Source organism: Coptis chinensis, chromosome 3 (genome assembly GCF_015680905.1).
Source record: "Coptis chinensis isolate HL-2020 chromosome 3, ASM1568090v1, whole genome shotgun sequence".
NCBI classification, from domain to species: domain Eukaryota; kingdom Viridiplantae; phylum Streptophyta; class Magnoliopsida; order Ranunculales; family Ranunculaceae; genus Coptis; species Coptis chinensis.
Window position 1 is genome coordinate 1,239,053 of NC_141458.1, and position 72,089 is coordinate 1,311,141.

General features: G+C 36.9%; 4 protein-coding genes and 1 pseudogene across 5 annotated transcripts; all 5 read right to left on the reverse strand.

The window, feature by feature from the left end:
- Positions 1–6,572: 6,572 nt before the first annotated feature.
- CFIM-25 (homolog of CFIM-25) lies at positions 6,573–12,153 on the reverse strand. Its single transcript, XM_086599830.1, has 7 exons — positions 11,859–12,153; positions 11,736–11,781; positions 8,855–8,948; positions 7,684–7,757; positions 7,410–7,496; positions 7,219–7,329; positions 6,573–7,117 (listed from the first exon to the last, which is right to left on the reverse strand). The coding sequence occupies exons 1-7, from the start codon at positions 12,014–12,016 to the stop codon at positions 7,046–7,048; spliced, it is 642 nt and encodes a 213-aa protein (XP_086455956.1). The 5' UTR covers positions 12,017–12,153; the 3' UTR covers positions 6,573–7,045.
- Positions 12,154–12,203: 50 nt separating this feature from the next.
- On the reverse strand, positions 12,204–14,755 carry LOC147507093 ((S)-coclaurine N-methyltransferase-like). The gene is made up of 8 exons (XM_086599826.1): positions 14,121–14,755; positions 13,859–13,967; positions 13,510–13,734; positions 13,327–13,426; positions 13,113–13,223; positions 12,814–12,903; positions 12,652–12,710; positions 12,204–12,502 (listed from the first exon to the last, which is right to left on the reverse strand). The coding sequence occupies exons 1-8, from the start codon at positions 14,308–14,310 to the stop codon at positions 12,307–12,309; spliced, it is 1,080 nt and encodes a 359-aa protein (XP_086455952.1). The 5' UTR covers positions 14,311–14,755; the 3' UTR covers positions 12,204–12,306.
- A 2,406-nt stretch (positions 14,756–17,161) lies between these two features.
- Positions 17,162–57,475, reverse strand: LOC147507094 (uncharacterized). Its single transcript, XM_086599649.1, has 5 exons — positions 57,147–57,475; positions 57,024–57,069; positions 52,778–52,867; positions 52,025–52,083; positions 17,162–17,642 (listed from the first exon to the last, which is right to left on the reverse strand). Exons 1-5 carry the CDS (start codon positions 57,302–57,304, stop codon positions 17,162–17,164), a joined length of 834 nt encoding a protein of 277 aa, XP_086455775.1. The 5' UTR covers positions 57,305–57,475.
- LOC147507095 ((S)-coclaurine N-methyltransferase-like) lies at positions 34,949–39,075 on the reverse strand (annotated as a pseudogene). Its single transcript, XR_015216131.1, has 8 exons — positions 39,051–39,075; positions 36,571–36,738; positions 36,349–36,457; positions 35,999–36,224; positions 35,814–35,915; positions 35,599–35,709; positions 35,276–35,356; positions 34,949–35,005 (listed from the first exon to the last, which is right to left on the reverse strand). The product of XR_015216131.1 is annotated as a (S)-coclaurine N-methyltransferase-like (transcript).
- Positions 57,476–57,512: 37 nt separating the features above from the next.
- LOC147507096 ((S)-coclaurine N-methyltransferase-like) lies at positions 57,513–59,658 on the reverse strand. Its single transcript, XM_086599827.1, has 8 exons — positions 59,397–59,658; positions 59,165–59,273; positions 58,817–59,041; positions 58,634–58,733; positions 58,420–58,530; positions 58,090–58,179; positions 57,928–57,986; positions 57,513–57,828 (listed from the first exon to the last, which is right to left on the reverse strand). The coding sequence occupies exons 1-8, from the start codon at positions 59,584–59,586 to the stop codon at positions 57,633–57,635; spliced, it is 1,080 nt and encodes a 359-aa protein (XP_086455953.1). The 5' UTR covers positions 59,587–59,658; the 3' UTR covers positions 57,513–57,632.
- Positions 59,659–72,089: the final 12,431 nt, after the last annotated feature.

The following is a 72,089-nucleotide window of genomic DNA, read 5'->3' on the forward strand; positions in this document are numbered from 1 at the left end:
ACGAAAAGTGGGGGGCGCTCCAATCGCCTTAGTCTTAGTATAATGAAGCACTCTATTTCTGAAACTTTTCGTGGTGCAATGCCTAAGGAAGAAAATGCCAAGAAATTCCTAAGCCAAGTTGCAGCCCGATTTGTTGCATCGGAAAAGGTGGAGGCAAGTACGCTCCTTAGCAAACTTGTCACCATGCGGTATACTGGCAAAGGAAATGTTAGAGAGTACATTATGGAAATATCTAATCTTGTTGCCAAAATGAGGGCACTAAAGTTGGAGTTCTCTGATGATCTCCTTGTGCACCTCATTCTTATTTCTCTTCCTGCACAATTTGGTCCCTTTAAGATCAATTATAATACTCAAAGGGAGAAATGGACTCTTAATGAGCTCATTGCTCAGTGTGTGCAAGAAGAGGAAAGGCTGAAACAAGAGAAGACAGAAAGTGCTCACTTGGCCACTTCCTCTATTGGCAATTCAGGCACTAAGAAAAGAAAATGGAATAATAAGGGTAAAGGAACTGCAGATAATGTGACACCACAGGTGAATGCGAAAAAGATAAATGTGTTCGGGGCTACTTTGTTACTTTTTGTAAGAAACCCGCAGTCACATTAGAAAAGAATGTCCAAAGTATATAAAGTGGAAAGCAAAGCAAGGGTAATGAATTTAGTTTTGTTTGTTCAATTAAATCTTGCAAGTACCTTCTAATTCTTGGTGGATAGATCACGGAGCAACTATTCACATTAGTGTTTCCATGGGGGTTGTCTAAGGAGCCTTAAAGCCAAGTGATACCGAAAGGTTCATTTACATGGGTGATGGCAATAAGGCATGTGTTGAGGCCATTGGAGTCTTTAGATTAAAATTAGAGTCCGGTTTTATTTGGATTTAGATGAGATTTGTTTATGTACCGCCTTTTAGGCGAATTTAATTTCTATTTCTGTTTGGACAAATCCGGTTATACTTGTTCGGTTGGAAAAGGAATATTTAGTCTCTTTCAAAATTCAAATCTTATCGGGTCTGAGCTCTTTGATTGATAATCTATACAAGTTAGACTTGGATGCCTCTCACTTAAGGTTAAATGAAACTTTGCATGTTAATAACTATGGTACTAAGCGTAGATTAATTAATGAGAACTCCTCTACATTGTGGCACAAGCGTTTGGGTCATATCTCTAAACAGAGAATTGAAAGGCTTGTGTCAAATGGAGTTCTTGGTGCCCTTGATTTTTCAGACTTTAAAGTTTGTATTGAATGTATAAAGGGTAAACAAACAAATATAAGGAAGTTTGGTGCCAGCAGGAGTTCAAGTGTCTTAGACTTGATATATACCGATATTTGTGGTCCATTTCCTACGGCTTCTTGGAATGGTCAACGGTATTTTATCACGTTTACAGATGACTATTCTCGTTATGGGTATCTATACTTAATTCATGAAAAATCACAGTCACTGGATGTATTTAAGGCCTATAAAGCTGAAGTTGAAAATCAACATTCTAAGAAAATTAAAGCTATCAGATCCGACCGTGGTGGTGAATACTATGGTAGGTATGATGGAAAAGGCCAACATCCAGGACCATTTGCAAGATACTTGGAGGAATGTGGCATCGTTCCTCAATACACCATGCCAGGGACTCCACGTCAAAATGGTGTATCTGAGAGACGAAATCGGACTCTAAAGGACATGGTTAGGAGTATGATTTGTCATTCTACCTTACGAGTCTCTTTGGGGTGAAGCCTTAAAGATCAACTTAAGTATATATCCTTAACCGAGTACCTAGTAAAGCAGTAACTAAAACCCCATATGAATTATGGACTGGAAAGAAACCCAGTATAAGGCATTTACATATTTGGGGTTGTCCAGCTGAGGCTAGGCCATATAGGCCTAATGAAAGAAAACTGGACTCAAGAACAGTTAGTTGCTACTTTATTGGTTATTCGGAAAGGTCAAGGGGTTTCAAGTTTTATTGCCCCTCTTCCAATACCCTAATTGAGACGGATAATGCCAAATTTATTGAGGATGTTGAGGATAGTGGGAGCACACAACAAAGGAATATTGCTTTTGAAGAAGAGCATGTTGATATTCCTTTAATGGATATCCACAGAGATGAGTTGATCACACCTGTCATTAGGCAGGATGCGGTTGTAGATCAACTAAATATTCCCCTGAAGTTGCCCCCTCGCTATTATAGAAGAACCTCAACAAATTCAATTGGAAGTGCCAATAAGGAGATCAACTAGGGAGCGGAGAGCAGCTATCAATTCAGATGAATATATAGTCTATCTCCAAGAGCATGAGTTTGATATAGGAATGGAAAATGATCCTTCTACTTTCATTCAAGCCAAACAAAGTGCTCACTCCTTAGATTGGATGAATGCCATGATAGAGGAGTTAAGGTCTATGAAAGACAATGACGTTTGGGATCTTGTCGAGTTGCCTAATGGAGTCAAACCCATTGCTAACAAATGGATTTTCAAAACCAAAAGAGACTCAAAAGGCAGCATTGACAGATATAAAGCACGTCTTGTTGCAAAAGGTTTTACTCAAAAGGCAGGCATTGACTATAACGAGACTTTCTCTCCAGTTTCATCGAAAGACTCTTTTAGACTTATTATGGCACTTGTAGCTCATTATGATTTAGAGTTACACCAGATGGATGTTAAGGCGGCTTTTTCGAATGGTGACATTGGGGAGACTATCTATATGAGGCAACCTCATGGTTTTGAGTCCAAAGGCTCACGAACATTTGGTTTGTAAATTAAAGAAATCCATCATGGCTTAAAAAGGGCATCTCGTCAGTGGTATTTAAAGTTTGATCACATCATTTCCTCTTTTGGTTTTAAGGAAAATGATGTGGATCAATGTGTTTATCACAAGATCAGTGGGAGTAAATTTATTTTTCTAGTGCTATATGTTGATGACATCCTACTAGCGAGCAGTGACATAGGCCTTTTGCATGAAACCAAGCTATTTCTTTCAAGGAATTTTGAGATGAAAGATCTTGGTGAAGCATCTTTTGTGTTAGGCATTGAAATTCATCGTGATAGATCACGTGGCATTCTAGGCTTATCACAAAAGGCTTATGTTGAAAGGGTGCTAAGTAGGTTTGGCATGCAAAACTGTGCACTAGGTGATGCGCCCATTGCTAAGGGTGATAAATTGAGTTTGCTTCAATGTCCAAAGAACGATTTAGAGAAAGAACAAATGCAAGATATTCCTTATGCATCAATAGTAGGGAGTCTTATGTATGCTCAAGTTTTATGCAGCGTCCGGATATTGCGTGACGTAGTTGGAATGCTAGGCAGATACTTAAGTAATCCAGGAATGGATCATTGGAAAGCGGCTAAAAAGGTGATGCGGTATTTGCAAAGGACAAAAGATTTTATGCTCACATACCGAAAAACCGATCATTTTGAGTTGATTGGGTATTCGATTCGATTTCTTTGGGTTGCTTGGATAGTAGAAAATCCACGCCCCGGGTTATGTTTTCATGTTATTTGGAGGTCTTTGTATCATGGAAAAGTGTCAAACAAACACTAATAGCCTCCTCCACTATGGAAGCAGAATTTATTGCTTGTTTTGAAGCATCAAATCAAGTAAAGTGGTATAGAAATTTCACTTCTGGGCTCCATGCAATGGGTTTCATTGAGAAACCATTAATAGTTTATTGTGATAATAAAGCCGCAGAACTTTATTCCAAGAACAACAAGAGTTCGTCAAAGTCTAGGCACATTGACATCAAGTTTCTTATCGTGAAAGAGAGGGTTAAAGATCATCATATGACAATTGAGTATGTTAATACAAATCTCCAGATAGCTGATCCGCTAACTAAGGGCTTACCACCTAAGGCATTTAAGGAGCATGTAGCTCGTATGGGGGTGGTTAGTCCTTCTGATGTTTCCTTTTAGTGGGAGTTTGTATTAATTTTTTGTTTACTATTGATGATTATTTTTTGAAATAAAGTTATCTACTTATTCATTTATGGTTGCACATATAAAGTTTGATTAAGTAGAATAAAGAAATCATTATAAATCATAAGGTTGGACCAGTTGAAAATGAACATGTTCCGGGATCACATTACATGTTATTTTCATGCTACACATCCATACTTAATCTATGTCGTTGGAGATATTAGTATTGTGACCACAGATGGGTCTAGTCATGCTAAATGTGGCAAAGGTCGCTGTGATCCTATATTTTTATTTTCAATGGACCAGATTGTGTTTTTTGAGACGTCACTCATTATTTCGACAATAAAATTTAGAGCTCTTAAGGTCAACATTGTTTAATATCAGGTTATGACCTATGTGGTACAAGTGGGAGATTGTTAGAACTTTTCTCTTTAAGGTGTACCTACATAGATCATACACATTACACAATTGTTAATTGTCGAACTACGTCTGAGTGACATTGAGAAGACTCACTAAACTGTGATCTTAAAGTAACATGACTGAGTCATTTACATGTCTCAAACCACACGTGTCAAGTCATGACACGTGTATAAAGTGAGTATGGGCTTAACGATATGTGCAGATACTTTTTGGGCTTAAGCGTATTTCTATTATCATGATGGGCTATAATAGAAATACACCCATAATATATAAGTTGAGGTCCCCACCCCAAACCCCATTCTGATTCTCATAAGTTTTCCATCCACTGTGAGAGAACACAAGAAGGGTTTTGGAGTGGAAGACAACAACGTTCCGCTGCTGTTTATAGGACTTGCTTTATGAACGCTATGGCTTCAGGTATGTCCTATTATAATTAAGTTTTCTTTATTGATTGACATGCGATTTTGGGTTATAGAGAAATCTTAACAAGATGGTCCTAGTGATAACTCTCTTACAATTTATATGAGGAAAAAAAAATCATACGTATACATATAATCTAACTTACAAAAAATAAAAATAAAACAAAACAAACAAACAAAACAAAACTTTATGTATAAACGAACTCTAATAGTTTGACACTTTAGATACTCAAATGTTTTATTCCTTTCACGGTAAACATATGATTACAATAAATAACAAATAACAAAGGATTAGATACTATTTTATAAAAAATTAAAATCATACTTAACAACTTTCAAATCAGATACTACGGACAAACATAGTCATAAAACCACATCATAGCGAGACTACATACTGAGCAATAATATATTAATAGTGTTAGTCTATCAAATCAGGATAGACAATATTAAACAACGATACACTCCAGTAAGTAAATTATGATAAAAGACCATAAAATAAAGGTATCGCATTCCCTGTGTATCTAAACCACAATATTTTGTGAAACCTTTTGCGATTTGCGAAACTTTATGCGATTTGCAGAGTTATTTTATCATACATCTTTACTACCTTAAAATTTTTGCTCCCACCTTCAATCAAGTGAATTTATAATAAAAAAAAATGTGACTCTTGGTCACTTTTTGTGTGTCTATTGTGCCCTTATAATTTTGTTATAATTACAAGTTTACCCCAACACAATATAATACCTTTAGAAATCTTTATTATCTTGACCAACGCTAGTTTGTATTTCTAGAAGTCTAACTCTAACATTCTATATCAATGCGGAGTTCTCCTGATACAGAAAATTCATTTATAATTATCACAATACCCAAAGAAATTTTTATATTTTGTACATTTTGTTTTAATTTTTATTTATTACACCCATCATATTAAAATTTAAACTTGAACGTGTTCAATGTCTAGAGATGCAATTCATCTTGGAAGATGTCCCATATCTTGATACCTCATAGCCCACCTAGCAAGCTCGTGGGCCTCCCCAAAGAGAATACTCTGAGAACCTCTCATCATAAATACTCCTCCCATCATCAACGTTCTTAAAGGTAAAAGATGCTGTAAATGCAATCTGTTCCATTCAATGTATACAAATGAACAATGGAGAATGAAGTTCAAATTTAAAACTCTCACTACTGGGACACAAATAATGCTAGATCAGATAGTGATAACTTGGGTAGTACTTTTGAGGTGGGCCTCAATCCGTCTTATACTGAAGTGGTAAGGCAAAATCAGTTTGAAATGCTGGTAATAACGCAAGATGAGGAGCAAAACAACACATCTCTGGGTGGCCCTCTGACTGAAACACGACCAGTTCAGTATAGTGCTCCTCTGCTGAACAGAAGCAGAACAACAAATTTTTTGGACATTCTATTATTCTCTCTAAAAGCTTAAAAGCATGGAAACACAAATCGGAGTGAAGTTAAAAACAAACTTCTCTTCTTGCACACTCTAACCTTATTAAAGAGCATATATGTCTTCCTATTGCTATTCCCAGCAGCTTGTTTCTGACAACTGAACATGTTGAGCTAGAGTATATGCCAATCACCATATCCAAACCATGCCCGCAAATTTGTAAAATATTTAGGGAAACTGTCATAAACATAAGTGGCATAACTAAAAGTGCATGTTGATCCAGAGAAAGAAATCAAACTATTCTGCCAAGTGCTGCAATATTGAAAATCAGGTGAACTAGAACTACGTCAAGGCTATCTCGGGACAGAACTGACTAACAATCGAATGTTTAGCCTACATGCGCATTGCCACTACATACTAAATACTTCAGAATCGTCGAATAGTCTTTATCATTTTCTTTCACTTATTTTCTCACAAACCAACTGCGTAGGTAACAGGTGAAGTCCAAACAGATACCATACATATACAAAGAGCATAACCGAATCACAATACGACTCAAACATCATACAGTAAACTCCTCGAGAATACAAAACAGATGAAACAGATCGTACATCAATATTCTGTTTGTTGTTACTTGACTGAAAGAAGTACAGCCGTACCAGCTTGTCTAGTTGTGTTCCCTTGAGGAGTTTTTAGGAACCCATGAAGAATTCAACTCTAAGAGGTTGTACTCATACACGACAATATAGCTGCAGAAAAGGTATTAACCTATTGTGGCAGAGAGTACGTCTATAATGGCGTAATATCTACACTTGCTTCACCATCACCTCTTGAAGTTATGAAGTTCTTCCATCAGAACTCAATCTAATATATATCCCATTCTCCAGCTGAGAAGGGGGTCTAGTTTAGTCCTCAATGATGTTGAAGATGAACTTAGATAGCAACATTGGTACTCCAGATATTACCTGACCATAGGTCTGCAATAATCATCTCTGTTAGAGTGAAAAACTATCTATATCCAATCAAATAACTAGTAGACACATAAATGCTTTAAGGATGAAAGACATAGATGACGCACCTTATCATTTTCGTGAATCCCATAAAATGGAACTGCTAACAGCTTTAAGTTTTTGGGCACAATTAATCTCTTGCTAACTGGCAACTTTACAAGGAAGAGTTTTGTGCACTCCTGAAAAACGTGGAGCACTACAAATGTTATAATAGAAATGTCAGTACAACTTGAGCAAAGTGAGAAGCGTAACCAATAACCTTAGGCCTTCGTAAGCTTGTTGGAAAATATGGATATGCCAGAGTTTCAAAATCAGACCTCCACCACATTCCGACGCATTCTCCTACCTATGAGATCAAGAAAAAAGAACTTTTAGCCATGTCCAATTCGATACGTTATTCATGTTATCTATTAGGACATTCATATATGTAGGACACCAAAAGGCACCACATTATATAGTAGAATAATATCTAATATAAGCTATTAAATTCACAGGTTGTTACAATATATATCTCCATCAATCACAAGGTTCACCTCCCAATCAGTGTCACTTCCATCTTCATCATCACAAAGCTTACTTGAAAGCTTCCGTTTCAGTCCATCCACCTCTGAAAATGGGAGTGTCTTAGTTGAATTGGTACAATAAAATATCACCTAGAATATAACCTAAAGGCTTCAGCATTGGAAACTTGAGCCTATCCCAGTAAATATGCATGTGCAAGCACAATAAAGTGAGATTCACTTGATACAAAACACAAGGTCGTGCTCTGCCTAGTCTGCCTCCAAACCGTGTGCAAGTGTGCATTTACTTCATTTTATCTTTGAAAGGTATCTCAATTTGACACTAGGTTTTCATTTTAAGTTGATGCTCTGCGTTAGCAAGAAAAGTGGATATGCGAGTGTTGTTTGAGTACATCATTGCATATAGACATATATGCTCCTAAAAAAATGACATATATTCCCATGGGAAATGAGGCCTTGTATTCCAAGATGTCTTACACTATGAAGCACGGATACGTCTGTATGGGTGAAGTATCCGTGTAATGCGATAATATTCGACACGGATCGCCCGTCGCCTCAAACGATGTCGGGATGCCGCGATTTGGAGTATCCGATTTTTTAATTTCCGATACGCGGGAATAGTAATCTCACAAAAAAAATTTAGAACTTCAAAAAAAAAAAAACAAGTGAAATAAAATCCAAGATAAGAAGAGATGCAAGAGAATAAAGATGAAGTGAATTAAGATGTAGAAGATGACATAGTTGAAGTTGGACAACTTGATTGACAAATCCATTGTATTGTTTTGAACTTTTTTGTTGGCATTTGCTTGCAGTGTTATACACTTATACAAAGTTGCTGCTTAATGTGTTTGAATTGGTCATTTTATGAAGTAGAATTGCTATTTTAATTTGAATTTGGTGAAAAATGCTCAATTATATAATATTTATATATATATTATTCAAACGTATCCATGACGTATCCGTATCCTATATTTTTGAAAAATGCCGTGTCCGCGTATCCGTGTCGTGTCGTATCCGTATCCGTGCTTCCTAGGTCATACAAGCCAAACCTTCATTACTCGAAATTACTATATTATGTACTACATGGCTTTATAGTCTGGGAGATGGGTAAGTGTAAAGTTTCATTACACAAGCAGACAAGCTCACAAAAAATATACTATACATTGTAACCTATAATAGCTACCTGATTCACCAGGTCTTAAGCGTCCACCAGGAAGCTTAAATACAGAATTCCTTACTTGGAGCACCAACAAATGGGGGTGTTTATGCAATTCAACCTGTTTTATCAAACACTAAAAGGTAAATCAAGAAGTGACATACAATATCAGCAAACATACTAGAAGTACGGAAAAATATACATCTTCGCAGACTACATTTTTCAGGTGCTCTCTACCGTGTATCTTTAAATTCAGATAAGATAACTTAATACAATTCAGTATGGCCTGGATATATTGCCAACAATTTGGATACGCAAGAACCAGGATAAAGTGCTAATTACCAACAGGTAAGTGCCCTAGCTCCTCTCATATTCTATTTGCAGACGACAACATCAGTATATAAGTGGCCCTATAGATTTATCAAGGAGTGTGAAAGCACTATTCGAAACTTTATATGGCCGGGTAACCCTATAGTCAGAAAAGGGATCACCCTGAAATGGGAGAAAGTTTGCAAACCTCATGAAGAGGGCGGTTTAGGCATTGGGAAGCTCAAGGAGCTCAACCTTGCTCTCCTCATGAAACTTTCATGGAGCCTACTCACAGGAAATACGGAATGGAGCAACTTTCTTAAGAGTAAGTTCACCATGAAGCCAGGGCAGTGGATTTCTTACTATAAGAAATATTCTATATGGCCAGGGATACAATGGGCACCCAAAGAGATGACGCCTCACATGGGATGGATTGTGGGTCAGGGTAAACATATTGACCTATGGCAAGACTCCTGGGCTGGTGTAGCTATTGTAGATAGAGTTCAAGGAGTTAATTGGAAAGATTACACTGCCAAAGTGTCAGATATAATAGCAGACAACAACTGGAACATACCTAATGCTGTCTCTGAAGTCTTCTCGAGAGTAGGTGGTATTGATGTGAATTCGCTTGTTCTACCATCTGGAGAGGAGCTGGACACTAGGTTATGGATGCCAGCACAAGACGGTGGGTCTTCTCTGTGAATGACGCTTTTGAAGTAATCAGAAAGAAGGAAACCAAGGTCAACTGGTATAAATGGGTGTGGAATAGGCATATACTTCCTAGGAAAGCACGGCATGTATGGAAAATAATTCAGAATGCTATTCCAACTGATGATAGGGTCAGAAAGAAGGGCATTCAGATCGTTTCTAAATGCAGGTTATGTGGATTGTGGCAAAGAGGAAGAAAGTTCAAACCATATGATGTGGGAATGTGAGTTCACTAGGACATTGTGGTGCTGGATTTCTCAGATTTTCAAAGTTGCATTGCCTCTACTGGATCTCCAAGTGGTAAAAACAGCATGCAATCATCAGAGTCCAATTAAACATAAACTTTGGAATGCAGCATCAATGGAACTAATTGTGGGGGTCTGGAAAGCAAGGAACAAGATTTTCTTCAATGAAGAAACTCTCAACATAGCGGTGATTAAGAGAGACATTCTGCGGGGAACTAGTAAGGCAGGTCTGCTAGCCACAGGAACAATGTTTAATTCAGTGGATGACCTGAGTTTACTCTCTCAACTGAATGTGAAAGGCAGATCTAAACCCACAGCCAGAATCCGGGAAGTATCATGGATACCACCTGGACATGGATGTGGTAAAAGCAAACACAGACGGTGCATCTATTGGGAACCCAGGCAATGGTGGAGCAGGGGTAATATTTAGAGACTCAAATGCAGCACTTCTAGGGGTTCTTGCTCAAGGTTTGGGGGTTGTCACAAACTTTGTCGCGGAATGTACAGCAGTGATATTGGCAGTGGAGAAAGCAGTTCATATGAACTGGAAGAAATTGTGGATTGAGTGTGATTCAATGGCAGTTGTACTAGTAATCAAGGGTGAACACTTTTCATGGTCATTAAAGCCTAGGCGGGTCAGAGCAATTCAAAAGCTTGAATACTAGAAGATAACACACACTAAGGCTAAGTCCAATGGTGCGGCAAAACACCAAATATCATGGAAATTCTGATCCAATGGTGCGTCAAAACACTAACCCGCCAGCGCTATCGGTATAAGTTTACCTATCTATAGCGCTAGTTTTAACGAGATAGCGTCAAGTCTACACGCCAGTATGAGTGGTAGGTAGAAGAAATCTAAGCTACACGGCACACTGTGTGGCGGCTAGATTTAAAATTTTTTTCCCACACGCCTTTGACAATGGCGTCTGGAGAGTCAAAAAAAAAAAATCATGTACGCCACTTGGAAAACCATTGCATGCGGAAACGCTAACTCGCTAACTCTATACACTATACTATTGTGGTTTGGTGCGACCATTGGACTTAGCCTAAGAGAAGCAAATTTTGGTGCGGATGCTGCAGCAAAGAAGGGCTCTCATTTGAGTCATAGAGAAACACGATGGAGCTTAACCAGGCCTTCCTTTATCACATCTGTAAAATGCATGCCCGTTCAGGACATACTATAGATTTGACTAGGAACCTCTTGTAGCTAGATGAATAGTTGTAATTCACATCTCTCGCTGTAACATTCTTTATATTATATAAATTAATAATATATCCTTACTTGTGTGCAAAAAAAAAAAAAAAAAATACTAATTACCAACATAGTATGAAGCTAGAGATAAATTGATCAGGAAATTCTCATCACTTGAATCTCGAAAGGACTTCATTTTTATTTATATTTTTTTCCCCTAAATATAAAGGATTTAGATTCTTAACTAATTTCCAAATATCATAGAATAACTTAAGTCCAATTTCTTCAGTATAGTTGCTAACAATTAAAAAACAGAACCATAGCAATTAAAGACACTTGGAAACTAGAACTTACACTTAATTGTCTCTATTAGAGCTTGGGTTTAACTTCAAATATTGTCACTTAACACTTTATCAACAGAGTTAATAAAAAAGGGAGAAAGAAAGAAACATACCACAAGAACTGCTTCCACACAAGTCCTCAACCCATGAGTAGCATAACTGTCACAAGCCCATCAACTAAAACCAATTAAAAAACATATGGACATTCATTAAAATACAAGGAAAGAAGAACTTACTTAGCTTTCATTCTCTGTGCATGTTCAGCTTGAGTTTCATCTTTGATATTAAGTGATTGCTTGGAACCAAAGTAGTAGTTACTTAATGGGTATATGTTCACTGTACTTGTGTTTCTGTTACTTTGTTCTGTTGATGAATCCATTTCTCTGTCACTCATTTTTTTATTAACACTCAAAGAAGCACAAAAACAGAGAGAAAGAAAAGAAGAAAGACAAAGGTGACGTTCTTTCACAAACAGATAGTAAGTTTTAGTGGACTCGGGTTGGGCCTCCAACTTTTAGTGTTACCCATTTCTGGGTATCCAATGTTCAGGGTGCAGTGTGCAGTCAATAGCACACAGAACATGACTTGCAATCCATTGTTATTACAAATTAAAATGTGCAACATGAAAATTTATTACAAAGTTGCATATGCATGCCATTCTCTCAAGGTACCAATTTATATTGTTTACTTCTTCTTGAAGAGTACATGAGATGTCATCCATTCTTCACCATTGTTGTATCCAAAAAGTTCTATTCCAGATAAACAAAACATTCTCCAGAAGTTCATCATCTTCAAAGCCTCCTCAGCGTTGCCTGTTAAGGACGTAAATATTTGCTTTATAGCAACACTATTTGCATCTAATCTCTTCAACCACTCTCCACTGTTACAAAACACGAGATACATCAAATGAGAAGAACATAAATGTTACATTAATGATGGAGTCCGGTATGAAATTTTGGTTATAAAGACTAATCCACCCAATTTCTTACATTGCAAACAACTAATATAAGTAAAGGCATTGGCACTTACTGGGTTTGCGAAGAATGATTTCCATTAAGAATCCAATGATTTACAACTGAAACATCATCCTGTGAGAAAAATTAGAGAAAATCAATCCAAAATCTCCTACTTATGTCAATAAGCCTTTCAATTTATGAAAATCGATTTTTTAAGCAACAAAGATAAGTTCACCTGAAAGTACAGAAGGAATGAGGCAGATGGAAAAAATATTGTCCCAGCAGGAAATATGTATTCTGTGAACCAATCATCTTCATCTAGAGCCTAAAAACACATAATGTAACAAGTCATAGTCATAGCTCATAACGTACCTTGTCTTAGTACTATACAACAAAATTTTTAATCAGTCATGGTTAATCTTACATGTTAGCAATTCTACGTATGGCGAAGAAAGTGGACACCAAAAAACAAGTCTTGATTTAGGCACAATTGTCATATGAGCATAATGAGATACATATGTCTTGATAATGTACCTTATACTGGTAAGCTAGAGTCTTGTGGCATATATGATCGACAAATAGAAGCCCGTCTTTTGCCATCCATTTTGAGATCTTTTTCAGTAAGAGTTTGTAGTTCTGAATGTGCTAATAAATAAGCAAAAAGAGAAAGATCATATAAGCTTACTTCGTAACCCAGAATCACTCAATTTCAGGTATTCAACTCTTAAGACATATTGGTTATAAACACCTCAAATAATCCTATAGCGAGTATTCGATCGGAAGTATCATCTGTTTCGTATGTTGTTATGTCTGCCAAAACGACCTCCACATTCACCAAGTTACGAGCCCTAAAAAGCAGACTCGGTGTTAAAGCATCCTGATGAGTTACAACAATCTTAATATGATGGAAAATTATGTGTACTAGGCTTACCGGCATTGCTCGTCAATGTACTCTTTCTGCGAGATGGAATTAGTAATTGCTTTAACACGACATTGTTTGTATTTCTGAGCAACAAAGAGAGTAAGAGCTCCTTGTCCACACCCAAGATCCAGAACACTATTACCATCTTTAATTTGAGCTCTCTCACAATACAAGTCCAACATTGCAATTTCAGCATCATCTAATGTCATTGAATCATCCTTGAAGTAGCAACAACTAAACGAAATTGTATATAATTCAGTACTGATTAAGTTCATAAACAGAACTAAATAGTAATAGTAGAAAGAATCTCAAAGGATCAGAATCCACATTCTCAATAATAGAGAAATGATGAACACACCTTTCTTTCATATTGCTTCCAAATATGATCTTGAGGAAAGACATAGGCGCTTCATATAGTTGAGAATCCAAAGTTTCAACCTCATTTGCAATTTTCATATGCTGCAGTGCTGCAATTGAGACATAAAAGGAAGAATGACATAAAGTAGTACTTGCCATACCAATGCCAACTTGTTAGGTCTGAGTCATCGTTAAGGGGTCTCTTATACATCTTTATATATAACTAATGATGTTAATTTATGACGGATGTGATGGAGACTTACAGTGAACCAACTTGAGGACTTCAGCTACTTGTTCTTCACAAGTAGATTTATAACCACATTGAAGACGTTTTGCCAATTCAATCCTTATAAGCTGTTTAATGTCGTCATAGGGAAGAAGCCCAAGTTCCAACTTCTTTAACAGCTCCCTTGTAGCTGCCTTCTTTGGTTGGTTAGCTTCTTCCACATCCATTACAGAGAATTTGAGAAGACTTTTTTTTTGGTTAAGTACTAAGGCTGAGTCGAAGTGGTTTATTCTTGCAAAAGTGGAGTGAGAACCGGCGGAAATAACTCTCTATCTGCATGTGTTAGACTGTTAGACTGTTAGTGATATGTCCCACGCGCCACACGTGCCGAGTTGCAGGGTCCCTTGAAAATTGAATCTTGGATGGGGATGGTCTCAAGTCTCAACTCTCTTGTCTCTAATAGACAGACAAGAAGCTACTAAAAAAACAAGGGGCAGCAGGAAGCCAGGAACCACTAGGCACTGAATATATATTCTTTTCCACAAACCTATAGCTAGCATCCGGCGCGATTTAATACAAAGTGTCCGACAGTCACTTAATATTGAACGAACTGTATTGATTTTGGTTTCGGTTTTTTTGAGTGGATGATCTCCGTGACTCAGCATACATTCATATACTAGTATACTAAATAGCAGTGGGGGCGTGAGCAGAGAATCGGAGAATTGGAGACGAAAGATTAGAAATGGAGAATTGGAGAGAGAGAGGGAGGAGGGCGTGGAGAGTGGAGAGGGAGAGGAAGAGGAAGACGAAGAGAAGAAAAATGAGGCGTGAAGAGTAGAAAGGGAGGCAGAAAAGAAAAATTGAAATGACAGAAACCAACCAAATTACATTTTGAGTAAGAACCGTCAAACTCCAAACCAAGAGGTTGAAGATATAATTGAAAAAAAATCACCACCCAAAAGACTTGAGAAAGAATTTAATGACTTGAGAAAGAATTTAATGAATGATTAATTTGAAATTTTGAGGTTAAAACATATCTCTAGGTGGGTATCATTCAATGGTTTAGATAGTTTGAAAACCGAAAAAAAAAAAAAAAGGGTTTTGGGTTTGGTAATTTTGAGGTTGGCAATAGGTTCAATTTTAAGCTTGGATTAGATAAACGATTTGGTTCCAGATTAGCCATCCATTGAACCGATATTAAACCCAAACCCGATAGGATGACATTTTAGTATTTATGATTAATTTTGTACAAGTATTAGAAATTGTGTGATTAAAATTAATTTATACTAGAATAATTGCATGCTTGATGGGGGGCGTGAGCGTAGCAAGGGAGGAGATGAGAGGAGAGAGATGAAGAGAAGAGAAGGATATGAGAGGAGGAAAATGAAGGAGGGAGATGAAGAGGAAATTAGGAGATGAGAAGAGCAGGAGATGAAGGGGGGAGAAGAGAGAGAGAGACTATTAAAAGGGGACAGACAGACAGACAACAACTAAGACACATTTTACGCCCTCTAAAAAAAAGCCAACTCTAAACGTTCGCATACACTCACTTGATAATCTAAGATTCGATTGAATTTATAGTTTTTGGTTTGGATCGGGTCGATTCCAGCTGGTAATATATCTTCTTGTGGATTCTGTTTGGTTTTGGATGCACTACAATGCTATCGAGTTTTGCTTGAATTCGGCTACACTATTATTTTTTCGGTTCAGAGCAAGTCCAATGGAGGGCTATATGGGCTGCTAAAGGCAAATATAGCACCCCAACCACAAAAATGTCATTCCAATGAGGCTGCTAAAAAGGTATTAAATTTGGAAGTAGTCAAAAACCACCAAAGTTAAAACCTTCACTAGCATTTCTTTGTAATAAGTTCGGGAGATGGGCGACATAGTTTATGTCGTCAGGTAAAGTTTAAATTTTGGCCGGACGGCGCGTAAACCGTGCCGTCCGTCCAAAAAAATTTCAAAAAATAATAGACGGACGGCAGAAACTATGCCGTCCGTATCATTTAGCACTTCAAAACAAAAAACACGATTGGATTGGTTTTTTGATTTTGGGGTGCCAAATTTGGCTAGACAAGCTAAAAGGCCTATGTGACACCTTTTAGCAGCCCAATTTAGCAGCTCTCCATTAGACTTGCTCTCAGTGATGCAAAATCCAAAATCCAACCCAAACCGCAACACATCAGTTCTTACAAAACTCAAAAGACAACCCTTGTGGTGCGCGGGGCCTCAAGCTACACTCATTTGTCACACCATTATCAATTTTGCTACCACTAGAGTTGGCAAAATTGATCGATTGCTTTTGCGGAGGATTTCAATGAATGCAACCGATTTGATGCCCACCTAAGATCATCTTTAATGGTGAGACCTCTTGAGCACCAAACACTAAAATTTTGAAAATGTGGTGTTTTTCTTCTTTAATGGTGAGACCTTTTGAATACCAAACCAAAAACACCAAACCAAACACCAAATGTTTGGAATTTGGTGTTAGTTTTAATCTTTGAACCAAGTGTACAACGCATGACATTTCAAACAACTGCGACTTTCCCAACACCTCTATTCGCGACTTTCCCAACACCGTAGCGGCGTGGGCAAAAACACTTTTCATTTCTAGACAAAACAAGCCTCTATTGTGGGTTTTTCTCTCGCGGTGTTCCGAAAGCAGGGGCTGTGTTGGGCTTTATTTAGCGCGGTTTTGGAAATATCACGATGTACATTTGGTGCTCACTCTTTAATGTTTCCTTTGAAGTTGTTTGGTGTTTATTTGGTTTGATGTTAGTTTGCTCAAAAAATTTGCTATTTTTCAAGTCTCACCATATCATTAAAGATGCTCTTAAAATTTGTAGTTGATTTTGGTACCACAGTTGTTCATAAAATTATACATTTTATACAATGGTACACCTCTAAAGATGCTTTTAGAAATCGTAGTTGAGCTGGTACACAATTGTTCATAAAATTATACATTTTATACAATGGTACACCTCTAAAGATGCTCTTAGAAATCTGTAGTTGAGATGGTACACAGTTGTTCATAAAATTATACATTTTATACAATGGCACACGGTGACATTTTTTTTGTTAATTATTACCATGCTCTCTCTTTTTTTTTTTTTCGATAAACTGCATGTTCATTTCATATATAGAACCTTTTAACCATAAAGGAACAAAGTTTGAATCCACCATACACTTTGGCAAATATGTTATAGGTAGCTGGTGGATTGCCCACTGAGCTAACTGATGAGCATCAATATTTACAGTCCTACTCAACCAACTAAACATAACAGACTCTAGATTACTTAAGTGTTTTGTTACAGCAAAATGAAGTGCACTCAAATTCCACCTACATCCTCCCCCATTGAAAGCCTGAATGATCTCTTCATAATCTCCTTGGATCACAAACTTGTATCTACCCAGGTAGCAAGCCAGCAAAATAGCTACCTCACTCGCCACCATCTCTGCTTCTTCAGGGCCTTTAGCTTTGAAAATCCTAACAGTTGCTCCCACTATCTCTCCTACATCATTCCAAGCCATACATCCAGCACTTGCGCATCCAGTGTCCCTGTGAAAGGCAGCATCAAACCGTAAAAGGATGCCATAATTTGGTATTACTGGAAACAAATCATTTAAAGCATTTATTCTTATATAGTTAATAGGAGGATTAGGGAGAGCTTCTCTGTAGGCTTTGCAACAACTTTCTGCGTGATGATTGGAACACTTCCCTCGATGAGTCGTGCTATCTTTGGGGACCTTGTGCTCGAACTTTGTTTCATTCCGAGCTTCCCAAATATGGTAAAGCATAACACAGTAGTAGACCCGAGCTTGGTTGATATGTTCCTCTCCACCTGGAGCACCACAACACCTGGCCGGGTCCACCCAAGTTCGATAGTATGCCATTTTATGCAGCGTATTTTAAAAAATACATATTTAATTATTTATTAATTAATTTAATTATTTATTTTCAAAATTCATTGGATTTGAACTTCGGGATACGTGGGCACGGTTTTGGGCCCGTCGGTGTTGAGGCTTGGGTTTGGACCCAAGTATATAAACACTTTTTCTAGAAAATAGGGTTCCCCGGAGAATAAAATATATTAAAAAAATGGAGAGAACCGGTTTCTTTGGAGGCGTTGGGGCCTGACGAATTTTAATTTAGGAGGATTCGTCGAGCTGTTCATACAGGTGAGTAGTTAGTTTTCTACTACACCGGTATACAAAAATTGTTTTATTGTTCATTCTTTTTGTCCTGTTTCGTTATTTTGTTTAAACTAGTTAAATATTGGTATGTTAAATATTGGTATAGTGTTTTTGGGTTAGTAGTGAAACTGTTCGGACTGTTGAATCTCGACAGACGTCGCCAAGCCACAGGGACAAATCGTCCTGATGGTCTTGTTTAAACTCCTTTTTTTTGGTTATCTACTGTGATGTTAGAGTTTAAATGGATTGTGGATGTGGTTGAACTGTCGGTGGTAGTGGGGAGTTTGGGGGTTGAGTGAAACTTCAAGATGCGAGAATGGCGGTGGCCGAATCGGTGGTTGGGCTGGGTTTTTGGGTTTGCTTGGTTGTTTAGTGTTGATTGTAGTGGGTGAGGGCGGTAGATGGGAGCTGCCGAAGCTTGCACTGTCCATCAATGGCGGCTTGCCCAAACCAAACACTGCAGTAACACAGTTGAACGTTTTTTGTTGATATTGTTGTTGTTTGGGTTGAGGGGACGATGAATGGTGGTAGTGGGCTGTCGATTGGAGCTTGGAGCATGCTTTAATGGCAGTCCGAAATCTCAGATCTAGTTTTGGTGGAATCTAGATTTAAACATTTGAGGTGTTTGCCTTAATTAAAGTTGGTTGGTTTATGATGGGGAGTCAAACCGATGTGAGGGGGAGGTGAGATAGTGGTGGCCGGATTTGAAGGCTGGTGGAGGAGAGAATTGAGGGAGATGATGAACAGTAGATGTCGGTTTGGGCTTGGGCCTGGGTTGGTTTATTTGGGCCCGAGGTTATGTTTTTGGTTGGGCCGAACCAAGTTAAGTTATTTGGGCCAAAACTGATTTGTTTGTTTGGGCCGAAATTTCAGTGGTGGTTGGACCGAAATTTCAGTTTAGTGTTAGTTGTGGGCCGAGTTCTATTCCGGATTTGGGCCAAACTAATTAGTTGTTGGGGCCCAGTTCAGTTTCAGTTTTTGGGCCTAAACACTAGTTAGTTATTGGGCCGGATTAACCCTTGGTTTCGGACCAGTTTCATATTAAGTTGTGGACCAGTTTAACTTAAGTTTTGGGACCAGTTCTAATATTAGTCTATGGCCCGTTTCATTTGTATTTTTGGACCGAACCAGCATTCATTTTTGGGCCCGTTTAATATTAAATGGGCCAGGTCCATTGGACTTAAAATAGATCTACATGGGCGCTTCCATTTGTTTAGACTTAGGGTAATAAGGTTTGGGCTTGGCGGAGTTAGATTCTGAACCATGACGCTGCCATGATATGGCCAATGCGACTTTGACCTTAGCCAGTAACCGTATTTATGGCCAATGAACACTGTCGAGAAAGCGAAAACGTTTGACTTTAATGGGACACATTGACTTTTGCCGGAGACGGTTTGACTTTTGTAGGGACACATTGACTTTGACCATGACCTTGTTGACTTTGACCGGGACACTGTTGACTTTGACCATGACACTGTTGACTTTGACGGGACGGTTTGACTTTGACCATGACATGTTGAGTTTGACCTTGACCATGAGGTGTTGACCTTTGACCGTTGACCGATTGACTTTGTGGATTGACCAGATTGACTTTGACCGATTGGTATGAATGTTGATTTTTTTTAGTTTTTCACATATTGGACTTTATGGATAAATATAGAAATAATATCTTTGTCGGATATCAGTATAACCCGGATTGTAATTATCTAATTTAGATTTGGCGTGAGTAGTGTGTAAAACATACATATATTGGGCTTTGATTGTGACCGTGGATTTTCATTTTAATTGTCTTTATGTTTTACATTTGTATATTGTATGGACAATCCATACAATAAAATGGTATGGAAGCCTGCAGATAATTTGGTTGTCATTATCTAAGAAAGATTTGGCATTGATGTTGTGTATTTTTTGACACGTAGCGATATTGAAATGTTATATAGTGCATTTGAGTTATACATATTATGCGATCACGTTGAAGCATTGTGACAAAGATATAATATGTTGGGATATGTATATAAATGCAATATCTTGGGAAAAGATATATAAATATTTCCATTATGATATATGTGAGATCTTCTTATGAGGGTAGATAGATCTTGATGAATATTTATTCACCGGGAGTGTGGCGTTGTCAATAATATATTAAGCGTGAAAGTATGAAAGTGGTAGGAGGAGATATAATTGAGATGTTTACATATATTATGGCTTAGTGCGATAAGGTAATTGATTTTGCCGCGTGATATAGTGGAATGTTTAGGAGTCGTTAAGGTATGACACTTGAATAAATTACGTAGCGAAAATCCACAGAACCTATTACCACAACTCATGTGTTCTACCTATGTGGGTGGCCCTTACGGCGTTCGGATTAATCGAATGGCGCCGGTGACCATACGGCGTTCGGTTAAAATTTGAATGGCGCCCGGTGACCCTCTGGCGTGGCCGATATAGTAAGCAATTTGATTATTCCGGTTAAGCAAAAATAGAGCGATGATCGCATAATATTTTTACGCAGAATAGTGGCGTTACTTACATAATTGCTTGGGTGTGAGGATTTACGGTGTCGCGGCATCCATTTCGGGGTAGTTTACGCGCGAGTGGTTCATTATGTAAGGGAGGCATGTGGATGTACATGTTCGGTTGGGTTTGCGATTGTGGTAGCGGAAACTAGGTAAGACATAGATCTGACGTGATTTTAGGGACACGCAAAAGAAAGCTGAAATAATATAATTATGGTAATATGTTGGTTAATGATGTATCTTTAAATAGATGAATGTATATAATATGTTTGGTTGGTTATTTGTTTAGTTGAACTAAAAAGCCTCGATGGAGGAACTACATGCCTTATTTATTATGAGTATAGTTTGTTGTGTGGGTAGTGTGAAGTGCTTTACTCGGTGGAGGAACTACCGCCTTAATTATTGTCTTAAAAAATTTTGTTACTAGTTGTTGGAAGTTAAAAGCCTCGGTGGAGGAACTAAGCTGCCGTATGGATTAATATATATATATGTATATTATATGTTGTATTTTTAGAGCTTCACACCAAGCATTGTTTATAATCTTGACCGATTTGCATGTTTTTTATCGGGGGTGTTCATTCAATGAACATAGTTGATAAGTTTTTGAGGTTTAGTGTTGAAGAAGATTGGTTCTTTGCTTGTGGTTTCGCGTTAGCGTTGCATCTCGGGATGTGTCTTGTTTTCCTTTGAGGTGATATAGATTTTCGGTTGAGATAATGTTATTTGCATTTTCATTTGTAAATTATTTTTTGAAATGAATAGAATTTGTTGTTTAAGTTAAAAATTTATTGGTTTTAATTATCCGCGATATTTTAAAACTGTTTTTGAGTTTTTTGGGAGTGGAAGTCGTCGCTTTTCGGAGATCGAAGAGTCGAGGGGACAAATAATTTTTCGAATGCGTCGAAATTCGAGGGTGTGACACCCACTATCAAGTTGTATTCGAAAACCAAGGTTTGATCCAAACCAAACATTTCGATCAATCACATCGAAAAAGATGTATATCAGATTCCATGGTATTCAATGAGAAAAGACATGCAAATCTCGTGCAAATTCCTCTCCATAAGTAAGTCCCCATAAAGTGCTCTTTTATAAACTTTCCAAAGGAGCAGGTTGTATATGGTGGGAGACTTGATTTCCAAATGTTTGAGATAGTTCTTTGGCTAAAGCGGAGGATTTGCCCTTCCCAAGTCATTTGGGTTAAGTACTTATAAGCGTCTTCCGGTAAAACCCATTTACCATCCCCGGACCAAATTATCTTGTCTTTTTGGTCCCTAATTGGCCCTCGCATTACCACCACCTCTTGGATGTTTTGGTGATGAGAGGTGGGAGCGGATGGTTCGACTTTTCAATATCCCATCCATTGTCTCTCGGGCAAGGAACAAATCGACCACATGAGCATGTTCAAGTTCTAGGTGATCAACTCCCGGTTCTTGAAGTGTGATAGGTCTACCGCTTTTGTTGTTTATTAACTAGTATTTGCACTGCGTATGGTATGGCTAGCGCCTTTAGCGCCTAGCGATATCTGCCCGTCTTACAAATCGATCGCCTGCAGATTACAAAACGCGGCGTTGCATCCTCTCGATGCATCCGCTTTCTGCAGCGCGCCCGGCGCCTTGGCACTTAACGCCCTGAATGCGACATAGATATCGTGCCTCGGCGTCCCCGGCGTGCATCCATCCCGCCCCAGGTATTACGGATCGTGCACCGGTGTCCCTAACGCACATCGCCGCCCATGCGACGACGCGGATATGCGCGCGCCCGGCACCAGACTCTCTTCTTCCCCGTACTAAAAACTTTAACCAAAACCGACTAAAAAACTCCAATCAAACCCATTTAGAAGCGGACAAAAAGCTCAACCGAAGTCCACTAAAAAAGTCCGGCCGATTTTCGACTTCAAGAATGATACAACACTCTTGTTCCATACTATTAAACAACCCATACCTCATAAGCCCTAGGATTAAGCTACCTCATAAGCTAGATCCAAAGTTTAGGAGGTAGTGTTGATGTCCAAAGACCAATTCTTCTTTGTTATATAGATTGTCAATTTGACTTTGTTTTGGACTCTTCCATTATATGGAAAATCATAGAGCTCTTAATAACATACATTATTTACTATTAGACCCCTCATGAGTTCCCTCGTCGGCGCCGCCGAAGATGTCCGTGAGTCCGTGGATCGTACTTGTTTTACAAAAATGTGGAATGTGTATTTACAAAGAGTCGAATTTGTGGACAAGTCCGTCCCACAAACAGCCAGATTTCTTATTGGTTAACGGTATTTTTTGGGCAGTTTTAGCGGTTTTGGGGCGGCCTCCACCCAATCACCGACTCTTCGTTTTGTGGATGACAAGCGGTTGCTTGTCCACAAACATATTTCCATTTACAAAAGTTTTTGGGTGTGGGAAAAGTTTTTGGTGGGACTATGGGTCTTATGGGAGGCGATTTCTTACTCTAACGGTCTAACCCCAAGTCCAACCAACAAAAACTTTGTTTCATTTCCTCACGATTTTTTTTGGGTCCTATTACTGCCGGACCCCAATTTGTTTTGGGCAGACTCCAAAAAAAAAAAATTATTACAAGTGTGCCATTGGTTTCAAAAAATCTAAGAAAAAAACAATTATTACAAATATGTCGTTTGGGATTTGGATTTTGAAAAATATAAAGTTCTGTTTTTTAGGCTCTTGACCGGTGTGGGCACATCGTTTGGACTAACTCCCAAACGGTGTGGCCAAGTCGTTTGGGACTTAGTCCAAACGACCTAGCTGGGTCGTTTAAGTTTGGGATTTTCGAATCCAATTTTTTGTGACCAATGGCATACTTGTAATAAATTTTTTTTTTTAGATTTTTTGAGACTAATGACACACTTGTAATAATCGTTTTTTGGAGTCACTTAACACAAATTGGGCTCCGTCGATAACAAATACCTTTTTTTTCAAGAGAATTTGTGAGCTCATTGACCGTCTTAATTGGTTGACCCGATGGGGAGGGTAGGTTACGGGAATTAGATTATTTGATAGCCATAGTTGACAAATGTAAATGTTTGCCCCTTTTTATAACACTGTGTAAATTTTATTTTATATATTTACTAGTACAATAATAATAATAATAATAATAATAATAATAATAATAATAATAATAATAATGAATAAAGATTAGAAAGAGATAGGGTAAAGAGGATAAACCCTATTTCCTATTTTCGGGGTTTTTTAAAAAGGAGAAACAAATATATGAGTTGTAATGGAGAAAGAGTTTTACAGAAAGACGGAAAAAAAAATAAGAAAAAAAAAATTATTGAGAGAGGAAAATGAAGTTTTTTTGCTGGAGATACTGATAGAGCGTATAACCTGTGAGTAGATATTCTTATCTTTCACTGAACCTATATTTTTAAGTCGGTTTAAAAACTTTTTTGTCGATTTACGCTCATTATTTTCTACGTTAAATTATTCTTGGTGCTTATTCAACATCTTGTTCGACTTAGTGCGCTCCTTTGTGTTGACTTAGTCTGCGTCTTTATTGAAACAAGGCTATGTGATAAAAGATGATTATGAATCAATTTTAATTATTTATATCTTGTTGATATAAAATTATTAATGTTAAAATTGTTGATTTTGGGTAAACCGATTTTAATGGTTTTGTTTGAACTGTTGGTGGACGTCGGGTTGATTTGGGTTGTGGTTTGAATTGGATATATATGGTGACTGTTGGGTTGGTGATTGTGTGAGTGTATTGGGTTGAGTGGATACCGTCGAGTGGGCGGTTGAAGCTCCAAAGGTTGTTAATGGCGGTCGTGATCGAATTTTTGAGGAGTGATGGAATTGAATTTGGTTAGTGGCAATGAGTTGGGTTTTTGAGGGGGGTCAAAACCGAATGGTTTTGGTGTGGTGGGGAGTGAGAGTTGTGGTGGTGAATTCGGTGGTGGAGTGAGGCAGTGAGCTGGTGAGGAAGAAGGAGGTGGTGGCGATTATATATTTTTTGTTGGGCTTGGGCGAAATCAGACTTGTGGGCTTGAGTTTGTTTTGCTTTTGGGCCTAACTTTTGTTGAGTTGGGCCTGATCGAGGTTTTGTGTGGACCCAGTCCATTTGAGTTTGAGTGGACTAGATTCTATTAATTTAGATGGGCTTTGGGTTAGAGTTTGTTTTTGAGCGAATATGTGCGATTTGGAATCGAGTTTTTTTACCTAGTTAGGGTCAGATTCAAACTCTCAGAAAATCTTAGTCTTCTTTCCAACCCAATTGGCCTCGTCGCATTCGAGGTGCGTGGTGGTAGATATGATGTCTGGAAGTTTGATGGTAAAAGCAGTCGTCAGAAATCAGTTTTGCAAGAGCGTGTTCGAGCCTAGTTTTCGAATATTTAGAATGAGATTAAGTATTTTTGTAAAACATATGAAAGTAAGTTCTGTATGTTAGCTTTTCAACGCAAAAAGCCTCGATGCATTTGGACACTTGTGGAAAGTGTTGTGTCCTTCAGAAGATAGTCCATCAGAAATCTAATTTGATGAAAATTAGGATTTTTACCGTTTTCAACCTAAGTTTTCTTCTAGATGGGCTGAGGTTGGGATTTCGAGTTCTACATGAAAAAGTATGTCTACATACCCTAGTTTCTAAATAATTAAGTTACATGTCATTTGGATGAATCAGGAAAAAACTATAGCATTGACAAGTTGGCTAGAAAACCTATCGTGTTATCCTTTATATGCATGAGCCTATTTTGGAAAATATATATAGTAATGAACTAAAAGTCTCTTAAAATCTTCTTGGGTGTTTTATATAGTGTTTGTAGCATACTTTTAGACTGTGGTTTTATTTGGAACCGTCATGGTTCATAAGTTTTTTTTTTAGAATCAAAAGTAGAGAAATATCCATTTGTGAGTTTTTGGATTTAAAGATTCATAGTGTATCTCTGGGTATGAAACTTTACGTATATGATTGTAGGAGTAATTGAAACTTATTGTATGTGATTCTATATAGTATAAATTGTTGTTTTCCTTAAAGGTACATACAAGGATGTTGATATTTATCGGTTAAGATCGAGTTACGTAAGGCTTGATTCTAATTTTAAAGAATTGGATACGTAGGCAGCCTTATGTACAGGTGCAATCACTATATTATATATTAGTTATTAGTTATTAGTTATTAGTTATTAGTTATTGTGACAACTATATGTGTACAATGTTAGTACTTAATTGTGTACATGATTGTGGTTGTTTAATTAAAATGTATTTATGAGGCATTTGATTAACATGTTAATTGAGAATTTTGATATCTATTATTTATATAATTGATAATGAAGTGAGTTGATTGGTTATTATGTTGGGAATATTTAATAATGATTCTATTGCTTGAGATGATGTTTAGTTATGATAAAAATATTATAATAAATGAAAATTCTTGAGTGTTGAAATCCGGTGTAAAAGTGTCAGGGTGAAAATTTAATGTATTGCTTACATTTTTAGATCTCTCCACGCCTATTTGATGAAAAGAAATGAAATAAAATGTTTATGACTAATCATGTCATGTGAAAAAGCTGCCTTAGAGAGGAACTAAGGCATTAAGCCTTCTTGGGTTTGGGCGTATTCCTTGAATGTCTTTGGAATATAGATTTGTATTCCTTGAATGTGGCGGGGAATGACCTAAAGGTATTCATTGAATGTGCTATGAATGACACATTAGTTTTTATGATGGGTATTCCTTGAATGTGGCGGGAATGACCTAAAGTATTCATTGAATGTGCCATGAATGACCTGTTAGTATTATGATGGGTATTCTTTGAATGTGGCAAGAATGACCCAAGGTATTCATTGAATGTGCCATGAATGACATGATATTTTGTTACGCTTAAAAAGAGGCTTTGTGATTATGTGTATGGAAAGCCCAGAGATGGTATGACTCACAAGATTCTGAGTTGACAAGATGAAAATATGTTTCCTCGAGGCGATAGCCCCGCTTGGGACATATGTCTTGTAGTGGTACTCAGTGTGAGTGAGGCACACGGATATGTGTGATTTGACAAATGTGTGAAGTGCAAATCGTGGAGTAGGAACTAAATGTTGAGTGTATCTTTTAATAAACGAGTTCATCGAGATAATTAATAAACAAAGTAAAATATTGATTTTACGTGTGATAGAGTTATTGCATATGAATATTTATATATTATGATGTACATGATTTTTTATGAGAAATATATACGTGGTTTGTGTGAGTTGATACTCACAAGGGATAAATGTACTCCTTGGTTGTGATATTTTTCTCGTTCTTATAAGTAGGCAGTGGTTTAAGTAAAATATTAGCTTTATGTATGAGTGAGTTATTGGATATGATTGGTTGTGTATTATTATATGATACATATAATTTCTTACGAAAGAATGTGACATGAATGTTAATATTGGTGATATATATTATGTCAGTTATTGTATTCTCATGGTTGTTGTGAGAATGAAGTAGAGGTATAAATTAAATGTTTATGTTTGGGAAACCTAATTTTTGTTTTGCGGAGAGTAGGACTTTCCATCTATTCTTCATCATTGTTATATCCACAAAGCTCGATTCGGATAAACAAAATCCTCTCCGGTAGTTGATCAATTTCACTACTTCTTCAAAGCATAGATTAAGGTCTCAAAAATTGGTTTTATGGCATCAATGTTTGCATCTAGTCTCTTGACCATTTCTCACTTTGTAATATATCATATTAATCCATATCCACTTTATCATAGTCATGGATATATAACTATATAAGAAAAATTGATGAAAGAAAATGAGAACTAAATGGTTTGTCTTTTGATATTAGATAAATTGGAATGTGCCACTTACTTGGTACGTGAATAATGCTTCCCACTAAGAGTCCAATGGTTGACAACGAAACATCATCATCCCGAGAAACAATTACAAAGCGATTAAGAATGCAATGCGGTCGGCCAGGGGTAAATTTTAATTTTCATCGTCTTTCTTGTGTCACACATCGAGGCGTGTTCAAGAATAAATGAGTGAACACATCAACTCTTGCCATATTGCCCATATACTAGTTGCATTTCATTTTGGGTATGTTTTGACTTTTTGCTTATGTGAATCGAGACACTGAAAAAAGCGTTATATTTTTGCCTTAGAGCAAGTTTAATAGAGGCTGCTAAAAGGAGCTCGCTAAACTCTTGCCACACATGATTTTTACCTTACCGGCTAAATAAGACAGACCAAAACTTGAATTTCATTCTAATCATTCTTTTGTGTTTTGAAGTGCTAAATGGATCTGGACGACATAGTTTCTCTTGTTAGGTGGAAAACTTTTATGGTAGCTGCTAGATAAGGCTACATATTTTACCCGATTTTTCACATCGCCAAATTTAGGAGCCTTTTAGCGCCCCATTGGAATGACATTTTGGTTTTGGGGTGCTATATGACTTTTAGCAACCCATATATAGCACCCCATTAGACTTCCTCTCAACCTTGCTCTAAAATGTTTATGTGAAGTAATTAATGATCAATTGGGAATGGAGTTGTGATCAAGCTGTAGGCCCATCAAATGCCACACCTTGTCTTTCACAACATAATTGTTAAACATCATATATGAGGAGCTCACTTTGGAAGTACAAAAGAAATGAGGTTGATGGTACAATTCTGAGTTCAGTAGGAAAAACATATTGATAAACCAGTCATCTTCATCGAGAGGCTATAAATGAGAACATATGAGGATTAGGAGGCCAAGCGAGGCTAATAGTAATGGATTCCCTCCCCCACACACACACAAAAAAGAAGAAAAACTCTAAACTTTGAGGTACAAGGGTCAAACAAGTTTTGGTGTACCTCATAGTGGTATGCAAAAGTCTTGTGGCATACATGCTTTATAAAATGTGATATAGTTGCTAACACTTAAAAAATAGAACCTAATAGCATATGGGATACCACATGACTTAGTCTTTAGACTTATAATTAGAGTTAGTTACGGAGTAGAAGTTGTTATTCATGTATATCTTTTGATGTAAACTAGTTTTATATAAATAAAACATGTCTCTTAGTCTAACCTCATGTTGAGGAAGACACAAACCCATTCTTTGAGTATTTCATATGGTATCGGAGCAACTTTAATATTTCATCTCTTTTATCAAATTTTATTTTTATTCTTTACTCTAGTTCTTAGTCATGGCAAATAAGGATGAAGTTTTAGTTGGTGTCACCGACAATCAAAGAAGCAATGATGGGTTCTTCGTTCATCATTCTGACAATCTTTTGTTGTAAACCAGTTTTATATAAATAAAACATGTCTCTTAGTCTAACCTCCGTTGAGGAAGACACAAACCCATTCTCCGAGTATTTCACATGGTATCGAGACAACTTTAATATCTCATCTCTTTTATCAATTTTTTTTTCTTCTCTATTCTAGTTCTTAGTCATGGCAAATAGGGATGAAGTTTTTAGTTGGTGTCGCCGACAATCAAAGAAAGCAATGATCGTTCTTCGTTCATCATTCGACAATCCTACTGACAGTTCTAGTATCTCCACCACTCTCCGGTGATAACTATGGTACTTGAATTCGTGCAATAACCATGGCATTCCGAGCAAAAAATAAGCTTGGATTTGTGGATGGTACTATTCAAAAACCAACTATTGCTACAGAGTTGCGTAAATGGGAGCGATGCAATGATTTGGTAAGTAGTTGGATTCTTAATTCGGTTTCTTCTGACATTCGAACTAGCATCCTCTATTCAGATTTAGCCAATGAAATTTGGGTAGATCTGCGAAAATGTTATTCATCTCAGTCTAATGCACCGAAAAAGTTTCATCTAAAGCAATCCCGATTTGCCTTTGAAGCAAGAGGATTTGTCGGTTTCTACATATTTTACCAAGTTGAAATTGATATGGGATGAGTTAAACTTCGATAGCAATTTATCTTGCCTTGTACTTGTGGACATGGTCAAGCTTTTACGAGATTCTCCAACAAGATAGGGGAATGGGCATGGAGTTTCTCTGAGGGCTTACATGATTGTTTTGCACCGATTAAGTAGTCAAATACTCTTGAATCATCCATTTCCTCTAGTTCTGAAATTATGTGCTTTCGGGTTTATAATGATCACAATGGGGACGTGGACGATTATTACGTCGATTCTCCTAGTCTACTAATGAATGGTGAACCACTCATTACTTCTCCTCAACTGGTCCACACCACATGTATTGATACTTCACCATCTCTTCCATCCCCTCCGCCACAAGCTACTTAACGGTTTATTCGAAGTCGTCATCCTTCCATACGTCTCAAAGATCATTATTGTGCGGTTGCCACTCATGATTTTTCACCTTGTTCGACTGACTCGACGAAGACAGGTACCTCATATCCCTTAGCTAACTATATTTCTTATTCGAAATGTTCACCTACACATTGAGCTTTTCTTTCTAGTATAACATCAGTAGTGGAACCTAAATCTTTTTCAGAGGCCATGAGATCGCCTTAATGGCGTGATGCAATGGCCAAAGAGATGCAACCCTTGAACGAATCACACTTGGTCCCTTGTACCTTTGCCATCTCATAAAGTTCCTATCGGATGTAGATGGGTGTTTAAAATCATGTTTCGATCGATGGGTCTATTGAGCTTTAAAGCGCGTTTAGTTGCACAAAAGGGTATACATAGGTTGAAGGAGTGGATTTTCATGATACTTTTTGCACTGTTGCTAAGTTTGTAAATGTCTGAGCTTTGTTTTCTATTGCCTCTATCAAGGGCTGGCCTCTCCATCGAGTTAGATGTTAATAATGCCTTCTTGCAAGGGAATCTCAACGAAGAAGTCTATATGCAATTACCTTGGGTTTTCTAGATAGAGAAACCAATTAGTATGCAAGTTAAATAAGTCGATCTATGGCTTAAAGCAAGCTTCTCGCCATTGGTTTGCTCGTTTTTCCTATGCAATTTTTCAACAAGGCTTTACACAATCTCACGCAGATTATTCTCTATTTTTTAAGAAGTCTTCTACGTTTTCTGTTTTTGTTCTCGTCTATGTCGACAATATAATAATTACAGGTAATGATGTTGTTGACATTCACAAACTCAAGCAATTCCTAGAGCACGAGTTTTCGATTAAAGATCTTGGTCGACTTCAATACTTTCTCGGCATTGAGGTCTCATGTTCCCAACAGGGTATATATATTTTTATGTCAAAGGAAATATGTCATTAATATTTTGAAATTTTTTGGAGTCACAAGAGCTCGGGGTTCTGCCTTTTCCATGGAACAAAAGCTTCGTCTCAGTTATACAGATGGGACAATACTTCCTGATCCAACCACATACCGCCCGTCTCATTGAGCCCCTTATATACCTTATGGTTCTGAGGCGGATATTGTATATGTGGTGAATACTCTCGATCAATTTATGTCATCTCCTCGCTCTTCTCATATGGATGTAAGCTATTGGTACTACACTATCTCAAAGGTTCAATTGGTCAAGGCATATTGTTACCCTCATCTAGTAATCTTCATCTTCTTGGTTTTGTGATTCGGTAGGTTTGGATGTCCCATGACCGTTCTACTGTTGGATATTATGCGTTTCTTGGTTCTAGTCCTCTTTCTTGGAAAACCAAAAAGCAACTTACAATCTCTAGATCAACAGCTGAAGCTGAATATCGTGCATTAGCAAGCTTGGTTTGTGAATTGCAATGGTTGAAATATCTTCTTCAAGATCTCGGCATTCCACACTCAGCTCCCATATCAATTTATTGTGATAATAAAGCTGCTCTTCACATTGCCGAAAATCCTATTTTTCACGAACGCACTAAGCAAATAGAGTTGGACTGCTACTTTGTTAGTGAAAAAAATCAGTCCAAGCTCATTTAAGCCTCATTACATCTCTTCGTTGAATCAACTTGCTGACATCTTCACCAAGCCACTTGGTTCGATTTCCTTTCATCGCCTGGTTCGCAAGTTGGGCATTCTAGATATTCATGCTCCAACTTGAGAGGGAGTAATAGCATGTGGGATACCACATGACTTAGTCTTTAGACTTATCATTAGAGTTAGTTATGGAGTAGAAGTTGTTATTCATGTATATCTTTTTTTGTAAAACCAGTTTTATATAAATAAAACATGTTTCTTAGTCTAACCTCCGTTGAGGAAGACACAAACCCATTCTCACGAGTATTTCACAGAACCATAGCAATTAAAGACACTTGGAAACTAGAACTTACACTTAATTGTCTCTATTAGAGCTTGGGTTTAACTTCAAAAATTGTCACTTAACACTTTATCAGCGAGTTAAGAAAAAGGAAGAAAGAAAGAAACATACCACAAGAGCTGCTTCCACACAAGTCCTCAACCCATGAGTAGCATAACTATCACAAGCCCATCAACTAAAACCAATTAAAAACATATGGACATTCATTAAAATACAAGGAAAGAAGAACTTACTTAGCTTTCATTCTCTGTGCATGTTCAGCTTGAGTTTCATCTTTGATATTAAGTGATTGCTTGGAACCAAAGTAGTAGTTACTTAATGGGTATATGTTCACTGTACTTGTGTTTCTGTTACTTTGTTCTGTTGATGAATCCATTTCTCTGTCACCAGTGGCGGAGCTAGGGGTCCCAGGGTACACCCTGGCTCACCCTCAAATTTTGAAAAAAAAAAGCTAATATATATATATATATATATAAGAATAATTATAAAACAATTTATATGAATATTGATTTGTTACCTAACCTGCACATACACATACACATACATCGTACGTAACATACCAAAAACAAAAAAGAAAACCTCGTCAGTCTCACATCTTCTCACGGATTGTTCTTTATATCTATTTTTCATTCATAGAACAATACTTTTGGTATGAGTTTTATAAACATTTATTGTAATTCTTTGGTAGGAAAAATAAAAAGGAAAAAAAAACAACACTCACGTCCCAATATTTCATAATATATTTTCATTGGTACGTTATCTAAACATTTTATTCCTTGATATTTTTTACATATTTATATTGGTTGTAATGAATTATATCCGTTAATCGAATCCATGATAATTTATTGTGTTGAATGTGTTTCTACACTAATTTTGATTGTTTAGTGTAATGAAATTAGTTTTGAATCTACTTTAAGACATTGATTGAAATTTTGGAATGGAGCGAAAACAATTAAAGCAAATGGCGTAAGTGAAGACAAAAAGAAATACACTAAAGTCTACCATTTTACAATATTTTTGCCGTATTGAGTGGTGACAATTTATTTTTTTCCATTGCCCCGGCTATTTTTCTTATGACAGACCTAAAAATTCTTTGCTTTTGTAAATTGTACAGTTTTGAAGTGGTTTCCTAGCTAAAACATATATACGAAATATTTTCTATTTTTAAGTTTTTAATTTTCTAAAGCTAAATGAAATGTTAATTGTAATTTCAAAGATTTAAAAAGAAGGACAAATTGAGTGTGTTAGTGTGTATTTTTTTGTTAGTTGTGTTGAAGTGCTAACCCTCACCAATAATCCTAGCTCCGCCACTGTCTGTCACTCATTTTTTTATTAACACTCAAAGAAGCACAAAAACAGAGAGAAAGAAAAGAAGAAAGACAAAGGTGACGTTCTTTCACAAACGGATAGTAAGTTTTAGTGGACTCGGGTTGGGCCCCAACTTTTAGTGTTACCCATTTACGGGTATCAATGTTGAGAGTGCGGTGTAGGGGTGGGAATTTGACCCTAACCCGCCACGACGACCGACCCTAAGCCCTATAAAGCCCTCATCACAACTAAAGCCCTCCGCAGAGTTTAGGGCCGGCCCGGCCCCCTAATGTCTTTTAGAGGCGGGGCTAGAAACTAAGATTCTAAAACATAGGCCCGACCTAACCAAGCCCCTAGCTTAGTACTGTTTAGCACTTCATTTATAAAAATACACATCTGGTAATTGTCAACTCTTTGTTAAATATTTTGATTAAAATAACATTTGTCGCTGTAGTTTATCACTTACACCCGAAGTGCTTCCAATAACTTGTCTTATATAATAAAACTTGTCACCTTAATGTTGTGAAGAACAATGAGCACTAGCCTAATAAAAATAAGACTTTATTCCTTTGATCATCAAGTCAAAGTCCATAACTTATTATTACCGATTTCTTTTTCTCACTTATTTCTTTATAAATTATATTTTAATTCACATCCAAGTCAAGTCTAAAACTAAAGATTTCTTCCACACCATTAAAGCAAAATCTGAGAAGCGGACATTTGTAACATAGAAACAAAAACAACCTTTGTCGGAAAAATGACATTTGTAATCTCAAACCTTTCTCCATCACTTGTCAAAAAGCCAATATTTTTCATTTCAGTATACAAAGCTTTAATCACTTTTAAATTAGAAGAAAGGTAATATTATATTTGTTTAAATCTATTATAGAAATAATTTATGATATTACAAATAGTTTAACAACTTCCTGACCCTTGGCTACCAAAACTATTATGTTTTCTTCTTTATATCTATTACTTATTCTTTTAAAATGATAATATAATTATTTGTCTACATGTATTTCAATTTAAAATGTAATTTTAGTGAGGTTTGAGTCTGAGGAAAAACAAATTCGAACTCTCGATGTCTTGATTCATTAGATTGTGGATGTCATTTTAAATTTTGAACTTATCTGAGAATTATTCTTAGATTGGTTGGACTTTGCGTTTGTAGATTATTATACATTTTTGTAATATAAATGAGTTTTAAAGCTGATGTAGTAAAAAAAGAAAATATATAGGCGGGACCTAAAGCCCTTAAAGAGGGCTTAGGGTAGGGTAAAGGCTTGAGGTTTAGACTTGTGACCGGATCCCGCCCGACCCCTATGATGATGACTTTAGGGGCGGGCCGGCCCCTAATATTTGAAGGGCTTTTAAATGTTTAGGGCGGGCTAGCCGACCCGACCATTGCCCACCCCTAGTGCAGTGTGCAGTCAATAGAACACAGAACATGACTTGCAAATTGCAATCCATTCTTCACCATTGTTATTACAAATTAAAATGTGCATCACGAAAATTTATTACAAAGTTGCATATGCATGCCATTTCCTGAAGGTACCAATTTATATTGTTCACTTCTTCTTGAAGAGTACATGAGATGTCATCCATTCTTCACCATTGTTGTATCCAAAAAGTTCTATTCCAAATAAACAAAATATTCTCCAGAGTTAATCATCTTCAAAGCCTCCTCGTCATTGCCTGTTAAGGACTTAAACATTTGCTTTATAGCACCAACATTTGCATCTAATCTCTTCAACCACTCTCCACTGTTACAAAACACGAGATATATCAAATAAGATGAACATAAATGTTATATATATTACATTGCAACAAATTAATATATAATTCAAGGCATTGGCACTTACTGGGTTTGAAAAATGATTTCCATTAAGAATCAATGATTTACAACTGAAACATCATTCTGTGAGAAAAATTAGTGAAAATCAATCCAAAATATTCCTACTTGTGTCAATAAACCTTTCCATTTATGAAAATGGATTTTTAAGCAACAAAGATAAGTTCACCCTGAAAATTACAGAAGGAATGAGGCAGATGGAAAAAATTATTGTCTCAGCAGGAAATATATATTCTGTGAACCAATCATCTTCATCTAGAGCCTACAAACACATAATGTAATAAGTCATATCATAGTCATAACTCATAAGGTACCTTGTCTTAGTACTAGACAACAAAATTTTTAATCACAGTTGAAAATGTAATCTGTCCTCATTAAGGATGGCTAATCTTACATATTAGCAATTCTACGAATGGCTTAAGACAGGGGACATCAAAAACAAGTCTTGATATAGGCACAATTATCATATGAGCATATTGAGATTCATATGTCTTGATGATGTACCTTATACTGGTAAGCTAGAGTCTTGTGGCATACATGATCAACAAATAGAAGCCCGTCTTCTGCCATCCATTTTGAGATCTTTTTAAGTAAGAGTTTGTAGTTCTTCATGTGCTAATAAATAAGCAAAAAAGAGAAAGATCATATAAGCTTACTTCATAACCAGGAATCACTCAATTTCAAGTACTCAACTCTTAAGACATTCTGGTTATAAACACCTCAAATAATCCGATAGCTAGTATTCGATCGGAAGTATCATCCATTTAGAGTATGTTGTTATGTCTGCCAAGATGACCTCCACATTCACCAAGTTACGAGTCCTAACAAACATACTCGGTGTTCAAATATCTTGATGAGCTACAACAATCTTAATATGTTGAAAAGTTATGTGTATTAGGCTTACCTGCATTGCTCGTCAATGTACTCTTTCTCTTGAGATGGAATTAGTAATTGCTTTAACCCGACATTGTTTGTATTTCTGAGCAACAAATAGAGTAAGAGCTCCTTGTCCACACCCAAGATCCATAACACTATTACCATCTTTAATTTGAGCTCTCTCACAATACAAGTCCAACATTGCAATTTCAGCATCATCTAATGTCATTGAATCATACTGGAAGTAGCAACAACTAGACGAAAAAATTGTATATAATTCAGTACTGATTAAGTTCATAAACAGAACTAAATAGTCATAGTAGATAGAATCTCAAAGTATCAGAATCCACATTCTCAATAATAGAGAAATGAACACACCTTCCTTTAATGGTGCTTCCGAATATGATCTTGAGGAAAGACATAGGCGGCTCATATAGTTGAGAATCCAAAGTTTCAACCTCATTTGCTATTTTCATATGCTGCAATGCTGCAGTTGAGACATAAAATGAAGAGTGACTTAAAAAAGTACTAGGCCTGCGTCATGGTTAATCATCTTTATAGCTACTGTTAATTTTTATGACGGATGTGATGGACACTTACAGTGAACCAACTTGAGGACTTCAGCTACTTGTTCTTCACAAGTAGATTTATAACCACATTGAAGACGTTTTGCCAATTCAATCCTTATAAGCTGTTTAATGTCGTCATAGGGAAGAAGCCCAAGTTCCAACTTCTTTAACAGCTCCTTGTAGCTGCCTTCTTTGGTTGCTTAGTTTCTTCCACATCCATTACAGAGAATTTGAAGACTGATTTTGTTCAATATTAAGGCTTTTGTTTACATAACCTGTCAAGTGTCAACTACTTTATGTATGTATTCGAACTTATGTGATAAGTCGTGACCATGAGAATAGCTACCCACGCGCCACACATGCCAAGTTGCAGGTTGAAAATTGAATCTTGGATGGGGAGCTATAAAAAAAACACGAGGGCAACAGGGAACCCACTAGGCACTGAATAAAAAACATAAGGGCAACAGGGAATCCGCTAGCATCCGACGCGATTTAATATAAAGTGTCCAACAGTCAATTAATACTTAGATAACAGCAAGCAGTGGGGGCGTGAATGGAGTGGGGGAGAGAGAGAGAGAGAAGTTTGTGAGTGGGGGAGAGAGAGGTGGGGATTGAAGAGGGAGAAGGAGATCGAGAGAGAACCGCCGAGGGAGAGAAAAGGAGCGAGAGAGAGATTGAAGACCGACACACAGACAGAAACCAATCAACTTGGTTTTGTCCGCATACCCTCCTTCTGCCTAGATCGTTCGCTTGCTCACTCGATTAAACGAACGGCATTGATTTCGGTTCGGGTTTCGGTTTTTTCGGTGGATAATCTCTACGACTCAGCATACGTTCATATATATAAGAGCAGTCCAAACCAAGCGGTTGAAGATATAATTGAAAAAATCACCTGCCAAAATACTTGAGAAAAGAATTTAATGAACGATTAATTTGGCTGAGGTTAAAAGCATATCTCTAGGTGGGTATAAGGCTGTTCAATGGTTGGGATAACCCAATAGCCGAAACCGATAAAAAGTGGTTTTGCGTTTGGTAATTCTGTTTCCGTTGGTAATGGGTTTAAGCTTTGATTAGACAGTAATTTGGTTCCAAATTAGTCTGATATTTTAGTATTATAATTAATTTTGTACACGTATTAGAAGTATTAGAAATTGTGTGGTTAAAATTAATTTATATAATTTAAAATTCGATTGAATTTATAGTTTTTGGTTCGGATCGGGTAGTTTCCAGCTGGTAATATATCTTCTTGTGATTCCGTTTGGTTTTGGATGCACTCCAATGCCTATCAAGTTTTGCTTGAATTTCACTACACTATTATTTTTTCGATTCAGTGACGAAAAATTCAAAATCCAACCCAAACTGCAACACATCAGTTCTTACAAAGCTCAAAAGACAACCCTTGTGTTGCGCAAGCCTCAAGCAACACTCACTGTCACGCCATTATCAATTCTACTAACACTAGAGATGGCAGAATTGATCCATTGCTTTTTGTAGGATTTCAATGAATGCAACCGATTTGTTGCCCACCTAAAGATGCTTTTAGAAATCTGTAGTTGAGCTGGTACACAGTTATTCATAAAATTATACATTTTATACAATGGTACGGTAACATTCTTTTTGTTAACTATTACCATACTCTATGTTATTTATTAATTGTCAATTAGACTTTGTTTATTAATTGGTGATATCAAAGAGTTGTATCTTGAAATGAATGTATAGGGAGTGTAATTTTGTCGTAGGTGCTATGGTTAAACTTGCATCACAACAAGCAAGTGATTCAACTTGGTGGGGTAATCCAGAAGTTGTTCGTTCTAATGCCTGCAAGTCTATCAATTTAGATATGAAGGAACTTTCCTTATAGTTCTCTACACCACCAAATTTTATAAATGTTTTACTTTTTAGGAGATGTAACTGCAATCTGTCATCGCACTGTATAATAAAAAACATAAAACTAGGTTTAAAACCCTAATTTAGGTCTTTATTAGCTTAAAACCCATTGACTTTATTAATTACACCTAAAGCCCACCGATTTTTTTTGAAATGTGAAATAAAAGTTCTAACTTAAATTTGAGGTTTAAGTCTTTTCTTTTTGTATTTCATTTATTCAAAATGCCTATTTTACCCTTTTCAAGTTTTTCCTCACAAACACCTCTCTTCTCCAAAAATATATCTTCATCACCACTCCAACATATACTAGTTATCGCAACCTTTCATCTCCCACAATCAAAGTAATCACTTTGCCTCTCCATCTTCTTTTCTCCCCACTTTTTTTCTGTCGTTTCTAGAAAAATGAGTGTTTTTATTATTTATGATTTTGGGTTTCAAAATAACCTTTGAAATTTGGTATTGATTGACTTTTTGGATTTCATTACAAATGAAGCATTTCCCCTTTATGTAGATTAGTTTTATTGCATACTCTTGTGATTTCAAGCGGTTGCTATATATATATTGATTGTTTAATTTAATGTCGATTTTTTTTACTTTGAATTATTGATATTATTTACTACATACTTTGTAAAGTTATCGTTGAATACATTGTGTAATATTCTAATTGTGTTTTCAAAGGTCATTTAACTCATATTGTTTTGGCACTTGAAGAACAATGTTGGTTATGTTATTATCTGAGAAAGATAACAAATTGAGAAAATATGTTGTGAAGCTATTTTGATTATTATATATAACTTCTCATCATGAATTTTGCCTTGTCTTTGAAAAGTTGAAGAAACATGGCGGTTTTCTGTGTAAAGGTTTTGGAGGATATTAGATTGAAAAATTGGGCAAATGCATACTTTCCGCGAGTGCTAGATATGGTAAGATACATGTGCTTTCGACACTAAAGCGTCCGAATGCTTCAATGAATGATATGGATCACTAAAGCGCTTCCTGCCTATTATTCCTATGCTTTTGGAATCATGGAAAGATGATAGAAATGACTTGGAGCAGATTGGAGGAGTCTATGAAATGGAATTCCGTTTTATGTCCAAAATGGAGATAGTCTCTTGGTTAGTAAGGTTGAAGCTATAAGGACTTTGAGGGTGATTAGATCAAATGAAAATCGATTATCTAGTTCATAGCGGCGTCATTCATTGGAGTTGATTTAATGAATAGATCATGTACTTGTAACTATTGGCGTGTCGATAATTTCCCACTTGCATCATGTTATCGCTTGTATTGGTAGTAAGGGTGATTCCTTTTATAGCTACATTGATGAAGGATATCACGATTGGTCGCATTAGGGCAATGTTACTCACATTCTATCAAGCCCGGTTCGAATGGTTCTATGCCAAGACATATGCTTGATTTTCCTACGGTTTATCCGTGTAGTCCAGAAGATTGGTCTTGGTAGACTTCGAAGAAAAAATTGAAAACACCGGTGTGATTAGTTAGTCGTGTATTCCGATTTTGATGTTCTCGGCAAACCATATTTTTTGTTATCTTAATTGAGATTTTTAAGTATGGTCTTGACATTTATTAATGAAATTGATACTCGTTGTATTCTTTTTATTGAATGTTAGATACTCATTTAGAAAGTTATTAGTTGAGTCGTTTTTTATTTTATTTGTTATAATGGAATTTATATCACGTGAAATTATTTGTTTTGCAATTGTAATTAAGAGTGCAACATTTCGTATTTTGATCAATAATTGATAGTGCAATATTCTACAATTGATATTACAACATTCATATTTGCGATCGTGATGAGAGTGCAACATTCATATTTGTAATTAAGTAATTGATAGTGCAACATTTTAATTGAGAATGCACCATTCATGTTGCGGTCGTGAAGTGAGGGAAAGTGAAACATTCTAATTGTGATTCTGACATTAAGTATTGCGGTTGTGATTGAGAGTGTAACATTAAGTATTTGATTTATGATTGAGAACATCCGTATTCGATTAAGGATGTTGTACAAGAACCATCAAGTGAGACTTACTTTTGATGTAATGCATGAGACTTAATGCTACTAGAACTATCGTGAGACTTAATGCTATATACACATATAAGCGAATCTTGGTGGATTTGAACCACCATCATCCTCTTGGGATTCTTCTCCCAAAGCTCTACCTTTTGAGCTAAAGATCCATTCTTTTATGTTAGCTTAAATCCCGATAATATAGTCCACATTTGAATCAAAAAGTAATAAGTGCACTTTCTAATTGTGTATAACCATTAAGTTCTTTAACATTCATATATGAGTACATGTAATCTCGATTATTTGATGTCAATGTAGCGATGCAACATCCATATTTGCGGTAAGGTAACGATACAACATCCATATTCGATGGTAGTTAATGATGTAACATTCATATTCGCGATGTAATAGTTTATTCGCGATGGTAATTGCCGATTACCAATATTCATATTTAAGTATTAGTTGACAATAATTGTGCGGTAGTATTATTTATACAGCATCCATGTTAATAATAATTAATTGATTGCAACATCCATTTGCAATATGAGTTTAATGGTTGTTGGAATGGTAATTGATTATTGCTACATCCATATTCTGATAGTAGTGGCATTATAGTGTAACTTTTCGTATTTGTGGAGTAGGAGTTGACAATTGAAAACAACATGTAAAATCAAACAACAAAATCAACATTTAAGCAAAAAATCAAGTTCATTAAACCAAAACACAAAATACAACTAAAATTAAATATATATATATATATATATATATATATATATATATATATATATATATATATATATATATATATATATGGAAATTTTAAATTTAGTTTCTCACTTTTTGTAATAGTTGGTTTTTTTTTCAGTAGATCTGGAGGTTTTAATGTACAAAATCGATTGGAATGCGCCATTAATTTCAAATTTCAAATTTCCATTTATTTACACTTTTTCATACTTCCGGTTTAATTTGGAGGAACTAGGTTTTGTTTTTTTTGTTTTCAAACTATTTAGATTTATGTTTGGGAAGATGGGGGTGAGGGACAATTTGTAATATTACCAACAAATTATTTGGGTGGGCTTTTAACATAATTACAAAAGTCTATATCTTTTATCGAAATTAAATTAGAATGGTGGGCTTCAGGCCCAATCTCTGTAATAAAAATTCCAAATTTTTTTTTGGACTCGTTCTGGAAGATTGGAGGTACCGTAAGAAAAAAATAACTCACCGTGCCCTTGATCAACTAAATAGATTTACTTGAACTAGATTTTGATCATGTTATGCTCATGTAAGAGGTAAACGGGCATTCAATCAATCTACTGACCATTAAACAACTAACTGAAGACAATATGCCCAGTTTTAGGAAGGAAATGTTTCCGGCGCGATTTAATACAAAGTGTCCGACAGTCACTTAATATTGAACGAACTGTATTGATTTTGGTTTCGGTTTTTTTGAGTGGATGATCTCAGTGACTCAACGTACATTCATATACTAGTATACTGAATATCAGTGGGGGCGTGAGCGGAGAATCGGAGAATTGGAGACGAAAGATTAGAGATGGAGAATTGGAGAGAGAGAGGGAGGAGGGCGTGGAGAGTGGAGAGGGAGAGAAAGACGAAGACGAAGAGAAGAAAAATGAGGGCGTGAAGAGTAGAAAGGGAGACAGAGAAGAAAAATGAGGACAAACAGAAACCAACCAAATTACATTTTGAGTAAGAACCGTCCAAACTCCAAACCAAGAGGTTGAAGATATAATTGAAAAAAAATCACCACCCAAAAGACTTGAGAAAGAATTTAATGACTTGAGAAAGAATTTAATGAATGATTAATTTGGGCTGAGGTTAAAACATATCTCTAGGTGGGTTTAAAGAATTTAATGAATGATTAATAGGTTCAATTTTAAGCTTGGATTAGACAGTGATTTGGTTCCAGATTAGCCATCCATTGAACCGATATTAAACCCCAAACTGATAGGATGACATTTTAGTATTTATGATTAATTTTGTACAAATATTAGAAATTGTGTGATTAAAATTAATTTATACTAGAATAATTGCATAGCAGAGGGGGCGTGAGCGTAGCAAGGGAGGAGATGAGAGGAGGAAGATGAAGGAGGGAGATGAAGAGAAGAGAAGGAGATGAGAGGAGGAAAATGAAGGAAGGAGATAAAGAGGAAATTAGGAGATGAGAAGAGCAGGAGATGAAGGGGGAGAAGAGAGAGAGACTATTAAAAGGGGAGAGGGGGACACAGACAGGACAACAACCAAGACACATTTTAACGCCCTAAAAAAAAAAAGTTAACTCTAAACGTTCGCGATACGCCACTTGATAATCTAAGATTCGATTGAATTTATAGTTTTTGGTTTGGATCGGCCGATTCCGGTGGTAATATATCTTCTTGTGGATTCTCGTTTGGTTTTGGATGCACTACAATGCTATCGAAGTTTTGTTTTTGAATTCGGCTACACTATTATTTTTTTTGGTTCGGAAAGCAAGTCCAATGGAGGGCTATATGGGTTTCTAAAGGCAAATATAGCACCCCAACCACAAAATGTCATTTCAATGGGTCGCTAAAAAGGTATTAAATTTGGAAGTAGTCAAAAACCGACCAAAGTTAAAACCTTCACTAGCAGTCGGTAATAAGTTAGGAGATGGACGACATAGTTTATGTCGTCCCAGGTTTGAGAACAGCCTGACGGCGAACCGTGTCCGTCTCATTCAAAAAATTTCAAAATAATAGACGGACGCGAAACTATGTCGTCGTATCATTTAGCACTTCAAAACAAAAATAATGATTGGATTGGTTTTGATTTTGGGGTGCCAAATTTGCAAGCTAAAGTTAAAAGGCCTATGTGACACCTTTAGCGCCCCCAATTTAGCGACTCTCCATTAGACTTGCTCTCGGTGATGCAAAATCCAAAATCCAACCCAAACCGCATAACACATCAGTTCTTACAAAACTCAAAAGACAACCTTGTGGTGCTTAAAGCCTCAAGCTACACTCCTTTGTCACACCATTATCAATTTTGCTACCACTAGAGTTGGCAAAATTGATCGATTGCTTTTTGCAGGATTTCAATGAATGCAACCGATTTGATGCCCACCTAAGATCATCTTTAATGGTAAGACCTCTTGAGCACCAAACACTAAAATTTTGAAAAATGTGGTTTTTTCTTCTTTAATGGTGAGACCTTTTGAATACCAAACCAAAAAAACACCAAACCAAACACCAAATCGGCTGGAATTTGGTGTTAGTTTTGGTGCTGAACCAAATGCACAACGCAAAGATTTCAACATCAAGGCGACTTTTCCCAACACCTCTATCAGGCGACTTTCCCAACACCAATAGCGGACGTGGGCAAAACACTTTTTCATTTCTAGACAAAACAAGCCTCTATTGTGGGTTTTTCTCTGATCGGTGTTCAAAGCAAATGCGGTTGGGCTTTATTTAGCGCGGTTTTGGAAATATCACGATGTACATTTGGTGCTCACTCTTTAATGTTTCCACTGAAGTTGTTTGGTGTTTATTTGGTTTGATGTTAGTTTGCTAAAAAAAAATTGCTATTTTTCAAGTCTCACCATATCATTAAAGATGCTCTTAGAAATTTGTAGTTGAGCTGGTACACAGTTGTTCATAAAATTATACATTTTATACAATGGTACACCTCTAAAGATGCTTTTAGAAATCTATAGTTGAGCTAGTACACAATTGTTGATAAAATTATACATTTTATACAATGGTACACCTCTAAAGATGCTCTTAGAATTCTGTAGTTGAGGTGGTACACAGTTGTTCATAAAATTATACATTTTATACAATGGCACACGGTGACATTTTTTAAAGTAATTATTACCATGCTTTTTTTTTTCCGATAAACCGCGATGTTCATTTCATATATAGAACCTTATAACCATAAAGGAACAAAGTTTGAATCCACCATACACTTTGGAAAATATGTCATAGGTAGCTGGTGGATTGCCCACTGAGCTAACTGATGAGCATCAATATTTACAGTCCTACTCAACCAACTAAACATAACAGACTATAGATTACTTAAGTGTTTTGTTACAGCAAAATGAAGTGCGCTCAAATTCCACCTACATCCTCCCCATTGAAAGCCCTGAATGATCTCTTCATAATCTCCTTGGATCACAAACTTGTATCTACCTGTAGCAAGCCGAAAAAAATAGCTACCTCACTCGCCACCATCTCGCTTCTTCTTCGTGGCCTTTAGCTTTGAAAATCCTAAACGATTGCTCCCCACTATCTCTCCTACATCATTCCAAGCCATACATCCAAAGACTTGGCGCATCCAGTGTCCCCTGCGGAAAGGCAAAGATCAAACCGTAAAAGGATGCCATAATTTGGTATTACTGGAAACAAATCATTTAAAGCATTTATTCTTATATAGTTAATAGGAGGATTAGGGAGCTTTCTCTCAGAAGTTTTGCAAAGCAACTTTTGTGGACAAAGGGAACACTTCCTCGAGAGTCGTGCTATCTTTGGGGACCTTGTGCTCGAACTTTGTTTCATTCCGAAGCTTCCCAAATATGGTAAAGCATAACACGCCTGATGGGCTCGAAGCTTGGTTGATATGTTCCTCTCCACTGGAGCACCACAACACAAACTGGTCCACCCAAGTTCTGATAGTATACCCACTATCAAGTTGTATTCGAAAACGAAGGTCTGATCCAAACCAAACATTTCTGATCCAATCACATCCAAGAAAAAGATGTATATCGGATTCCATGGTATTCCAACAGAAAAGACATGCAAAATCTCTGTGCAAATTCCTCTCCATAAGTAAGTCCCCCATAAGCAGTGCTCTTTTATAAACTTTCCAAAGGAACAGTTGTATATGAGCTGGGAGACTTGATTTCAAAATGTTTGAGATAGTTCTTTGGCTAAAACTGGAGGACTGCCCTTCCCAAGTCATTTGGGTTAAGTACTTATAGGCAGTCTTCACAGTAAAAACCCATTTACCATCCCCAGACCAAATTATCTTGTCTTTTTGGTCCCCAATTGGCCTCACCACAACCTCTTGGATGTTTTGACTGATGAGAGGTGGGAACAGATGGTTCAGCTTTTCAATATCCCATCCATTGTCTCTGGCAAGGAACAAGTCAGCCACATGAGCATGTTCAAGTTCTAGGTGATCAACTCCCAGTTCTTGAAGTGTGATAGGTCTACCAGCTTTTGTTGTTTATTAACTAGTATTTGCCTGTGCCGTATGGCATAATGATACATACGCTTTGGCCTCTAACGCCAGACCGCCCTCGATTACAAATCTTTGTCGCCCGGACGTGCATCCGCCATCCCGACGGTGATAGCCGCGCTTCTCGCACCCCAACGCAAACCGCCTGGCATGTGACGACATAGATACGCTGCCTTTCGGGCGCCCCCGGCGATGCATCCGCCCAGATTACATGATGATACGCCGCGCATTCAAGGCCCCAACGCATTATCATCCCCCACTATACGACACAGATATGCGCGCCTTCAAGACTTCGACGCTTCTTTCCCCGCACTTAAAAACTTTAACCAAAACCCGACTATAAAAACTCCAATCGAAACCCATTAGAAGCCCGACAAAAAAGCCCAACCGAAGTCCACTAAAAGTCCACCAAGATTTGTCGACTTCAAGAATGATACAACACTCTTGTTCCATACTATTAAACAACTCATACCTCATAAGCCCTGGATTCGCTACCTCATAAGCTAGATCCAAAGTTTAGGAGGTAGTGTTGGATGTCCAAAGACCACCCTTCTTTGTTATATAGATTGTCAATTTGACTTTGTTTTGGACTCTTCCAAGATATGGAAAATCATAGAGCTCTTAATAACATACATTATTTACTATTAGACCCCTCATTGAGTTCCTCGTACAAGCATCGAGATGTCCGTCGGAGTCCGTGGATCAGCACTTGTTTTACAAAAAATGTGGAATGTGTATTTACAAAGAGTCCTAATTTGTGGACAAGTCCGTCCACAAACGCCAGCTTCTTATTGGTTAACAATATTTTTGGGCAGTTTTAACAGCTTTTTGGGCAAAGACTCCACCAATCACTGGGGCTATCGTTTTTGTGGACAAAGAAACGGTTGCTTGTCCACAAACATATTTCCATTTACAAAAGTTTTTGGGTGTGGGAAAAGTTTTTGGTGGGACTATGGGTCTTATGGGAGGCGATTTCTTACTCTAACGGTCTAACCCCAAGTCCAACCAACAAAAACTTTGTTTCATTTCCTCACGATTTTTGTTCTATTATCTAAAGGACCCCAATTTGTTTTGGGCAGATTCAAAAAAAAAACAATTATTACAAGTGTGTTATTGGTTTCAAAAAATCTAAAAAAAAAACAATTATTACAAATATGTCATTGCTCCAAAAAAAGTTGGATTCGAAAACCCCAAACTTAAACGACCGACTTAAGTCGTTTGACTAAGTCCCAAATGATCCTTGGCCACTACCGTTTGGGATTTAGTCCAACGATGTTTGCCCACCGGTCAAGAGCCCAAAAACGTGTAATTTTATATTTTTGAAGTCCAAATCTAAAACGACATGGCCATACCGTTTGGACTTTGACCCGAGTCAAAAACGATGTGGCCATGTCATTGGGGATTTTTTTTCTAAGTTCAAATCCCACATGGCCACATCGTTTTGACTCACCCAAAACGGTGTGGCCATGTCGCTTGGGATTTGGATTTTGAAAAAATATAAAGTTCTCGCTTTTTTAGGCTCTTGACGGTGTGGGCACATCGTTGGACTAAGTCCCAAACGGTGTGGCCAAGTCGCTTGGGATTCTAGTCCAAACGCATCTAACCGGGTCGCTTAAGTTTGGGATTTTCGAATCCAATTTTTGTGACCAATGGCATACTTGTAATAATTGTTTTTTTAGATTTTTGAGACTAATGGCACACTTGTAATAATCGTCTTTTTTTTAGAATCTGCCCAACACAAATTGGGGTCGTCACAAGAATAAATACCTTTTTTTTTTTCAAGAGAATTTGTGAGCTCATTGACCGTCTTAATTCGGACTGACCGATGGGGAGGGTAGGTTCTGGGAATTAGATTATTTGATAGCCATAGTTGACAAATGTAAATGTTTGCCCCTTTTTATAACACTATGTAAATTTTATTTTATATATTTACTAGTACAATAATAATAACAATAATAATAATAATAATAATAATAATAATAATAATGAATAAAGATTAGAAAGAGATAGGGTAAAGAGGATAAACCCCATTTCCTATTTTCGGGGGTTTTTAAAAAGGAGAAACAAATATATGAGTTGTAATGGAGAAAGAGTTTTACAGAAAGACAGAAAAAAAATAAGAAAAAAAAAATTATTGAGAGAGGAAAATGAAGTTTTTTTGCTGGAGATACTGATAGAGCATATAACCTGTGAGTAGATATTCTTATCTTTCACTGAACCTATATTTTTAAGTCGGTTTAAAAACTTTACTATCTGATTTCTGCTCATTATTTTCTGTTAAATTATTCTTCGGTGCTTATTCAACATACTGTTCGACTTATTCTGCTCACTGTGTTCGACTTAGTCTGCGTACTGTTGAAACAAAGCTATGTGATAAAAAGATGATTATGAATCAATTTTAATTATTTATATACTGTTGATATAAAATTATTAATGTTAAAATTGTTGATTTTGGGTAAACCGATTTTAATGGTTTTGTTTAAACTGTTGGTGGACGTCGGGTTGATTTGGGTTGTGGTTTGAATTGGATATATATGGTGACTGCTGGGTTGGTGATTGTGTGAGTGTATTGGGTTGAGTGTGTTGGGTTGAGTGGATACCGTCGAGTGGGCGGTTGAAGCTCCAAAGGTTATTAATGGCGGTCGTGATCGAATTTTTGAGGAGTGATGGAATTGAATTTGGTTAGTGGCAATGAGTTGGGTTTTTGAGGGGGGTCAAAACTGAATGGTTTTGGTGTGGTGGGGAGTGAGAGTTGTGGTGGTGAATTCGGTGGTGGAGTGAGCTAGGGGTGGGAATTTGGCCCTAACGACCCTAACCCGACCTTAACCAAGCCCTAGTTATAGTTTTACATTTTCACTATAAATACAAGTACCATAATTGTCCAACTCTTTGTTAAATATTTTAAATTAAAATAACATTGTCCTTTATAATTTATTACTTACACCCAAAGATACTTCCAATAACTTGTCGTATATAACAAAAACTTGTCAACCTATCTAGCAGCCATGAAGAACAATGAGCACTAGCATAATAAAAAAAATAAGACTTTATTCCTTTGATCATCAAATCAAAGTCTAGAACTTATTATTCTCAATTTATTTTCCCACTTACTTCTTATAAATTATATTTTTATTCACATCCAAGCCAAGTCTAGAACTAAAGATTTCCGTCCACACCATTAAAGCGAAATACATAACATACATTTGTAACATAGAAACCAAAAAAACAATTTTTGTCTGAAAAATGGCATTTGTAAAATGAAAAAAAATATATAGGCCCGGCCCTAAAACCCGACCCTAAAGCCTTTAAAGAGGGCTTAGGGTAAGGTCAGGGCTTGAGATTTAGACTTGTGACCCGGCCCGACCCGACCCTTGCTGACTTTAGGGCCGGGCCAACCCGACCTTAATATCTAAAGGGCTTTTAAATGTTTAGAGCCGGGCTAGCCCGACTCGGCCCATTGCCCACCCCTAGAGTGAGCTGGTGAGGAAGAAGAAGGAGGTGGTGGCGATTCTATTTTTTTTTTGTTGGGCTTGGGCCGAAATCAGACTTGTGGGCTTGAGTTTGTTTTTGCTTTTGGGCCTAAGTTTTGTTGAGTTGGGCCTGATCAGTTTTTGTGTGGACCAGGTCTGTTGAGTTTGAGTGGACTAGATTCTATTAATTTAGATGGGCTTTGGGTTAGAGTTTGTTTTTGAGCCGAATCTGTGCCTGATTTGGAATCGAGTTTTTACCTAGTTAGGGTCAGCTTCAAACTCTCGGAAAAACATGAAAAGTGAGTTTTCTTAGTCTTCTTTCCAATCCAATTGGCCTCGTCGCATTCCGAGGTCTGTGGTGGTAGATATGATGTCTGGAAGTTTGACTGGCAGAAAACAGTGCATCAGAAATCAGTTTCTGCGCACTGTGTTCAAGCCTAGTTTTCAAATATTTAGAATGAGATTAAGTATTTTTGTAAAACATATGAAAGTAAGTTCTGTATGTTAGCTTTTCAACGTAAAAAGCCTAGATGCATTTGGACACTTGTGGAAAGCGTTGTGTCCTTCAGAAGATGGTCCATCAGAAATCTAATTTGATGAAAATTAGGATTTTTACCGTTTTCAACCTAAGTTTTCTTCTAGATGGGCTGAGGTTGGGATTTCGAGTTCTACATGAAAAAGTATGTCTACATACCCTAGTTTCTAAATAATTAAGTTACATGTCATTTGGATGAATACAAGAAAAAACTATAGCATTGACAAGTTGGCTAGAAAACCTATCGTGTTATCCTTTATATGCATGAGCCTATTTTGGAAAATATGTATAGTAATGAACTAAAAGTCTCTTAAAATCTTCTTGGGTGTTTTATATAGTGTTTGTAGCATACTTTTAGACTGTGGTTTTATTTGGAACCGTCATGGTTCATAAGATTTTTTTTTTAGAATAAAAAATAGAGAAATATCCATTTGTGAGCTTTTGGATTTAAAGATTCATAGTGTATCTCTGGGTATGAAACTTTGCGTATATGATTGTGGGAGTATTTGAAACTTATTGTATGTGATTCTATATAGTATAAATTGTTGTTTTCCTTAAAGGTACATACAAGGATGTTGATATTTATCGGTTAAGAGTTACGTAAGGCTTGATTCTAATTTTAAAGAATTGGATACGTAGGCAGCCTTATGTACAAGTGCAATCACTATATTAGTTATTAGTTATTAGTTATTGTGACAACTATATGTGTACAATATTAGTACTTAATTGTGTACATGATTGTGGTTGTTTAATTAAAATGTATTTATGAGGCATTTGATTAACATGTTACTCATAATTGAGAATTTTGATATCTATGATGTATATAATTGATAATGAAGTAAGTTGATTGGTTATTATGTTGGGAATATTTAGTAATGATTCTATTGCTTGAGATGATGTTTAGTTATGATAAAAATATTATAATAAATGAAAATTCTTGAGTGTTGAAATCCGGTGTAAAAGTGTCCGGTGAAAATTTAATGTATTGCTCACATTTTTAGATCTCTCCACGCCTATTTGATGAAAAGAAATGAAATAAAATGTTTATGACTAATCATGTCATGTGAAAAAGCTGCCTTAGAGAGGAACTAAGGCATTCGCCTTGCGGGTTGGCTGTATTCCTTGAATGTACGGGAATATAGATTTGTATTCCTTGAATGTGGCGGGAATGACCTAAGGTATTCATTGAATGTGCCATGAATGACATGTTAGTTTTATGATGGGTATTCCTTGAATGTGGCGGGAATGACCTAAAGTATTCATTGAATGTGCCACAAATGACCTGTTAGTATTATGATGGGTATTCTTTGAATGTGGCAAGAATGACCCAATGTATTCATTGAATGTGCCATGAATGACATGATATTTTGTTACGCCCAAAAGAGGCTTTGTGATTATGTGTATGGAAAGCCCAGAGACGACTGTGACTCACAAGTTACGAGTTGACAAGATGAAAATATGTTTCCTCGAGGCGATATCCCCGCTTGGGACATATGTCTTGTAGTGGTACTCGGTGTGAGTGAGGCACACAGATATGTGTGATTTGACAAATGTGTGAAGTGCAAATCGTGGAGTAGGAACTAAATGTTGGTCGGGCTGTATCTTTTAATAAATGAGTCAACGAGATAATTAATAAACAAAGTAAAATATTGATTTTACGTGTGATAGAGTTATTGCATATGAATATTTATATATTATGATATACATAATTTTTTATGAGAAATATATACGTGGTTTGTGTGAGTTGATACTCACAAGGGATAAATGTACTCCTTGGTTGTGATATTTTCTCTGTTCTTATAAGTAGACGAGTTGTTTAAGTAAAATATTAGCTTTATGTATGAGTGAGTTATTGGATATGATTGGTTGTGTATTATTATATGATACATATAATTTCTTACGAAAGAATGTGACATGAATGTTAATATTGGTGATATATATTATGTCAGATTGTGTATTCTCATGGTTGTTGTGAGAATGAAGTAGAGGTATAAATTAAATGTTTATGTTTGGGAAACCTAATTTTGTTTTGCAGGAGAGTAGGACTTTCCATCTATTCTTCATCATTGTTATATCCACAAAGCTCGATTCCAGATAAACAAAATCCTCTCCAGTAGTTGATCAATTTCACTGCTTCTTCAGCACTGCCGATTAAGGTCTCAAAAATTGGTTTTATGGCATCAATGTTTGCATCTAGTCTCTTCAGCCATTTCTCACTGTAATATATCATATTAATCCATATCCACTTTATCATAGTCATGGATATATAACTATATAAGAAAAATTGATGAAAGAAAATGAGAACTAAATGGTTTGTCTTTTGATATTAGATAAATTGGAATGTGCCACTTACTTGGTACGTGAATAATGCTTCCCACTAAGAGTCCAATGGTTGACAACCGAAACATCATCCTGAGAAACAATTACAAAGCGATTAAGAATGCAATGCATATCGACAGGGTAAATTTTAATTTTCATCGTCTTTCTTGTGTCACACATCGAGACGTGTTCAAGAATAAATGAGTGAACACATCAACTCTTGCCATATTGCCCATATACTAGTTGCATTTCATTTTGGGTATGTTTTTGACTTTTTGCTTATGTGAATCCGAGACACTTCGAAAAAAACGTTATATTTTTGCCTTAGAGCAAGTTTAATGGAGGGCTGCTAAACTTTTGCCACACATGATTTTTACCTTACCCGGCTAAATACGACAGACCAAAACTTGAATTTCATTCTAATCGTTCTTTTGTGTTTTGAAGTGCTAAATGGATACGGACGGCATAGTTTCTGCTGTTCGTGGGAAACTTTTTATGGTAGCTGCTAGATAAGGCTACATATTTTACCCGATTTTTCACACTAGCCAAATTTAGGAGCCTTTTAGCAGCCCCATTAGAATGACATATTGGTTTTTGGGGTGCTATATGACTTTTAGCAACCCATATATAGCACCCCATTGGACTTCCTCTCAACCTTGCTCTAAAATGTTTCTGTGAAGTAATTAATGATCAATTGGGAATGGAGTTGTGATCAACTGTAGGCCCATCAAATGCCACACTTGTCTTTCACAACATAATTGTTAAACATCATATATGAGGAGCTCACCTGGAAGTACAAAAGAAATGAGGTTGATGGTATAATTACAGTTCCAGCAGGAAAAACATATTCAATAAACCAGTCATCTTCATCGAGAGGCTATAATCGCAGAACATATGAGGATTAGGAGGCCAAGCAGGCTAATAGTATGGATTCCCAAAAAAAAAAGAAGAAAAAAAACTCTAAACTTTGAGGTACAAGGGTCAAACAAGTTTTGGTGTGCCTCATAGTGGTATGCAAAAGTCTTGTGGCATACATGCTTTATAAACAGTATAGTTGCTAACACTTAAAAAAATAGAACCTAATAGCATATGGGATACCACATGACTTAGTCTTTAGACTTATCATTAGAGTTAGTTACGGAGTAGAAGTTGTTATTCATGTATATCTTTTGATATAAACTAGTTTTATATAAATAAAACATGTCTCTTAGTCTAACCTCACGTTGAGGAAGACACAAACCCATTCTTTGAGTATTTCATATGGTATCGGAGCAACTTTAATATTTCATCTCTTTTATCAAATTTTATTTTTATTCTTTACTCTAGTTCTTAGTCATGGCAAATAGGGATGAAGTTTTAGTTGGTGTCACCGACAATCAAAGAAGCAATGATGCGTTCTTCGTTCATCATTCTGACAATCTTTTGTTGTAAACCAGTTTTATATAAATAAAACATGTCTCTTAGTCTAACCTCACGTTGAGGAAGACACAAACCCATTCTCTGAGTATTTCACATGGTATCGGAGCAACTTTAATATCTCATATCTTTTATCAATTTTTTTTTCCTCTATTCTAGTTCTTAGTCATGGCAAATAGGGATGAAGTTTTAGTTGGTGTCGCCGACAATCAAGGAAGCAATGATGCGTTCTTCGTTCATCATTCTGACAATCCTACGACAGTTCTAGTATCTCCACCACTCTCCGGTGATAACTATGGTACTTGAATTGCGGTAATAACCATGGCATTCGAAAGCAAAAAAATAAGCTTGGATTTGTGGATGGTACTATTCAGAAACCAACTATTGCTACAGAGTTGCGTAAATGGGAGCGATGCAATGATTTGGTAAGTAGTTGGATTCTTAATTCAGTTTCTTTTGACATTCGGACTAGCATCCTCTATTCAGATTTAGCCAATGAAATTTGGGCAGATCTGCGAAAACGTTAGTCATCTCAGTCTAATGCACCGAAAAAGTTTCATCTAAAGCAATCCCAATTTGCACTGAAGCAAGAGGATTTGTCGGTTTCTACATATTTCACCAAGTTGAAATCGATATGGGATGAGTTAAACTCGATAGCAATTGTACTGCCTTGTACTTGTGGGCATGGTCAAGCTTTTTCTGAGATTCTCCAACAAGATAGGGGCATGGGCATGGAGTTTCTACAGGGCTTACATGATTGTTTTGCACCGATTCGTAGTCAAATACTACTGAATCATCCATTTCCTCTAGTTACGAAATTATGTGCTCAGGTTTATAATGATCACAATGGGGACGTGGAACGATTATTACGTCGATTCTCCTAGTCTACTAATGAATGGTGAACCACTCATTACTTCTCCTCAACTGGTCCACACCACATGTATTGATACTTCACCATCTCTTCCATCCCCTCCGCCACAAGCTACTTAACGGTTTATTCGAAGTCGGATCCTTCCATACGTCTCAAAGATCATTATTGTGCGGTTGCCACTCATGATTTTTCACTTTGTTCGACTGACTCGACGAAGACAGGTATCTCATATCCCTTAGCTAACTATATTTCTTATTTGAAATGTTCACCTACACATTGAGCTTTTCTTTCTAGTATAACATCAGTAGTGGAACCTAAATCTTTTTCAGAGGCCATGAGATCGCCTTAACGGCCTGATGCAATGGCCAAAGAGATTGCAACCCTTGAACAGAATCACACTTGGTCCCTTGTACCTTTGCCATCTCATAAAGTTCCTATTGGATGTAGATGGGTGTTTAAAATCATGTTTCGATCTGATGGGTCTATTGAGCGCTTTAAGGCGCGTTTAGTTGCAAAGGGGTATACATAGGTTGAAGGAGTGGATTTTCATGATACTTTTGCACCTGTTGCTAAGTTTGTAAATGTACGAGCTTTGTTTTCTATTGCCTCTATCAAAGTATGGCCTCTCCATCAGGTTAGATGTTAATAATGCCTTCTTGCAAGGGAATCTCAACGAAGAAGTCTATATGCAATTACCACCGGGTTTTCTAGATAGAGAAAGCAATTAGTATGCAAGTTAAATAAGTCGATCTATATGGCTTAAAGCAAGCTTCTCGCATTGGTTTTGCTTTCGCTTTTCCTATGCAATTTTTCAACAAGGCTTTACACAATCTCACGCAGATTATTCTCTATTTTTAAGAAGTCTTCTACGTTTTCACATTTTTTGTTCTCGTCTATGTCGACAATATAATAATTACAGGTAATGATGTTGTTGATATTCACAAACTCAAGCAATTCCTAGAGCACGAGTTTTCGATTAAAGATCTTGGTCGACTTCAATACTTTCTCGGCATTGAGGTCTCACGTTCCCAACAGGGTATATATATTTTTATGTCAAAGGAAATATGTCATTAATATTTTGAAATTTTTTGGAGTCACAAGAGCTCGGGGTTCTGCCTTTTCCATGGAACAAAAGTTTCGTCTCAGTTATACAGATGGGACAATACTTCCTGATCCAACCACATACCGCCGTCTCATTGAGCCCCTTATATACCTTATGGTTACGAGGCCAGATATTGTATATGTGGTGAATACTCTCAGTCAATTTATGTCAGCTCCTCACTCTTCTCATATGGATGTCGCTATTCGGGTACTACACTATCTCAAAGGTTCAATTGGTCAAGGCATATTGTTACCCTCATCTAGTAATCTTCATCTTACTGGTTTTTGTGATTCCGACTGGGCTGGATGTCCCATGACCGTTCTACAACTGGATATTGTACGTTTCTTGGTTCTAGTCCTCTTTCTTGGAAAACCAAAAAGCAACTTACAATCTCTAGATCAACAGTGAAGCTGAATATCGTGCATTAGCAAGCTTGGTTTGTGAATTGCAATGGTTGAAATATCTTCTTCAAGATCTCGGCATTCCACACTCAGCTCCCATATCAATTTATTGTGATAATAAAGCTGCTCTTCACATTGCCGAAAATCCTATTTTTCACGAACGCACTAAGCATATAGAGTTGGACTGCTACTTTGTTAGTGAAAAAAATCAGTCCAAGCTCATTGCGCCTCATTACATCTTTTCGTTGAATCAACTTGCTGACATCTTCACCAAGCCACTTGGTTCGATTTCCTTTCATCGCCTGGTTCGCAAGTTGGGAATTCTAGATATTCATGCTCCAACTTGAGAGGGAGTAATAGCATGTGGGATACCACATGACTTAGTCTTTAGACTTATCATTAGAGTTAGTTAGGGCATCTCCAATGGAGAGTGGAAAAATCCACCTCCACATAGGCGCCATTAGGATTATACACTCTAGAGAAATCCCAAATTCATAAAGTGTATATTTACTATTTGTGGCTATTCCAATGGTAGGTGGAGGCAAATGTGTAAAAATAGATAGCAACGGACTTAAACTGTCACAGCCCATTCAAAATAATGTAAAATAACGGATTTGGTCCATCGCAAAAGCTTAAAACAAATAGTGGTCCACTTTCAAACGTCATTCAAAGCAATGTCCGTGTTTTTAACAATTTTAAATCACTGAGCGACGGACTTAGACCGTCGCAAACAGAAAAATAAAGCTTCAGACGTGTGTTGAAGTGACGTCCGAGTTTTTAAGTTAAACAAACGTTATTTTAAGTGACGTCCGGGCTTTTTATTAACTAATAGCGAGAGGGGGAATTCCTCACCCTCTCTATTAGCTAATACACTATTATCTACGGTATATATAGCACCCTATTGGAGAGAGTTTTTTTATATTTGGGGTGCAAAATTTCCACTCTATACGGTTTACACCCCCCATTGGAGATGCCCTTATGGAGTAGAAGTTGTTATTCATGTATATCTTTTGCTGTAAACCAGTTTTATATAAATAAAACATGTTTCTTAGTCTAACCTCACGTTGAGGAAGACACAAACCCATTCTCTGAGTATTTCACAGAACCATAGCAATTAAAGACACTTGGAAACTAGAACTTACACTTAATTGTCTCTATTAGAGCTTGGGTTTAACTTCAAAAATTGTCACTTAACACTTTATCAACAGAGTTAAGAAAAAAAGGAAGAAAGAAAGAAACATACCACAAGAACTGCTTCCACACAAGTCCTCAACCCATGAGTAGCATAACTATCACAAGCCCATCAACTAAAACCAATTAAAAAACATATGGACATTCATTAAAATACAAGGAAAGAAGAACTTACTTAGCTTTCATTCTCTGTGCATGTTCAGCTTGAGTTTCATCTTTGATATTAAGTGATTGCTTGGAACCAAAGTAGTAGTTACTTAATGGGTATATGTTCACTGTACTTGTGTTTCTGTTACTTTGTTCTGTTGATGAATCCATTTCTCGGTCACTCATTTTTTTATTAACACTCAAAGAAGCACAAAAACAGAGAGAAAGAAAAGAAGAAAGACAAAGGTGACGTTCTTTCACAAACAGATAGTAAGTTTTAGTGGACTCGGGTTGGGCCCCCAACTTTTAGTGTTACCCATTTCTGGGTATCCAATGTTCAGGGTGCAGTGTGCAGTGTGCAGTGTGCAGTGTGCAGTCAATAGAACACAGAACATGACTTGCAAATTGCAATCCATTCTTCACCATTGTTATTACAAATTAAAATGTGCATCATGAAAATTTATTGCAAAGTTGCATATGCATGCCATTTCCTGAAGGTACCAATTTATATTGTTCACTTCTTCTTGAAGAGTACATGAGATGTCATCCATTCTTCACCATTGTTGTATCCAAAAAGTTCTATTCCAAATAAACAAAATATTCTCCAGAAGTTAATCATCTTCAAAGCCTCCTCGTCATTGCCTGTTAAGGACTTAAACATTTGCTTTATAGCAGCAACATTTGCATCTAATCTCTTCAACCACTCTCCACTGTTACAAAACACGAGATATATCAAATAAGATGAACATAAACGTTATATATATTACATTGCAACAAATTAATATATAATTCAAGGCATTGGCACTTACTGGGTTTGCGAAAAATGATTTCCATTAAGAATCCAATGATTTACAACTGAAACATCATTCTGTGAGAAAAATTAGTGAAAATCAATCCAAAATATTCCTACTTGTGTCAATAAACCTTTCCATTTATGAAAATCGATTTTTAAGCAACAAAGATAAGTTCACCTGAAAGTACAGAAGGAATGAGGCAGATGGAAAAATTATTGTCTCAGCAGGAAATATATATTCTGTGAACCAATCATCTTCATCTAGAGCCTACAAACACAATGTAATAAGTCATATCATAGTCATAACTCATAAGGTACCTTGTCTTAGTACTAGACAACAAAATTTTTAATCACAGTTGAAAATGTAATCTGTCCTCATTAAGGATGGCTAATCTTACATATTAGCAATTCTACGAATGGCGAAGACAGGGGACATCAAAAAACAAGTCTTGATATAGGCACAATTATCATATGAGCATATTGAGATTCATATGTCTTGATGATGTACCTTATACTGGTAAGCTAGAGTCTTGTGGCATACATGATCAACAAATAGAAGCCCGTCTTCTGCCATCCACTTTGAGATCTTTTTAAGTAAGAGTTTGTAGTTCTTCATGTGCTAATAAATAAGCAAAAAGAGAAAGATCATATAAGCTTACTTCATAACCAGGAATCACTCAATTTCAAGTATTCAACTCTTAAGACATTCTGGTTATAAACACCTCAAATAATCCGATAGCTAGTATTCGATCGGAAGTATCATCCATTTCGTATGTTGTTATGTCTGCCAAGATGACCTCCACATTCACCAAGTTACGAGTCCTAACAAACAAACTCGGTGTTCAAATATCTTGATGAGCTACAACAATCTTAATATGTTGAAAAGTTATGTGTATTAGGCTTACCTGCATTGCTCGTCAATGTACTCTTTCTGCGAGATGGAATTAGTAATTGCTTTAACCTGACATTGTTTGTATTTCTGAGCAACAAATAGAGTAATAGCTCCTTGTCCACACCCAAGATCCATAACACTATTACCATCTTTAATTTGAGCTCTCTCACAATACAAGTCCAACATTGCAATTTCAGCATCATCTAATGTTATTGAATCATCCTGGAAGTAGCAACAACTAGACGAAATTGTATATAATTCAGTACTAATAAGTTCATAAACAGAACTAAATAGTAATAGTAGAAGGAATCTCAAAGGATCAGAATCCACATTCTCAATAATAGAGAAATGATGAACACACCTTCCTTTAATAGTGCTTCCGAATATGATCTTGAGGAAAGACATAGGCGGCTCATATAGTTGAGAATCCAAAGTTTCAACCTCATTTGCAATTTTCATATGCTGCAGTGCTGCAGTTGAGACATAAAATGAAGAGTGACTTAAAGAAGTATTAGGCCTGCGTTATGGTTAAGGGGTCTCTTAATCATCTTTATAACTAATGTTAATTTATGACGGATGTGATGGGGACTTACAGAGAACCAACTTGAGGACTTCAGCTACTTGTTCTTCACAAGTAGATTTATAACCCCATTGAAGACGTTTTGCCAATTCAATCCTTATAAGCTGTTTAATGTCGTCATAAGGAAGAAGCCCAAGTTCCAACTTCTTTAACAGCTCCCTTGTAGCTGCCTTCTTTGGTTGGTTAGCTTCTTCCACATCCATTACAGAGAATTTGAGAAGACTGTTTTTTTTGGTTAAGTACTAAGGCTGAGTCGAAGTATTTTATTCTTGCAAAAGTGGAGTGAGAACCGGCGGAAATAACTCTCTATCTGCATGTTACCCCCATATATAAAGAGTGGTTCTGAGGTACATTTTACGCCACTTGATTTGGCACTATTTGTAAACATTCAAATTCAAGAAATGGGCCTCAGGAATCGGGTCGGGTAGATTTAATCCGACCCCGACCCAATTACATGAATACATCGGGTTCGTGTATTTTCATATCCGTTTATATATTCAGGTCGGGTTCGATTCGGGTTTGATATTTTTTTTTTTTTTTTTTAAGTGGAAATTTTATTAATAAAGATAACGAAGTTTTATTAAATAGTTAGGACAAGCTGCAACAAGTCGCTACCGCAAGTCCTTTTGGATGGCAAATCCTATTCTCCTAAATACAAACTCGTTGAACCAATTTGTCATTACATTGTAGTCCATAATAACTTCAGAATCTCTTAAGGAGCTCAACAGATCATTGTTGTGCCAAGAAACCAAAGATGTCAAACCGAAAGGAATGAAACAATCTTTGGTTAGCTCTACAAGCCTCTTCTTCGTGTTTCTCAATTTTCCTACCGCTTTATATTAGTCGCTTCTCCCACCTCAAAGACTCCATTCCTAAGCCCTACTAATGGAGAGGCTCTAGTTACATCAACACATGCATGCCTCCCCTCGCAATTAAATCGTAGATCAATACATCCGCAGTCGGCGTCGATCTCCCTCATTCGGATCGGTGAGAAAATTCACAGAGCCTCCTTCTTCAATTGCATCTCACCCTCCAAAATGCATCACATAAAATATCTCCGACATGAACATGTCGGTATTTGAAGCCCGAGAAATATCTACAATGTCTTTGATGGTCCCCAAAAGTATCTAGTCCGCTTTTTTACACACATGGCATAGACCACCATCCGAGTACAAAGGAATCATGAGACGGCATCGAAAATAGAACGATACTCTACAAATGACATCGCTACCGCCCAAGTCCCCATCGGAATAGCAAGTAGGAAATCCTTTGCATGTTCTCGATCAGAAGCATCCAACGACCGCTTCGACGAAAGCAGATAACACAAACTCCCTCTCAAGACCAAAGAACAATCTTACCATAGAACGCCCGCCAAAACTTTTTGTGGTTTGAGGGGACGGTAGCACTCATACCATAGAACCCGAGGTCAAAATCGGGTAGAGAGAGACTCAATGCATCGCTAGCAACATCAAGAATCTCATCCAAAGGTACCGGGCCACAACTCCTAAGAATGTGGTTATGAAGCTCGGTCCGAAATGGAGGCCACAAAGGCAAATGTAGATACATCGCTGGCAACAATAAATACCTAAACCGCCAGACTTAATGGGAGTGTCGATAAACGCCATCGTAAATCACCGGCTGTGACCATCGAAACCACAATACCGGAGAACACCGCAGAGGTGCCGATCAAAAGTCCGAAATGCCTCCAAAAGGATGGTGGACAAGTATTTAATCGCGAAAACCAACTTAGAGAGCCCAACACAAGCTCGTGAAGAGCTTAACTCACACCTGTGGATCTTCTAATATAGCCAAACAGTCCATCGAGTCATAGCCTTTTGTCAATACGCTTTGCGAACAAGACCCATGACAAAGATGCATCGCTAATCGCACCTCCAAGCAACGACCCCCCACGAGGATGGGACAAATCAAGGAAAGAGACTGGGAGTAGAGCGACGTGGATCTAGTGATGGCCAAAATATCTCGGTTTTAGCCACATTAAGAACCAACCCATAAGAAGGTCCTTCTTCCCCGAATCATACCTAAAGCCGTCTGCCACCACTGCTCAGATCCCCACTGTGAGTCCCATCATCTAAGTACCACCAGAAGTAATAACTCCATAACCGGATTTGGATCCATAGAATAAGAGGATGCAACACCGGTGCAAATAGAAGGGGACCTAGAGGGTCGCCTTGTTGGACCCCAGTAGCAGACCATATGTAGCCATCCCCCACGTATAACCTCGCAGGTTGACAATACAAGTACTCGACCCAAGAGGGCAATAGTCGGGCATCGGATACTAACCTCTTTCAACATGATGGTCCGATCAACCATGTTAAAAGCATTCGAAAATCTACCAAAGAAGATACAAAAGAGAGCTATTGTCATCTTTGTTAGCATACACCATACGGTTGATAACAAGTGCAAAAATCGCCTCCACCAAAATACCCACCCCATACCGGAAATCTCGTAAAGTACCCAACCACATCTCTCGAAACTCCTCTCATTGCAATCTTAGAGACCAAACGATGCCAAACCATGCCCACGGCTATAGGATCTAATCGTTATCGGCTTAAGAAGTGGAGTAAGGCGGAGCACTTCCGCTATGAATTCCGCTTAACGGCTGTGGACATCATCCCTCAGAACCAAAGATTCACCATTGTGGGTCAATGCATCTAGCAAATCGATGATATAGTCGCCGCAAAGACCACTCATAGCATCCAACAAATGCCGAGCTCGAGACCATCCCGCCACAAGAAGTGCCTTCGAAACGACCTAATGCATGACAAAAGGGTATTTCTCTACAAATAAAGGAGGCTCGGCAAAAGGAATAGTTGGTCTCGCGGTGGTTGTCGACCGGGTGTTTCTCCTCTAATGCTTGGATAGTCTCCGCCGAAGTTGGGGGCGACCCCCGATGATGACAACACTTTTACCGCCGTAAAATGTCCATCGCGAACCTTCAGAAGCATCGACGCACATTCCTCGGTAGAAACAGATCACCGGGTGGTTGGATTGAAGGAGGCTCTACCGCAGACTTCTAAGAGGCTAAAACAACCCACCGTGCTCGCTCCATATCGTCAACGATGGAGTATCTGTTTTTCTGGCGGGAAGGTTTTTCCTCGCACCGCATCGACGTTCGACGATTACGGTGGTTGGAAAACCCGTAGAGTGCAAAGATGGAGAAGGAGAAGACGAACCCATAACAAAACTGAACTAGGATCAACCGTAATATCCCGCAGAGCGCGGACTTCAATGCACCGTAAAACGCCAAACGACATGCACGCGGTATACTTTTCACAAAGGCGAAAAGCGGTATACGGAATGCCCTATCAAGTAACGTCTCATCAAGAGAGGGAACAACACCCAGAGGCCTCGGGATAGCACTAGCGTCTCCTTGTGATGCAAATTGCATAGTCATAGGGATAGGAGGTGGTTCTGGTATACCGACAATAAGGCATCCCAACTCTCCATTATCAGTCATTTCCGGTGGTTTTGTGATGCCTCCTGAATGACGACATGGTATGGTTAATGCATGCATGCTGAGACAGTGGCCACATATCCATTTGTTCACCGTTTTCAAAAAATTAAGAAGGGATAAATATAAACTTATGTCATTCTTAATCTTATCCCGCAGGCTATCTATATCTCCCTGACCACCCAAGTGCTGTTTCTTAATGTGAGTTTCGATATACGAAACCGCAAAGTCGCCACCACCATTGGCCCCATCTTTGCACTTGTCAAACTCACGAAAGGGACAATGCACATACTTCTTCTGAGAGAGCATGATGACGACACCCTATGCTCGAACAAACCCAAAAACAGACGACACCAATACGAAACCACAACAAACAAAAGCACTACCATAGATCAACCCCAACCAACAAATAAACACTAAAACGTTACCCTAAAACCTAAAACCTAAAACTTAATATGGTTAGGGTTTTTTTAAATTTTTAGTGTTATCCGATTAAGTCGGTCGGATTCAGATTGTTCGGATATTAAATTTTGGTTTTATTCGGATTTGGGTTCGGGTTTGGATATTGTCAAACTATTCGGATTCGGGCTATATCCGACCTGTTCCTTGCCCTAGCCTTAGATCCTGGTTCTAGTATGGTTATGTATAAACACTAAATACCATCCCATCGGCCCCACGCCACATAACCTCCTTTGTTTTATATATATCATCAAATAACCTCCCCGCTTTTTAAGTTGAGAGAAAATCACGATATGTTTTATTTCCGGATTTTTTGCTTCATTTTTTTACTCTTTAGGATAAAGTACCGTGATTCATCATCATTTCAACCAAAAATAACGCGTTGATTTAGCTTCAATAACACGATTCCACATGGAAATTGAAAGAATAAGGTTCGACAATGAGGAAATAAGGTTCAATGATGAAAAAATCATGTTCAACTGTGTGAAGAAACAAAGTTTCATGATGAAGAAATAAGATTGTACAACGAATAATTTATTACTCCCTCAATTATTGTTAATTAATCATTAGTGGTTTTGCATTTAATATACTTGATCTTCCTCTTCTTCTATTTTGAACAAATAAGGTTCCCGTTACTATGTAAATTTGTTTTTGCATAGCAATTCTCTACTATGCAAATTTCATTTTACATAATGATTTTGCTATGCAAGTTTATTTTTATATAGTGAATTTTAAAACAGTGATTTTTCTATGAAAGTTTATTTTTACATAGTGATTTTTAATTTTTCTATTCAATTTCTTCTTATTCTATTATGAAAAAATGAGTTCCCGTCATTATGTAAATTTGTTTTTGCATAAAAGTTTACTATGCAAATTTTTTTTTCATAGTGATTTTTTTCTGCAAATCCAATCACTATGTAAATTTGTTTATTCATATTAATTTCACTATGCTTATTTTACATACTATTTTTCTATGAAAATTTATTTTACACGGATTTTTCTGCAAAGGAATTTTGCTATGCATAATTGTTTTTTTTCACACAAATTTGAAAGTTTATTTTATTTTTGAGATAGAAATTTTGCATCTCAAATCACCGCCGGACGCTTTTTCCAAATGATATCATCTTCAAAATGTTAAAACCGGATCTGCAACCTTTCATGTCGATCTACCACTTTCGCTTCTATTTTTTTTTTTCTCATGTTGAAAAGAGAGGAAAGAACAAGATATTACGGGGGTATTTCTGTCTTTATGATGTTTTTCTAAAAAACAGGGGTGTTTTCATGGGGTTTGTCCGATTTGGAGGATGTTTTTATGGAAATGTTTATTGGGTAGGAAGATTTATCCTAAAACTTGAATTCAAGTTTTGTTACTTGACGTGGTGCAAAAAAAAAAATCCTTGATTCATTTGGGCCGGTTGAATTGGAGTCAAATAGATTGTGTCCCCACCAAAAAATCTTGATTCATTTGACGTCGGTTGAATTGAGTCAAATGGATTGTGTCCCCACCAAAAAAATTTTGATCCATTTGGCACCAATTGAAGTGGCGTATTATGGTTTGGACCATTGGACACAAAAATGTACTCTCTATTCTTAAAACACTGTTTTTTTCCAGGTTTAGAGATAGGGAGTGCACTACCATTGGACTCAGCCTAAGGCTTTTGCTTACATAACTTGTGAACTGTCAAGTATCAATTGCTTTTATGTATGTATGTATTCGGAATTAGTGATACAGTTAGAAAATTCAATAGTGTTTGTAATATTTGATAATTATGAGGCTAGCTCTACCCATGCGCCACACATGCCGAGTTGCACGCAGGGTCCCTTGAAAGTTGAAATCTTGTACGAGGATGGTGGTCTCTAATGGACAAGGATCTAGAAAAGAAAAAGGGGAAACAGGGAACCCTAAGCGTATGAACATATATTCTTTTCAACACTATCGCTGCAATAATTGTCCCCAACCATTTCCACAAACCTATAGCATTCGATGCAATTTAATACAAAAGTGTCCGACAATCACTTAATATTGTAGGTGTCGGCTACCAAAGTCGGTAAAACCTTTGGGTGATGATACCAGAGGTCTGGGGCTCGAACCCTGCCAGCATCAAAGAATTACTAATCTCATTTAAAACAAACTAGCCAATAAAAAAAAATGAAACGGTCACTTAATATTGAACGAACTGCATTGATTTCGGTTTTGGTTTTTTTGAGTGGATGATCTCCGCGACTCAGATCATCATACATACATACATATAAGAGCAGTCCAAAGTTTCTAACTAACTTTTCCCAAGAGGTTGAAGATGTAATTGAAAAAAAATCAGCTGCCCCAAAAAACTTGAATAAGAATTTATTGAACAATAAATTTGGCTGAGGTTAAAGCATATATATCTCTAGGTGGGTATAAGGTTGTTCAATGGTTCGCATAACCCAATAGCCGAAAAAAAAAAAAAAAAAAAAAAATCCCAATAAAAAATGGGTTTGACATTGATAAACACCCAAAATCGTGTTATAAATCCCGTAGAGACACTATATATTGGTTGATTATGTGTTTAATAAATGTAAATTAATTGTATTTCCATGCTTTCACATGTTTCAGCAGTTAACGACAAAAATCTAACAAAACATGAGTTTTAGTATGAAAACGATGTACATAATAGCGCTTGAACTTGAAGTTCACTCTCTCAGCCCATTTGAAGCTCAAAAAGGCCATAATAAAGCTCGTGTACTTAACACCGATCATTTCTGGGTCAAATCAAGACAACGGTGCAGAAAAGTTGTAGAACTTCTGACGATCATATATTCTGATTCTAGACTTCGAATTCAACACATAAATTATCAAACGATCGTGGTGATTTAACTCTACGCGAAAAAAAACGTGAAGTTATAAAAGTCACCTAAGCTCACATGGACTCACCACTAGTCAAAACATGTGGAGCCATCACTTATTTGGTTTTTCCATTATTTGAGCACTAATTAAGGGAGAGAAAGGCAAGTGGAGCACTAAATGTATTAATTAAGTTGAGCAATAATTTGAGCACTTAGGGAAAGGAGAGAGCACTCATTCCATTTATTGTATTGATAGTTAGTTTTTTTAAAATATAAATGTCATATTATGTTTTAGATGGAATATACCTTGTATGTTGTTCATGGAGTCCTCTCCATAGTAGAATAAAAAAATTCTTCTTCTTCTCAACATATTATTCACTACTTTCTTTAGAATCTCTTGTAATTAGTTCATGGATCCTAGTATCATGAGCTAAAACCCTCCCTTGTGGAAGGTTGATGAAGCTCATGTAAGGATTAGAGTCGAAACTAGGATTTACAGTTCATTACTCAGCACGATCAAGCATGTGATTACATCATACTGTAACATGGTAGCATCCATTCAAATTAGAAGTCTGTATTTTTCAGACAGAGTAGTGTGTCTGTGACTAATTTAGTAGCCAAGGCGGACTAGTTCTTAGCCAAATCTAAATTCCAATGAATGCCAGATACACTAACAGGCTAGCAGTTGAATGGATATTTCAGAGATAAAATATCACTTTAATTCCTCATGCTAACAGATTGTTCTTAAAGGTAAGTTCAATGTGTTAGGGACCAAAATTCGAATCCGACTTTGGGTTTTTCTATAAATTAAACCCAATGAGAATTAGAGATGCAATGAAAAAATATGTATGATACGCTTCTTTGATCTAATCATGAGTAGAGTCAATCCTCCACTACTCTTTCTCTATCTTCTATAAGTAAGTTTAGTTTTAAATCGATGATTGTAATTTCCATTTAATTGTATTTTAAGTGTAGTGTAAAATCTTCCCATACAAATCCTTCTCACATAGATTTTAGTAGAGTCAATTCAAGACCGTAGTCATACATATTTTAGTGTTTAGGCATGAGTAATTAATTCTGCTCAAGTTATCGACAACATAGTTTTGTGAGCTAGGTATTTATACAAGTGTAGGCTTGGTGTCATGGTCTTTACATACATAACAACAAATTTACACTTATAAGGTATAATCTATGATTTGATTGAATTTATAGCTTTTGGTTTCGGATCACTCAATTCAACTAACCGGGTAATATATCTTCTTGTTGATTCAGTTTTGTTTTGGATGCACTACAATGCTATCGAAGTTTTGCTAGAATTGGCTACACTATTATTTTTTCAATTCAAGTGTGGGATGATAAAAGTAAAATGAATAGTCTACCTACTTAAATAAACGATGAATTCAACCGTAAGTAAACTAAACCCGATTTTTACTAGTCTATTATCAAAGCTTCTACTCGAAGTTTAATTGCACTAAGTGGAGTAGGAAGTTCGCTCCACTCCTAGTTCCCTAGCATGGATTGTTTTCTAAGTCTAAGAAATCAGTCTTAAGTCAATGAGAGCTTTACTTAAAATGTTATGCTAACAAGACGTTAGCTAATTTAAATAACAAGATATAATATAAACTAAAGTTAATCTATGAAAGCTAATGAATAATGCATTGTTTGACTCTAGATAAAGAAATAGAGGGAATTAAATCCACCTCGAATCCAACTTAATAACCTAGTATAGATTGTCGATCTCGATTCCTACGCTTTCACCAAGCAAGAATTTCGAAGTCTAATCCCTAGTGTTCATGGCATTCCTACGGATACTAACTAGCATGTGAGGTCGCCCACCCATTCTCATGGCTTAAACACTACCTTCTAGAGTGGAATAGATTCTACAACCAATTTATACTAACCACTAAGTTTTCATCAAGGCTTCATCAACCCTCTAATGGAGGTTTTAGCCTTGAGTCATCAAACTAACATTTTCCATTGAATCTAAACTAAACATAATGGGTAAGAAATTGAGATTTACTTAATTAAACAATAATGAATCTAATTTAATGACTGGAATGGAATAAGAACAAGAATTTAAATTAGATCTAGAATGGAAATGACAAGAACTTAAATTGAATAATAACTATTTTATTTATCTAATCAATCAAGAACAATCATTCAAGAATTTAATCTAAAACAAGAATTGTAATGGAACTAAAACTTAATTAATTAATTAAAACAGATCTAGAATTCTATATATTAATTTAGGTCTAACTAGCTACCATTAACAAAGAATGAAGCTTTTTTTTTTTATACATCCAGATCCAAAAATCGTGCATGGGCTTGGAGCCATGTTTGGGCCGAGAATCGTGCCCAAAACCCAATTCTTTCAAATTCAAAAGGCCTCTTCAGCTGCAGTTCGCTTCAACAGACTTTTCGTCCACTTTTGCTCCTCTGATTGGGTCAAGGCTTGACCATTGGAAAGCTCTTTCCGAGCCGGTCGTTTTGACATAAGGTAGGCCTCAATCCTGGAGGTCCGAGTCCAAAGATATGGCATTCGAAGTTCTCACTGACTTTTGCTCCTTTATCTCGCTAAAGTGGCACATTTTCGCACATAATGGACTTTGAAGCCCTGAAATGCATAAAACACGTAATCAAGATTAACTCTTACTTATTATTCACATAATTGGTCTAACAGATGATTATTAAGGGTTAAAACTACAGTTTTGGGTTCTTATCAAACCACCCTAAAAAAGATTTTGTTTCTTGTCCTCAAGCAAAGATGAGAAATTAGAATAAGTGACCAAAAATGGAGTTCTAACTACTCGTTTCATTGAGCGATTGCATTGACCATATGCAACAAGGCCTTTAAACCACTAGGAATTCCCTAGTGGACGAAGTTATAGCCTCGTGAGAGTTTTCCGCCTGGAAGGTACTCACAAACTTCATCTATACTACAAACCACTAAGAAATAAAACTATTGTTTTCTCATTCATGTCTCAACTATCTATACATCTCACTAGCAAATACATAAGAATAACCCAAATAACCCTAAGCTAATATATGCATAATAATCAATCATCTAAAATAAACATATAACAATGAGTAATACTATGAAATGTAATAGCAGGTTCGTTTATGAAAACTCTAATAGCGCCCTTAAGTAGGTCCTCACATAAATGTCAAGACAAAACCACTTGATTTTTCCACTCAAGTTTTCATTGCCCAAGTGCAAGTAAGCACACTTTACCCACAAACTTCAATGACAACAAGGAAGCCTGAGTCGATCAAACACATCCGCCACTTACTATCACACTAACCTATTCCTAATCGAGCTAGATGTCTTTATTAGGTGTCATGGGATTAGGAGATGGTTTAAGAAGGAAGGAAGTGGATATTCAAAAGGACAAGTCCGAGATAATAGAGTCTTCATATTATGTAACTAGAGAAACCTTGTTATTTTACTTTTGCTTCTACACTTTGTTTCCATCCTTAGCCATATTTTTTTTTTTTCTTTCTTTGGCTTTTGACTCCCTTTATTCTATTTTTTGGAGTTTTGATTTATTTCTATTTTTTTTTTTTTTTTCTTTGGATGGAAATTTCTTTTCTTTATTTCCCAAGCAACTAACTAATTTTTGTTTACAATGTGTTTTTCTCTTCTTCTTTCTTCATCATTCTATTCTCGATTTATTCTAAATTGGGTAGGTTTTTTTTTTTTTTTTAACTTTGTTTTGTTTTTGTAATGGGTAAAGGAATTGTGGTTTATGGAAGGGCTAATGAAAGGCTCAGGGGCTTAATTAGCTTGAAAAATATACTTAGGTTTGAATTTCTAGCTATATCGATCCAAAAAGGGCCTAAATTCTCGCTTTAGGATATGGTTTAGTGATCAAGCAAGTGGACGGTGATTTCTCTATCCGGATTTTACTTCTCCCTTTGTGTCATTTCTCAAATGTTTCGCTCATATATAAGGCTTTTAGGCTATATTCTCACAGGATTTGTAGAATAAGTACTCTAGCCTAGATTTCAGAAACTTATCGCTAACAATCATAGATACTCATGTAATAAATTTATAGATAGATGCAAAGATTATTACCTACATATTAACCTAAGTTTCTAACATTTATTCCGATGCAAAAGCTATGTGAGACTTCTAAATTGTTAAGAGCATAGAGAAAGAAAACAATACCAATATTCCTAAGTGTATAGCATACTTTTTTTTATTTATATTTTGAATTTTTGAAATTTTAACTAGAAAACAAGTGCATATTATACATATCTATATCCTAATCAGATGTCTTTAATTACACGTGTTTCTATGCCCCCCAACAAGAAGCATGCTTTGTCCTCAAAGCATTTAAATAAAAAGAGGTAGGAAAAAAATACCATGAAGCGCCGCGGAAATTCGTGAACATCCGCAAAACAAAGTTAAAATATACAAATATAGTAATAAAAACCGACGCAACTCTATAAGAGTTCCACCCATTATGGGGTTAATGTAATTAAATGGCTCGGGGACATAGCGCATTACTAACTTAACTAAAAACTTACCTGCACTCCCCAAAGATTTACTCGCCATCCTCGCCTTCTATATGAGGTTCTTTTCGCGATCCCCGCCATGCCATAACAAACTTGCCACGCCTTCCGCCGCGGTATCATCAACTAGTGCTAACCCTCTAGTGTTATTTGGTCCGATGGGGTGGGGGGCAACCAAATGTGGAGCCAGACTCGCCATCCCGCCAAGTCATGGCTCGAATGATCTTACCACACGATTGGTGGGTCTCATGATTTCGACTTTTCTTTCTGCGGTAATCGTGGTGCGTATTATGGGTAGGTAAGGGCCAAGATAATGCAAAGAACCAAGACAGGCATAAAAGGTACTTATGCCTCAAGGTATGGCCTCGCCTCAGAGTAGCAACTAAAACTCGGGGAATGTCATACCGACGACGCCCCTCGCCTAAAGCAAGGAAAACGCCACCACCGATATTATTGGCGTATAAACCGCCGTTCTCTAGAATGTTCATCATGATGAACAACATGGTTCAAGGCCTACATTCGGCCGAGTTACTCAGGGGCAATGTTATATTGGTCTTGGTCCATGATATTTAAACACCCTCCCCCATAATACTCATGGAAATAGGCATATTCATATAGGTATGAGTTATCCGGTCATATATCCCCACGGTGCATGTGGTCGTAATGGCAACCCGAAACCAAAGCTATCAATTGCTTATCAATTTCATAGTCGCGCTATCAATAGCAAGGGAAAATTTTGTTCTCCTTCTTGGGTACAATAAAAGTAATATTATTATAGAAGAATTCAGTTAGCTTTAGGTGAAAAGAATCGCCATCACTCACCGAAGATGTCGCCATCCTAATCGCAGACGATCCGGCCATTAACGATGCTCCATAGGTATCGGTTCCCATCAAGTCTTCAAATGATCGCTCGGGAATCACTATAGGAGGTGTCATCTCAAAACTACTCAGAGAACAGCTGCGAAAACACGGAAGAAACCTCAGAAAATCGGAATTTCCCGCGGTTTACGGAAGGACGCTGGCGCTGGGCCAGATATAAGCCGAGTCGCCGCGTTTTAGGTTTTGAAACGTTGTTTGATGCTGGTCGGTCTGCTTGCATGCGCTGGGCGCTCTGAGATTTTTCGATTTATGTTGTTTTAGGGCGAAGTCGCTACGCTTGGCGCGGGCAGCCTCGACAAAAAAAAAATTTATGGAAGTGTATAGGGCAGCAGCGCTTTACCGAGGCGCTGGCGCTTCGTAAGCGCGTAAAACAAGTTGTTTATAAGAAAAACAAGCCGAAAAAGCTTGGAGTGAAAGGTGAGAGATGATTGTGTGGTGTAGTGTGGGTTGTGAGTGTAGAATGATGGAAGTTTAAATAGGTTCTGGGTTTCCAAAACGAATCGGCAAGTTGCCAAATTGTTTTAAGGCAATTTCCGGAAATAGAAAACTGCCATACAA

Bases quoted from the DNA above. Each gene is read 5' to 3' on its own strand.
- CFIM-25 (XM_086599830.1), bottom strand. From the start codon at position 12,016: ATGAGTGACAGAGAAATGGATTCATCAACAGAACAAAGTAACAGAAAC. The intron at 7,497-7,683 runs GTGAACCTTGTG...TTGATCTCATAG, and splicing joins GAAGTGACACTGATTGGGAG to GTAGGAGAATGCGTCGGAAT. The intron at 7,330-7,409 runs GTTATTGGTTAC...CACGTTTTTCAG, and splicing joins CAAGCTTACGAAGGCCTAAG to GAGTGCACAAAACTCTTCCT.
- LOC147507093 (XM_086599826.1), bottom strand. From the start codon at position 14,310: ATGGATGTGGAAGAAGCTAACCAACCAAAGAAGGCAGCTACAAGGGAG. The intron at 13,735-13,858 runs GTGTGTTCATCA...AATTTCGTTTAG, and splicing joins GGAAGCAATATGAAAGAAAG to TTGTTGCTACTTCAAGGATG. The intron at 13,224-13,326 runs GTGTTTATAACC...CTTATTTATTAG, and splicing joins TCGCTATAGGATTATTTGAG to CACATTCAGAACTACAAACT.
- LOC147507094 (XM_086599649.1), bottom strand. From the start codon at position 57,304: ATGAGTGACCGAGAAATGGATTCATCAACAGAACAAAGTAACAGAAAC. The intron at 57,070-57,146 runs GTAAGTTCTTCT...GGCTTGTGATAG, and splicing joins GCACAGAGAATGAAAGCTAA to TTATGCTACTCATGGGTTGA. The intron at 17,643-52,024 runs GTAAGTGGCACA...TGCCTTTCACAG, and splicing joins AAGCATTATTCACGTACCAA to GGACACTGGATGCGCAAGTG.
- LOC147507096 (XM_086599827.1), bottom strand. From the start codon at position 59,586: ATGGATGTGGAAGAAGCTAACCAACCAAAGAAGGCAGCTACAAGGGAG. The intron at 58,180-58,419 runs GTACATCATCAA...TTGTGTTTGTAG, and splicing joins CTCTAGCTTACCAGTATAAG to GCTCTAGATGAAGATGATTG. The intron at 57,987-58,089 runs GTGAACTTATCT...TTTTTCTCACAG, and splicing joins CATTCCTTCTGTACTTTCAG to AATGATGTTTCAGTTGTAAA.